We start from the raw sequence: 72089 nt of genomic DNA on the forward strand, positions 1-72089 counted from the left end.
GGCCACCTGAGTCACCAATGTGGCAAGGGCACCGTTGAGATGTTTATTAATTTGCTCGAGGTTACATCGAAATGGATTCGACAAGAGCTCTATTCACCAGCGGTCGTGATTATGACATATGATAACATTTCTGAGTTCTCCGCAGCAATTCATTGCTGGATATGTGATGGTCCCTTTACCAAGGTAAAATTCTTCCACCGGAAGTTACAGTTCCAAGGTAAAATTCTTCCACCGGAAGTTACAGTTCTCTGATCGCTGTCACATCACCGGCACGTATAAAGCAGCCGCACACAAGGCTTGTAATCTACATTTGAGAATTTACCCAAACAAAACAAAAGGCAATGCAGTGTTTCATAACTTGCGGTGGGTATAATGGCCACTTAATATTGTGACATTAGCCACGGCATCAGACTCACCGATAAGCGTGATCCCCATCAACATGGAAAAATACATAACGTTTAGGCCGGGTCAACTATGGATCATCGATTCGTTACAGTTTATGAATTCATTCTTGGAGAAGTTAGAGGACAATCTAATGGCAGATAACTGCATTCGCTCGTCGATATTGTCCATCCAACACAGACCTACTGATGCAGAAAGGTGTCTATCCATACTTGTACATGAGCAACGGGGGCAAGTTTGTTGAAACTCAGTTCCCACTGATCAAAGCGGCCTATTGATCGCAGTCACGCAAAGATATCTCAGAAAAATAAATACGAGCGCGGAGAGAAGGTTTTGTCCGCATTCGTATGCAAACATATGGATGACTCTCACGATCTGTATCTGTGCAACGATGTGCTGTTGCTTGCTGATGCGTTTGAGAAATTTCGTGACACTGCCATGATCGTGTACAAGTTAGATCCCACGCATTACTTCACATCACCTGGAATGCCTTTGGATGCTTTGTTGTCAAAAATCAAGATCGACTTTTGGTCACCGACATCGGGCCAGCATCAATTTATTAATAGATCTCTTCATGGTGGGATTTCTATGGTAAACCACAGATATGCGCCCGCAAACAACCCAAACGTAGACAGATGAGACCCCACTGCCCCCTCACCAGTCTCTTCATGTATCTAGATTTAAATAAGCTGTATATTTGGATAATGATGTAACCGTTGCGGTTGGTGCGTTTCGATGGATTGATCCTAGATACACTGATGCGTAAAAACACACAATATCAACAGTGACCACAGTCACTCCTTCAAAGTTGATTTGGAATACCAGGAACATTTACATGATGCTCACAACAATTAGCCGCCACAACCAGAAGCGCGGTCGGTGTCTAGTACCCGATTGTTCCTATATCAGTGATCGATCACTGGTGATTCCGGACGTAAACACAACCAATGCACCAAATTAGTATCAGGTCTTAGAACCAAAACAAAACTATGTACTGCACGTGCGAAACCTCCAGCTGTCTCTGTGATTGGGTATGCGTGTAACCAAGATCAATCGAGTGTTTGAATTTCGCTTGGATGGTGTCGTATATCTAGATGAATAAAGATCCAATGAGTTTGAGTAGGACTTTATCAAGCTTATGAACAATTATCTATACAGAAAAACCACGAGAATCTACGCAAACGAATTTAAGTCGATATTGTCTCTGATAGTGAACGAGACAAATTTCGAAGTCTCATCGCTGACCCACCTTTGAATCGAGAAAGATCTTTGATGGTTGACTTGTTGCCGTTCACAGTAAAAAATCGAAACTCAAGCAAACACAAAAAAACAGTTCATGCTGGCTCGTCGGTGTTAGACTTGTCAAAGCTGCTAATGTACGAGTTTTACCATGACAACATCAAACCGTTTTATCAGGTCAAGATGCTATACACCAACAATGGCTCGCTGCTGATATACATCATCACCAGCGATGTGAACGCTGACATGGCACAACCATGTGTGATAAATGAATTTGATACCAGTGAGTATCCTAAAGAACACCCGCTGTTTAATAACGCCAATAAAAAGGTTCTTGGTAAATTCAAAGACGAATGCTCGAGTAAACCTATCGAAGGGTATATAGGACTGTGACCTAAAACGTATTCAATCGCGGTTGGACCATACTCTTCTGAAAATAAAAAGAGAGCAAATGGAGTCGCACTGATTATTATGCAGAAAGATCGCCAGCACGGAAAATCATAGAGGTCGACGTGAATTAGCACACATAACAAATATGACACGGTGCCAGAAATATCGCATGGGTATTTACTAAAGTGACTTTGTCCTCGGCGTATTAATTTAGGAAGATAAAAATGGTATGGATCATCCAGTGTGCTATTTCTCCACACATAAATAAGCACCAGAGAAATTATTCCACTATCGAGGAGCGTTTGGCTTTAATTGTGTCTTTACAACATTTTGAAGTGTATATTAATTCAGCTCCTTCCCCGATTATTATATTCAGTGATCACAACCCCTTACTTTCATCCACAAAATGAAAAATAAAAATCAGAGATTGTTTAGGCAGAGTTTGATGTTGTAAGAATACAACATCGACATTCGGCACATCAAGAGAAAAGAAAATTTAGTCGCAGATTCACTTTCACGTGTATAAGAGTTCTATATCACTTTATTTTTTTAATACATTTATGCACATCATTACCCATCTGCCCGTGTAATTTCATTATTATTATTATCATTTGTGAAAAAAGAAAGCTTTGTTGCATACATTTTTCTTTTCCCACTCTGGGAGGGGTTATGCAGATGAATTGTTCGGACGTTGTTGTTGTTGTTGTTGTTGTTCTAGGGTTTAACGCCATTTTTCAGCACAAGACTATACATGGCGGCCAGTATAACAGGTGGAGGAAGAACCCTGGAAAACCCAGGGAAGAACCACAGACCCACGAGAAGCTACTGACAGGCTTTCCCACTTACCCACGCTATCCGAGCCTTTGACTCGAACCCACGCAGACAGAGGTGAGATGGCAGTGATCCGGAACGGTGAGCGCTTTAGACCACTCGGGGCACCTGTTCGGACGTTGGTGAATGCATAAAATTCATATGGCACAAAGCTGTTAGATATCTGAAGAGCTGAGATATAAGAGCTGATATATATATATATATATATATATATATATATATATATATATATATATATATATATATATATATATAAATTAATAAAATTAGGTAAGAAATCGACATATAGAGTCAGGTAAGAAATTGACATGTATAGACAGGTAAGAAATCGACATGTATAGTCAGGGTCGACGGGGGAGGGGTCGGGGCAACCGGGTTTATATCCCGGGGCCCGGATGCTTAAGGGGTCCGGGGCCGAACAACACTTTTTAATTTTATAAAACAACAATTTTGTTTGAACAAGAATTAGGAGAGGCCCGGGTGTTTCTTATCCTAGGTCCCGTGATCGTTCTCTACGGCCTTGGGTATAGTCAGGTAAGAAAACGACGTATAATTTAGATAAGAAATCAAAATGTATAGTCAGGTATGAAATCAACAAGTATACACAGGTAAGAAATTAACATGTACAGTCTGATAAGATATCAAGCCCAGTACTCCAGTAAAATACCCAATTTAATTGCATTGCCTTAACATGAAACAAAGTTGATGTGTATTTGAATACCTTAAGGCATCAGCTGTCTGATTTTAAAATTTTTTTTTACAGGTCCTGGTTTCACAAGTCTGCTCTCGCTCGTGTCCTTCCCAGATTACTCTGTGATAGGACAATCAACTTCAGTGACGATATGGATGTAAATTTATATTGTAGAGTAAATAAGCAGGAAGTATACTCCTGAACATTGACACTGGGCCGTACCTTACCCTTTGTCGCAAACAAGCCTGTAAAGGAAGATATTATTTGCATCGCAAGACGTCACAATAAAAAAATTCAACACCGTGGTGTGCATGAATTTCATAAGTGGATAGAGAAGTGAATCAAGCCACATTGCACTAACCCAGAGTGCAATTCGTACAGAGCTCCCGAGAGGACACGAGGTAAAAAATACTGATTCGTTCAAGCAAATTAATATTTCGTTCCCTCAAAATAATAATTCGTTCCCTCAAATTAATATTGTGTTCCCTTAAAATAATAATTCGTTCCCTCACATTAACATTTCGTTCCATCAAATTGCTAATTCGTTCGCACAAGTTATTTTGTTCCCTCAAGTCATTATTCGTTCCTGCAGAATAATAATTTGTTCCCTCAAATTAATATTTAGTTCCCTCAAGTAAGCATTTGGTTCCCTCAAAATATGAATCTGTTCCCTCAAATTAATATTTCGTTCCTTGAAGTTACTATTTTGTTCCCTCAAGATAATAATTAATTCCCTCAAATTAAGATATCGTTCCCTCCATTTGCTAATTCGTTCGCATAAGTTATTATTTTGTTCCCTAAAATTATTATTCGTTCCCTCAGCATAATAATTTGTTAATATAATATAATATAAGTGATAAGAATTAATAAAGAGAACCGAAGTGTCCTTGAGCCAAACATCCATCTCGTACAACAACATGGCTGAAGGAGACAGTCATTCAGACGCACGTACGAGCCGTATGGAAACCACAGAGTCAAATGAAGATTATATGGATGGCAAAGGTCAGATTTACCAAGGTGAAATCATTAAGGAGAAAATTCGTGTCGAAGAAGAAGACACTGTTACAGTCCCACTGCTGCTACCAAAACATTTTGCAAATGGACAGCGTAATTCAGAAGAATGCCTTGACGTCCAAGATTTGCACGATTCCGTTATCTCGCCTGTCAATTCGTCGGTAAAATCACAATAATTGCATCTCCCTCTCTCTCTCTCTCTGTCTGTCTGTCTGTCTGTCTGTCTCTTAATATATCGTTCTAATTCATCATTCTATTTCTGTATTCCAAGTATGGCATTAACTGTATGTTATATAGAGTTAGCAGAAGGAAACCAAAAGTTGTTTCCATTCAGATTTCTATACCGATATATTGTCCTGGCCATTTTTATCTATTAATTATGTTGATTAAAGAAATCCTTATACTCTTTTAGGTCTAATCGCAGCAATAATAATTAATTTACTATGACGTATGAAAGCGTTACTTTTAAAATAAAGAATTAGACAGTTTCGTTGATTACGAGGAAACGGTAGAAAAAAAATTGTCAACGTTTAGTATCAGTGATTGCTAATGAAAGTAAAACTTCCTGATGAAAATCAATACATGTTTTAATTTAACCCCACTCAACCAGTGTGTGTGTGTGTGTGTGTGTTTAATGTGGCCGTTTTTCACCCGTTTTTCGGTCAGGGAAATTCATTTCACATTTCAAGCACACCCCACCCCACCCTATGAAAATATCTTCGTTTTGTCACCATCGTTATTTTCAGTAACCTTTCTAGTAGCTGACTCACATCATTCCTAAACGATTGTCCTGAACAAACAGTTTTTCTCCAAAGCTTGGAGGCTTTACTGTCAAATTAAATATTTCTTGATTCTTAATTAACTTCCTGATAGAATATGTTAGGGTTAGTTGACTCTGTGGTCTAAGTGTTAATGTCGCTCAGTTCCTCCTGCGCTCTGAAATGTATGACCGGAGACGGCTGTGAAGATCAGTAAATGTTTTGACATTGGCATTTAACCATTTTAACTTGGATTTGAATAAAATGCGAGTGGGAAATCCCCCCCCCCCATGACGTCCCTGGCTTTTTGTCTACATTTTTCTTCGTTTAATATCTGTAAAGATATTAAGACATTCGTGTGGAACATTGTCTGACATATTTTGTATACGAAGTAGCTCTGTTTGCAAAGATGAGTGATGAAGATCTATACTATTTTTACTTAAGAAAGTATTCATTATTACAGGACGATGACGAAGATAGCAATACACGTAAAATCAAAAGGCGCCCGAAGCAACTGTGCATCAATCGCAGAACACGGCTATTTAAGATTACAACATGCACGTATCGTTATAAACATCAAAAATTAAAACAGCACTACATAACCGATATTGAACAGTCAACAGATATTGATGGAGAAACAGGAGTGATGTAAGTATATGTTTTAATTTTATAACACTCAGCAATAATAATAACAATAATAATAATAATAATAATAATAATAATAATAATAATAATAATGATAATAATAATAATAATAATAATAATAATAATAATAATAATAATAATAATAATAATAATAATGATAATAATAATAATAATACCAGTAGTAGTAGTAGTGGTAGTTGTAGTAGTAGTTTTACTATAACGATTATTATTATGATTATTATTATAATTATGATTATTACAACTATTATTATTATTATTATTATTATTATTATTATTATTATTATTATTTACATTTTTCTCTACTTGCAACCAATAACGTTTCTTAAGCTGTATACTTTATGAAATTTAATGATTTGGTCTTGGAGCCACAAATTAAATTGCTCGCTAGTCTTAGTTGTATAGCTTGTTTATTATCACGTAAACAGGTTTTACGTCTTGAGTAGGTTACGTTTATTTTTTTAACTTTCCCACTTAGGAAGAAAACTATTTCGCTTAAAAAGATGGATATTTATTGTATTTATTGTGACATGCAAAGTACCTGCGTCTGTTATTCCTGCAAATGCCATGCCTGATTCGCGATGGGGCGTTATTTATAAGTTCTTTACCCATACGTATGGATGCATTGGAACCGACTGTATGAGCAAGGAAGAAATTCCGAACCTACCGAAACTTGGAAAAACGTTCTTCGAGGCGCTGCTTGGGTTGTATTGTATCGACTTCTCTTGCTTACTGATCCGGCATTTGCACAAAAATGGTTTCCGAACAACAGCAAAGGACACAGTAGCACGTTTGGGATACCAAGGGACCACAAAACAACCCCGATGGTAGCACACTTGCATATGTGTCTGACAGACGTGGAACGACCACAACTTGCCCTTAGGTATGGTCTCTAAATACATGATTTTTAGGACGTCCGCATATTTTAGAATACGTGCTGATCCAAGGGGAAGACAATCCCGTTGGCGACCGATGATGCGTTTTCTTCCAAACTCGAGGCGTACGAGATTCGCGAATAGTTTGGAGGCTACCTCGCAAACGTCCACCTATGCATACATGCAAGGTGTCTAACTCGATTCGCGTTCCGAAGTATCCGGCCTGTGGGAAAGCGCAACATCGCAGACGTCGATAATCTCAAACTGGCACAACATTTACGAATCAAGTTTTTGATAAGACCAATCAAAGATCCTTATCTCTTACCACCCACATCTATTGCAAGAAGAAAGGGCGCGTTATTTCTGATTGCTACAGATTTAAAAATAAGCAACAAAAACAAGACAGATCTGTTCCACATTCTCTTATTTCTAAGAGGTCAATGTCACGGTCATATATTGAAAACTACATTTGTTGGGTCAAGCAAAGCCGTGTCTGATTTTACTAAGGAGAATTATGAACCATTCATGTCGAAATGTTCTACATCACTTATTCGTGTTTCTGCGAATCCTATCGGTACTAATAGTTTAAGGGACACAGGAGTTTCTCAGAATATTTTATTATCAGGTACTTTGTAATTTTCTTACAAGTTTAGTTCTCATGAAAGTGTTCGTATGCAGGGTGTAGAGTGCGGCCTGTTCCGCTCCATTGGATAAATTTTGTATCAGACTTAGTCTCAGTACGCTTGATAGCCCTAACAGCGAGGTCTTTACCAATCGAGGGTATTCATTTATTGTTAGGCACTGACTTAGCTAGAGAAAAAATTGTTTAATTCACTTGTAACTGACAAGCCTTGATTGAATCAGAAAGTGGATCATATTGGAAAGGAAATCAGTAATTTAGACCCACGTTGTACAGTTTTTAGAGCTAGTTCCTATTTCTTATTTTGTTAAAAAATGAGGTCCTTATGAGAAAATGCAGACCACTTGAGGTACCCGCTGGTGACGAGTAATCAGTGAGCTATAAAATTGTTGTTCCTAAGTCGTAAAGACAGGAAATTATTTTCTTAGTCTAGCCCAAGAAACTCTTTTGGCTTATCATTTAGTGGTCAGTACAACTTATCACAAGATCCTGAATAACTGTATTGACCTAAAATTAAACGTGATGCTTGTACATAATGTCACATGATAGGAAAACCAAATCAGAATATATATAAGGCTCATCTGCAACCTATTCCTGCATTTGGCGAACCATTAAACAGAGTAGACCGCTCCGGCGGCTTAGTGGTTAGAGTGTCCGCCTCGGATGCGGGAGGTTGTGAGTTCCATCCCCGGCCGAGTCATACCAAAGACTTATAAAAATGGTACTTACAGCTACCTCGCTATGCGCTCAGAATTAAGAGGTAAGTGTTAGGACTTGTCGGCCTGATGTCAGTATAATGTTACTGGTTGGAACATCATGTTACATGTCTGCGGCATGATGCCCTAGTGCTAGACATCACTATAAACCGCCACACTTCAGACATCGTAGCGACATGACTGAAAAATTGTTAAAGCAACGTTAAAAATTCAAATCCCACACACATTTAGCAGAGTAATGGTAGGCTGTATCGGCCCCTTGCCTAACACCAGGTCAGACAACGAATACGTTTTGACCATTATATGTACGTCCACAAGATTCCCAGAGGGAATTCGTTTCAGGAATATTAAAACTCAAACAATAGTAAAAGCTTTGATAAGGTTTTTTATATGCTTAATTTGGTCTTCTTAAATCTGTCCAATCTGATCAAGTATCAAATTTATGTCTGGAATTTTTCAGCAAGTTATGCATGAATTAGGTATCAAAGATTTAAATCTTCTGCATACCACCCTAAAAGCCAAGGAGCTTTAGAAACATTTCATTAAACTTTGAAAATTTGATTCGGTCATACTGTTTTAACACTGGAAAAGATTTTGGACGAAGGTGTTCTTTTACTGTTGTTTGACGTTAAGGAACCAGTCCAAGAATCTTTAGGATTTAACCACTTTTGTTAGTTTATTTTAATTGTTATGGATAATTGTATTTTCTACTTGACCTTGACCTTGTCCAAAATCAAGGTCATAATGCTTATTTAGAGACAATGACAATGTTTATATTTTGGTAAATTAATAAAAGATAGCTAATATGTTTTTTTAGAAGTTTGAGTTCTATTACTAAGTTTAAGAATTCTTTTTAAGGTTTGAATTCCTTTCGCTTCTTACCCCCTCATCGTAATGAATATTAGAAGTGTACAACCTTTAGAGAACATTTAAATAATGCAAATCCAACTTTACTTTGTTTGCCAAATAATTCGTGTGGTGCCTTTTCATGATGCCAAATAATTCTTGTAGCGACTTTTTTGTTACGCCAAATAATACGGTAAGTACTTTTATGCCATAATGCGGATATTGTCGTTTAAATTGCCATTTTTGTTGCTAGGTCTTGTACTCAATAGGTACGTATATATGCAAAAGTCGGCTAAAACATTGGGTTTCCTTGGAAAGACAGCATATTACCAATAAAAAACTAATATCCACTGGACACGACAGTGATTTGTGTAATCTCCAAGAGACACAACAGCGACTTGTATGATTTCGTTTTCATTCCTTCATTTATCAGACTCAACGACGAACTCTGTTCTGTGAATAAAGTGCAGCTTCAAGGAAGGAAACAAAAGGATATCATCAAAATTTTCAAAAGAATCAAGCCAGACATCAGCAGATTCATCAATCTTCAGCTGGTAAGTATAATACAAATATACATCAAAGCTAGCAGAATGAGCAATCCAAGGATTAACTCTCCTATAAATACCTAATCACTCCAGATTCCTGTCACGGTCCATTGATGGAATAATTGTACTTGCCATGCTATTCCTAACCGGAAGAGACCACTATACATTCCTCCCACTTGTTCACCTTATTAAAAGCAGTTAACTGCTAGCGATATAGCATGCAAACCACTTCCAATCGAAATGATGAAGCACACACATTTTACCAGAGAATATTTTTTTTTAGACAAAGATATTCTTCAGGAGAATTCTACTTGCCTTGCCCCCACCCACCAAACCATCATCATCATTTGCTGCAGGAAATACAATAAAGACGTAAACATACTGAGGTCCAATGTTCGTTTTGTTTCTGACATATGTGACAGGTATTTTCACTCTTCGGACAGCACTTGTCCTGTCTGTATTAGAACAATTTCCAGCTTTCAGTAACTAATGTTTGGAACCCTGTTTGTTGATTATCAAATGTTGGCTGAATTATTTTCCTTGCGTCATGGCAGCATTTATATAAAGCACGCGGTCATTGAAGACATTTGGTTTTCAGAGCGATACCACAAGAAAGATTTAAATATGCCCCCAAACCATATCATCTTTTTAAAACTACACTTTGTATAGAGGATACAACTCAGTCGAAAATCATTTTTGAAAATCTAGTTTCATGGTAACTCTTCATTTTGAGATTAATATATTTTGTCCTTTCGTAAAAGGTTTTTGTAAAACCTTGAAATATTTGTAAAAAAAAAAACTAATTCCTTGATAGGCTTTAGTTCTACTACTTATTCGGTAGACTGTGTTTCATTTTTAAATTTTTCGTTTTCTAAAACATTTGTTTCAGATTTTTTCCCCAATTAATTTCAGTCTTTGACAGTTTCAGAACGTTAGTACTATTTTGATCTAAGCCATAATTTGTGCATTTTATTCGCAGGTTTCAATCGGTGATTGATATTCCAATTTAATTATACTCAACGTCTCAATTGTATTGAAATACTTACTGCTGAAGGAAATAAACAAACAATATTAAAATAATGTGTCCTTTATAAATTCAATAATTGGAACACTTCCAATCTGATGGTTCTGAGTAGCATAGTTGGATATCCTAGGGACAATGGGACTTTAATGTTAAAATAGGGAGTTTGTACCCTAGGGACAATGGGAATATAACATGGTAGGACTGTCTAGGGACAATGAGAATTGAAAATGGTGGGAATGTCTAGGGACAATGAGAATTAAATATGGTGGGACTGTCTAGGGACAATGGGAATTGAACATGGGAGATTTATGTAATATAGACAAGACTTACATTATACATATACCCATTTTTTTTAATTGAAATTGTTGATGGGGTTAGGCATGAAAGTCAATTTCTTTTCGAGATATAGGAAGGGCCATGAAAAGGGCCTTTGGGTTCTTCTTCTTCTGCTTCTTCTTCTTCTACGTTTCTCATTTCTTCATCCATCCCCAGACCTTTCCCAAAATTCCTTTCTTCTTCCTCTTTTCAGTTTCTGGTAACCAGTCAGGATGGCTCATAGACCTGAACTTCTCCTGTATCTTGATCCAATTCTGATTGAGTTTGTCAAATGCCTCTTTCGTCTTTATTTGTTCCTTATCCTGTCTTACTTGACTCCATTTTTCTTTGATTTTATGCACCTCTTGGGTCATCACTTGTCTCATTATTTCTTCTCCTTTTTTCAACCTGTCCAGACCCCTCTTCACATAAGACAACTCCGTCCAATACACTATATGTTCTAGGAAGCACCGAACTTGGATGACATGATCCAGTCCTTCCTTCAATCTTCCCACTCTGACAAAAGGCTGGACAATTAATCCTCTCAACTTATTAACTTCTTCTTCTATCGTCCCTTCTATTAGATTCCTCGATTCGTTTAGACCTTTGACTTGACTGGTTACCAAGTCTTTGGTATCTCCATACTTTTTCTGTCCTTTCTATAACATATTCTACATCCATCATCCAGAAATAGATATCTCTCAATAGATCGAACAAAGCAGACACTTGCGTCATCTTGTCTCGGTTATTCCGTATAATGGCGCGAATACGAACGCTGTGAGTTCTTATATGTAAAACACGAACGTAAAGGAAAACATAATCTACTTTTCTCTTCTCATATTATCTACTATTCACACAGTAATGACTAGACAAATAACATAACCATAATATACTATCCACACACTCGAAGAAGCCAAAACATAGCCACCAATTTACTATCCAGACACGGGAAGCAGCAAAATCAAACCCAAAATTTACTGTCCACACACCCTAAACAGCATAAACATAACCATAATCTACTATAAACACACTGGAAGTAACAAATAACATAACCATAATTTACAATTCATAAACGTAAAGCAGCAAAAACAAAACCACAATCTACTATTCATACACGCGAAGCAGCAAAAAAATAAAAAATATAAAAAAAAAACAAACAAACATACCATCCACACAGAAGGGAATGTTTAATAACCACACATTCTACTATTCACACATACCTACTTGACAGCTTACAAAAACCAATAATCTACTATCCACACAAACGTACTTTAGCGCTTACAAACACAAACCCACACACATACACTCACACCAAGAAAGGAACAAGTGTTTGTTTTCACACTACTCCACATCCACACATTGGTAAATTTAATGGTTTGTCTTTTCTAGAGTTTTGGTTAGCCCTGAAAAGGGCTGTTTTTTGTAACTTCAGAGGCACCTGACTAATGCTTACATCTCCCTGGCCTGGCACCGCAGACACATCTAAGCCTACAATCGTTCTCCTAGTTTACTCTTGTGGCTGGGAGCGCAGAGGGAGGATGATTCGCTTCAGCACCAAAATCTTCTGTCTCTGGAATATTGTAGGCTCCCCTCTCTCTTCTTCTATTCCACGCTCTTAGATGTCTAATTTGTGGTGCAGCTATTGTTTGTAGCATCCTTGCCTCCTGTGCACGCAGCTGTACTGGTATTGGTTGTGGTGCTGGTAGACGCTGCGGCACTGGTAGTTTCTGTGGTGTCCTTGTCTCTGACTTAACCTCACACACAGGTTTTACCATGATATGAGGCAGGATTCCTTTTTTCTTTTCCTCCTCTTCTTCCTTCTTCTTCTTTTCTTCCTCTTCCTATATTCTTGCTGCCTCTTCTACAACCTCCATGGTCAGTTCGTCCAGCAAGCGTCTGGCATATTCCAGATGCATCTAAAGTTTTATAAGTTTTGTTAGTCTGGTGTTCATTCTTTACTGTTGACATGTCAACGATGGGTAGCCAGACTGCCGAATGTTTCCGTATTTATATGAAAAGCACGGACGTGAAGGAAAACATCCCCTAAGACCCAAAACTTACTTACTTACTTAGTTGGATTAAAGTGATTTTCACTCCAGTGGAGCATGTATCACTGTTTTATGCACGCACAGCGTGCTATTTAATTACTCCTGGGGGAAGGAAGGAGAGCCACATCCCTTTAGGCTTTAATGTGTTTATGAAACACTTATTAATTAGGCCGTCAGATGGAGGTACTATTTAGTTCCTAGCGATCTGGATGTATGGCCGAGGTGAGTGGGATTGGAACTCTTTGGTGTCAACACGACAGTCGACAAAGCCTCTGTCACGTTCCTGCTGTTGCGGCTGTTGTTGCTGCTCTCTCTGCTGTTTCTGAAGTCTGTACTTCTCTGTCCATTCTTCTTTCTACCTGTTAATTCCTTCTCTGAAGAGCTCTTCTATCAGGTCCTCAGTGACTTTTAACATTCTGACATTCTCTATTTCTTCAGGCTTCGGTATCAGACTTTGTCTGACACGAATGCAAACTGACGTAGGCTTCGTTCAACTAAGCTAATCTTGAGCACATCTTCGTACGAGGATGAGTCAACAATGGATGGTCAGATTGAAGACTGCCCCGTTTTTATGGTAAAAGCGCGAACGCGAAGGAAAACATCCCTACACGGTTTTCGAGTCAGAACACTAAATTAGTGTCATGTGAGGGATAGAGAGAAGTCAAAGAGAATGAATCATGAATTCCATAGCAAAACAAACGACAAAGGCATTTTTTCAAAACACAACATTTTTATTCCGATAACTCATCACTAACAAGTAACAAATTTTTAAACAACAACCATATAATTCAACTAAATTTTTTAACATTAACCGTTCAATTCAACTAACAATTGTTTTTCAACTAACACTCTATTTTGGAGATGGCTGACAACGTTGTGAATGAAATTGTGATTTCCATTGTTGGAAGTCAATGGGCCTTTGATGGACACTACGTTTCCTAGCTAAAGACAAAAGATAAGCATAATGGTCACAAAACCATCGATCTACTTTCTCATCGTTTCTAGAAGAATGACGATCAAAATAAGTCACTAAATGTTCTAAAGAAAAACTCAGACTGCGATGATGCAGAAAATACACACAATATTGTCCACACACCAGGGAATCTGTGCTTTGTAATTTCACATTATTGAATCGTGTGGTCTGAGCATTTCTTCTAATAAAGTCAATGATATCGTCTTCCAAAGGGGACAATCCATACGAATCGAAATATTCCACACATCCTTCTTGAGGAAAGTAGATGGTGAAGGTTTTCACTTCCACACGACATATCGGATACTTGGCGGTCGTTCTGCTCAACTATATAACAAAGATTGTTACCAACGTGCACGTTTCTTTATTTCGTTAATCATTCAGAACCATAATTATCAATAACATCGTTGTAATCATTGTAATCACCACAATCGTTATCATCAGTTGAGAGGAGTAGAGTTGTATGTCTTCAAAAATCAGCAATCGTTTTACCCGGATGTTTATGCGCTTATATGAGTGTATGGGTCCTTAAGCTTATGATAGGACTGAAACAGTTAAGATTCGGTACATTTTAATGTATCTCTTATTAAAAACATCATTTAAGTCTCTATGGTGATGGGAATGCGATGAAATGATAAAATAATACGTCATTCCTGGCAGTTAGTGCTTACCTATGCAAGTACAATTTTAGCATTATGTCCCAGGTTTCACACACACACACACACACACACACATATATATATATATATATATATATATATATATATATATATATATATATATATATATCAACAGTTGTATACTTTCGATTTTCCTTCGCATACTAGGTTTATTACTGTACAGAACGTATTATTTCAGGAACTTCGCCGTTGGAAAGACCATGATACTGGCCCTGTGCAGTCCACAATTATGAGAGTCAGTCTAACATTACAGTTGAAACCTGACAAAGGTATTGCCACAGATACTCATCTTTTCTTGCACTTTTTTTTAATAAGGATTCCTTTCTTTTATCTCGAGTATAGCTCCTAGCCCTTAGTGTATTTCTTCTCGTCTCTCGAGTATCTATCCTCGCTGCTTGCACATAAGAATGCTCTTCGTATCTCCAGCATATCCAGAAAGCTGATGAATTTTAAATCTATATATTGTTTTAGTGAAGTAGACAAGATTTGATACACTGAAGAAAGAATGTCGTATTGAAAGATTATCAGGTCACATTTTACGCTTAAGCAAAGACTTTATGTAACATTAGAAAAATCACTCCTCCATGTGGTGTCTTAATTGTATTATTTGATTACTGGAAATTTAATGTTGCTTACGCAATGACCATTCAATGTATCTAAAATTACACGCGTGAAAATTCTCCTCATTTTGGTCCAATTATTTCATTTTTGTATCTGATGACATGTATCTAAATATTTAGGTAAATGAATCATATCTGAAACGACAACGACACTAAATAACATACTTAAGTTGATGTGTCATACAACACCAACCAAATCGTAATCAGTACCAAATATCATACATAAGTTGAACTGCCTTTATACAGCCAAGCAAATTGTCAACAGTACCAAATAACATACTTATGTTGATGTGCCGTTACCAAGGCAACCAAAGCGTCAAATGAGCAGACGAAACTAATTTGCAATAGGAGATACATGTACACTTATTTTCGAGACCAGAGTACCTTATACAAGTTTTACAAAGAATCTCTTTGAAAGAATGCGTTTATTTCAAGACATGTTTTGCAGATAGGAACGAAAATTTGGCTGCCTTGGTAACGACACCTCAACGGTCAGTAAAGTCATTTTGCGCTGGTATAGAAATGAATTTAACCTTTCAAAACAGAAACCACAGTACAATAAAATCCTCCTGAAAGTGAAAGTTGTTTCTGGTCCGGTCCCAATTTCTCACCTTTCCCAGTAAACCGAAACACATATACTCTGAAATAGCGAAACAAGTCTTTAAACTTTTTCATCTCATTCTCGTAACCAGGATGTTAACATTCCATATTTTCTTTGGCAGCAGAAGAGCGGTCGACCGACCCCCAAATAAAGGCGACAACTCTGGGTGGGGGTCCCCATCAAGGCTCCATTTTGCAAAACGGTGGCTACAAAAATGTTATTTTAGCCAATCATTGTTGACTCATTTATCTATCGAAAGGTCGAATCCGAGGCTTGCATGTAAGCGGTGGTTACTGTCCATGAAGGGGGCCAAACCCCAAAAACACGCGTCCAACTTTTTCGGGGATGGATAAAAATCAATGCTCGTTTTTAGAATCTGAGGCTTTAAAATATATATTTATTTTAGCCAAGCAACTTCAACTCATTTAAATACCCATAGTCCATCCGAGGCTGGTTACTGTCCATGAAGAACTTTGATGTGGGACTCCCCTATTCAAGGCCCCATTGTGAGAATGTTAATTTTACCTGCGATGATGCTGATTTATTAATCAGAGCTACCAAAAAGGAATGACTGCGACCAGGTTGATTGACGTTTAATATATTGAAATATTTATATGTCAACTCACGGGTGATCTGTAAATAAATATTTTTTAAAAATAAGAATAATGGGGTGATTCTGCGCTTAAATTGGAATCTCAAACAGCTAAATTAGCTCAAGAGCGATTAGATACAATCAAGAAATATATTGCAGTCCGTGATACTGTCAAAATTCAGCTACAACGGCATCATGAAACGCATGTGGAATTTACGGAGGGTGTGGAGCAGTTATTTAAACTAGTCACAAAAGCCACTAAAGGTCTTCTTCCGTCGTTGGAACAAAACTCTAAAGCAACTGTAAAAAATAGATGACAGAACTAAGAAAAACTAGAAATGTTCTCCACTGTCTTCAAGCTGAAATAGCTGCTGTTCAGCTACAATTACAGCTAGAAATACATTGATTATTACCGGGTATCGATCGAGCTCGTGCTGAGATCGGTGATGTAAGGGATCTTGTTGCACCATAATCTGTATATAAAAAACACCTGCCGAATTTACCGAAGAAGGTCGCAGAAATACGTCGGGAAAATCCGATAGCAGTTGCTGCAGCAGGATATCCATATCGTAATATTTTGTCAGACACAAATACTGGTAATGTTTCAAAAATAAAGTGGGCTCCTTTTGTATTTCGAAAATGCCATGGTATAACAAAAATCAGCGGTGCATATAAGGTTATATTTAAAGAATTTGAGAAACAAGTCAAAGAAGCTAAAAAAAGCCCCGTTACCTGGAGTTATGTTATCGTCCGAAAAATTATCATTCAGACCATCTCGTATTGATAAAGAAGAAACTTGCCACTCGCGTTCGAAGTCTTAAAAAAAACAGACCTCGCCAGTGATTCAAGATCAACTTTGTCCAAATAACATACTCGCTGATGTCGATCGACTTGAAATTCTGATTGGTGGAATACATGTAGGCATTAATTCCTACGAAATCATCAGTGAAGCTGTTGATATATGACGGTTTTTAGGGGTAGCGTCATGTACAGAAATGTTTATCGGGCACTGATCGATACAATTACCGACGATCACTACTGTGATTGATCAGTTAGATCGGCGATAAAAAAATGACCTGATTATACGCAATACCCAACGTGGACCTGAAAACGTCAGGGTGACAAATTCACGATTTCTGGTTTATACAGTGATCTATGGAGATGGACTCGGCACTGTTATTCGGGGCTTATTCAGAAGGATGGCCCCAAAAACTACACTTGATGGTAGAAGTTCATGGTAAACTTGTGAAAAATGATGATACCGAGTACGCTGCAAATGAACGACGTGGATTCGTTAACAATGGTAATTTTGCGTTGTTTAATAGTGCCAGATATGTACTTGAAGCGTGCCTCGATAACGTTGATGTTTCTACGACAATTATCGGTCTTGCGAGATACTCCGATGACTATTCACGGTCCGCCTGTCCGTCTATGATGTTTGCGAGGGACATTACGTATAAACCTGACGATAGGCAGTATCTAATATTACAAATAACACAGGCTAGAACTGCTGATCCACAACCAGCTGGAATGATACCCCGTCCAGTTATGGGTGGTGCTTCGACACTACATAGCGACAATCCAGAATTCATCTTAGGGTTGTCAGCACGACGATATCAGATTAGCGCCAATTGTGGATTTCCATGTGTAATACTTCTGTCACATATCGTCGAATTCTGTAGACATGCTAGAAAAGTTATCTTCGGAGCAAAACACACGGTTACATTTTTGCGAAGGGCCACATACAACGATGCTATCTGGCGTGCTGCGATCGGTGGTGGAGGTGCTGGTACAGTAACACTTACAAAACTAGCGTTATGTATTCCAACGATGACTCCTTCAGTGACATAAGAAGCGCGGTTGTTATCGTTCATGGATAGTGGTGGTAAATCAACGCTGTCGTGGCTGACTATGACTTGAGACACAGCTCCAGGCACAGCAGGAAATTTTCATGGCCGGTGGTGTCGCAGCAGAGAATTCAGCACCACAACGTTTATTCGTGGCATTTCAGAGCGCCACCAAATATAATGATCAGACAGCAAACCCAATGGTGTTTGATAGATTAGCAATGCCTACGATTTCTCTGAGGATAAATGGACATCAAAGAACCATCTGAAGACATAATGCTGAATTTTAAAGAAGAAAAAAAAAACGTTACACGGGGATTTCAGGAGTGATCGGAATGTAGCCTCCGGACTGCTTATACCACAGCGGAATTTCTTAACGTTGTGTCCAATTTATTACGTTTCTTTGGAACATTACGTTTCTTTGGAACAACTCGATTTGTTCAGACAATATCTTCGTTCACGTACACGTGCGAGCTATTCTTGGTTCTGCGAGGCTGGTGGTTACAGACCGATTGTTGTTATTCTGTCAGCAAAACAATGTTGCTTGAAGGTGTTGGTGTACGAATGAGAGTCGTCGATACGCCCGTTGAAAACATGTAAGTGTTATCCAAACATATAAATATTTTCCAAACATATAAGTATTTTCCAAATATGTAATTAGATCATTCATAATGTTATGATATCATATCGTTGAGTCGGTGTTACTCTGACTCTCGGTCAGATTAAAAAGCTGCAATTGGCATCAAAGAAGAATTACGGGTCAAAAATATCTCTGAAATCAGCAGCAATGCAGGGCCTAACTAAGTTAAAGTTGACTGAATGTCCGCTCAAACACTACAGTGATGCCAAGAAATCATACACTGGCATGTGACTTGATCCTTCTGAGAATGTGAGCAGCGACACAGCAAAGACCGGCGGTATATTTCCACCACCAGAGCTAGCTGAGGATGCAGTTCCGGCTGTTGTAAAAGCAAATGCACCAGGTGCTGTTAAAACAGCTGCCAGCATGGCGCTGAAAAGCCAACAGGATCCTGATTAAAGACCTTAAAAAGGGATACGGTTTACGTTTACCCGGAAAGCGATACTGTCAAGTTCCACTCTGGTATTCAGCATTACCAACGCAGACATAAATGGATCCACCAATAAGCGGTCTAGAAGTACTTGGCGTACTTAACCCCGAGTCATGGTCATCAGCGCCGCCTCATAAAGTCAAACACGAATATATCAGCGAACGCCGTAGCCATCCAACGTCGTTTTAAAAATTTTAACGGTTTAAAATGGTAAATATTTATGGAAGATCTGTTAAAGGCAAGGTCTCGGGTGAAATTGATCTGTCAGCGTATACAACACGAGATGAACTTGCTGATCTTTTTCATCTCGCCTGGGTTATTGTTTTTCAGGATCAACAAAGGCCGCTAAAGAATAGCAATATCAAGTGAGTCGATATTATCTTGCAAGTTTCAGGTGCGACCAACAAAAACATCGTCGTATTTACCGGCGACGGAACAAATCAAAGACTCAGACGTATTGCTCAGGATTATCCACAGTGATGTCAGTAGGTGTTTTGCTGGCGTTAAAATGACTGGTGAACTCAACATGAGTGGAAGTAGAAGTGCTAATTGAGAGAACCAGAATCGGACGATGACTCTGCAACGAAGAAATATGTGGACAACAACGACATCGCATTAAACACCTCTTTAGCAATAATCAATGAAAGATTGGCTTTATTCAGAGCCGAATATAAGAATCACGTGATCGTGTTTACGAATTTTCGCAGAAACATAAGTAGAGTCGCCACTTATTTAGTTGGAAATCAAATGGTCGCCGGCGCTAGTATGGCCAAAATTTGCGTGCTACGACAGCGATAAAAATCAAAAAGATTACCGCTGGTGTTGTTCATACGACTCCATTCATCAACATGGCATTCACAGTAGCATCTGGATCAGCAACATGATAACAACAAAACAACTCCATCAAACATACCGCTAAGTTTATCGGGATGGATAGGCTCTCCGTGCTTAGTGCTTCGCGATGTAGGACATGTACGACATATCCATGACACCATCCCATCTACAGATTTTCCAGAAACGTCTGTTAGATCCAAATACTGAAGAAACTGGATCCAGAACAAAACATTAAGCGCAACGACGTATTGGTGGTGTCTGGAATTCGCCGCGAAAACACCTCAGTTGGTAACTTGTATAACACATAATGCATCCCACCGAGTACTGTCGGTACAACCAATCATGTGAGTGGAAGGCATCGCTGAAAGAAATCATCGACGAGCACGTCATAAAACAAAAACAAATCATCGTCATCGACAGTGTTGTATAAGCGGTTTCCTAGCTGATAGCGGTAACAACGACGATAATCGGTACGTTATCAGCTACGCACGTGATACCCACCCACCCCGTTTGAATCGGTGTCAGTGTTTTGTCAGCGTTGCTGATATGCTCAATATTATCTCGAAGAAACTATAAACATGAGCCATTAAAAACTTACACGAGCACGCAGAAATGACGAAAGCGACGACGTATGCGTGTATAAATATATCATCAATACTGTCAGCGAGGTAAAAAGACGGTGCAATATCAGACAATAAACTTGCTGAGATGAGGGATATGTATTATTGGTATCACAAGAACGCAAACTTACTGTTACCAACGTTGGCAGTGCCACATTTACAATCCGCCGTATAGATAACAATGACTGCAGAACTAACCACAAGACTGAAACAGATTATTGCTAACACAACACCGCCGACGACCACAAAGCTATCAGATACGTCAACATGGCCGGAATTTGATATTGATTTTCCTACTCCGAATAAAGACACCAGTGGTCGGAAACTTGAGATCGCACTGACACAAATGTGACTTTATTATGGTTGACAAAACATCAAAGAAAAATCATTTGGTGGAATAGACGCTAACAAATTCGCTGATATTTGTGTATAACAAACAGGATGGATCGGAGGAACCCGACTGGAACGTCGTTGGAATTCCAACAGGAACATATCAAATCGATCAAACCATTTACGAACTTTAGCTTAGAATCAAATCTACAACTGGAAGATGATCAAAGATATATATCAAAGTACACGAGTCAACACTGAAATCCGCCAATGAAATATCAAGGCTTTATTACGCATTTGACGTATATAAGTAATCGACCAGAGCTATGTTGGGATGGCTGCTGACAGCGCCACCACCACAACCAGTGATCTGATCATTAATCAAACGGAAAAAACTTATGGGAAGTCCACGGTATCTACTAAACTGGGTAAATCTTACTAATAGTGAAGGTTGTCAGTGGGATTACCGGTTTATGAGGCATATCGAATATGTACGGAGATATATTGTGGTAGTAAAGAATGGTTTTAAAAAGATGTAATGTTCAGTTAAAAAGGTTAAGGGATCAGCGCTAATCGGGTATTTTTAATGAAGCACTTACTGATGAAATAGAGGAGGAATATACAAATGCACAGCTCAGTCAGAGAAAGTTTTTTGAGCAGTATGTTCTTGAATATCCGAATGACAGTCTTTAAGAAAAAAATCATTGACACAGTAAAACATCTGAACCTTGTGAAACCTAACGCGGAATGCTTTCAAAAATCTGTGTTGGAAACAGTAGCTCACTCTGAAGGTGATATCACAAGATTCTATCAAAATTACAAAGAGAAGATTCTTGACTTTTTAAGATCACCAAAAACCATCACTACCTACATTCAAACTGTCGCAGTTAAACACCGATTAAATGCAGTGGGATCTCGATGACATGATCGACGAACTTTTTCCGAAGATCTGTGCAGCATGGGAGAAAATAAGAAGCTCCGAAAATATTATCCGACATAATATCGATCCAACAGGTCGTATCAACTGGCGTTGTCAACATCACGTCGACGATTTATGTAAATCTGGTCTGTGACCTGTCGACGGTAGCTATACCTCGTCTGGATCACAGACGGGGTAGGCCAAGCAGGGATATGTTCCTTATAGCTTGTCTCTATAGGTCCCACCGGATAATTTGATTGTGTTAGTGCCCGTTAATCCTGTTTATTTACGATGTCATAATCCCTCGCTGTCAGGAATACGTTTATGTCTAACCGACCAAGATACGTGAGGGGAAGAATTAACTGTCAGCTTGTACGTGAGTGACAGACCCTGAACGGTCTCCCACTATGGCCCCCCAAACTCCCTCGAACATTTTTTGTCGTTTAATATTTTTTACTATCTCAATTTCGTTGGTACTACTGACGTTGCTATTCCACCTTGGCGGATTCAGGAATATTAAATAATTCGGGAATCTTAGTGGATTCCAACATAAGTTGTTTTAGCTGTCTCGCACTCGCACTTACAGCTGCAAGAGTTTCGTATTGTAGAGACAACTTTGATCGTATTTTCTCAATGCAACCAGGGGAACGAATTTATCTATCTCATGTTGTTTGTGTAAATCCGCCAAGGATGATTCCATTTCGCGCTGAAGTGATTCGATAAATCTATATTGAAACGCTAGTGAGTATCTGCCCTCGTCACATCGCTGGTCTATCATCTCTTAATCGTCGTTGGTTGATTTTATCAACATCGAGTTGAACCGCGAGACCGTCATGTTATGACTGTTCAATCTCAGAGATAATCTCGTTAATATTTTTTGGTTCATTATACAGCAAATGCATTTCTTTAGTCAGGGATTTTATCGAGACCAATTCGATAACGTGCTGCTGCATCTTTTAAACTACTGTCATGAATCCGGGTGTTTCTGAGCATGTGCAATGCAGTTTTTGAACTTGTTTATATCCATGTCGCAGGGACACCAAGTCTATGAATATTTCTCAGCGTGTGTGTGTCAACGCCGATAAAAATAGCCAAAACATTAGTTATCTCTGATCACTTTGGGGATCTGAGTGTACCGTCGTGTCACGTAAATGACATCTGTGTTTTTTATGCCTGGCTGGATGTATTTTTCAACCATTACATCATTGTAAACCACCAGATTGTTGAATCCCCGTCAAGTTCCTTGACGAACGGCGCATCATCAATGTCAGGTGGAGGATTATTTTTGGGGGTCGGCCCCCTTGATGGACAGTAACCAACGCTTACATACAAGCCTCGGATTAGCCTTTGGATAGTTAAATGAGTCAACACACCTTGGGTAAAATAACATCCCCCCCCCCGTTTTGCAAAATGTAGCTTTGATGGGGAGGGGTCCTTCCAAAGTCGTCGCCACTTTAATTTGGTCGGTCGGATTGTTATTTGGATTGGCTAATGCGTCAACACTCCTTGACTAAAGCAGCATTTTAATAGCCCCCGTTTTGCAAAATGGCGCCTTGATGGGGGCACCCAAAGTTGTCGCCACTTTTTTGGTCGGTCGCCCCTCTTAATGAATAGAAGCCTCAGGTTGGCCCTTGGATAGGCTAACGAGTCGACACTCCTTGACTAAAGCAGCATTATTTTAGCCCACGTTTTGCAAAATGGGGCCTTAATGGAGGGGAGCACCAGAGTCGTCGCCCCTTTTTTTTGGGGGGGGTCGGTCGCCCACTTCTGCTGAGTCTTTCACTTATTAAGAAATTCCTTACACATTTAATTCAGCAAGATTCATTCTCCTATGGTACCTTCTTGTAAAAGATGAATACCGTTCACATTTGAAAGTAAATTGATAACAACATTTTCTTACTCTAATGAAAGGATCTTTTTCCCATTAATTGAGCTTTGAATATAGTTATTACATGTATTCACTTTAAAATTAATGTAACATCGACCAATGTTGTTACGCTGATGTCTGATGCTAGGCTTTTCTCTTTCTATCTAAAGCTCGTTATAAGGCGTATGAGTAAACTTTATGATATCACAGTATTAAACGGTGTGTGTGTGTGTGTGTGTGTGTGTGTGTGTGATTTGGATTTTTAACGTAGCTTTACAAAAATTCATACATATGGTTACGATGTATGCAGTGTGGCAGTTTATAGTTATGTATAGCATTGGGGCATCATTCCGCAGACATGTTATATGATGTCCCACCCAGTCACATTATCCTGACACCAGGCAGACTAGTCCTAACACTAACCTCTTAATGTTGAGCGCCAAGCAAGGCAGCTGTATGTCCCATTTTTAGAAGTCTTTGGTATGACCAGGGATCGAACCCACGACCTCCTTCATCCAAGGCGGACGCTGTAACCACTAGACCACCGGAGCGGTCAGTCTTAAACAGTTTTGAAAGTTTTCAGTAAGAACAATTGTTAGGTAGATACATAATGGACGTACTTGGTGTACCCATATGTCGACCATCTACGCTGTTTCTTTTTAGATCGGGTACCACTTTACAGTTATTATGTACTGCTGAGATACGGAACGGTATATAGTGAAGTTGTTTGCATCGGCAATATGCACAGTGGTGGGAATGTTGGCATGCATCTGTTACTGTTACTGAAATTTCTCTGCATGTCGTAATTATGGAAACTATGCACTATCTATGGCAGACAACTGATAAAATGGTTGCTCCCATGTGCAGATATATATCAGCCTGAACTAGTCCAAATGACGCTAACTTTAGCAAAATAGGAAAATTTAACCTGGCATATTAGGCAATACCAACTTCTAAAAGTGAAAACAATTAATTTTTAAAATGTATAAAACGTTTTTAAAATGTTATCAGCTTATATTTTTCCAGTTGAAAATTATCAAGCGGAGTTAGCAGTCTTTTGAAAGATGCACATTTGAAGCAAAGCCAAATATATCCATCAATCAGACCAAAAAAGGGAATTAAAGGTTTTTTTCTACGAACACTTAGATAGACAATGTATGTTTAAAATAATTAAGATAACCAGTGAGGAAAACCTGGGAAATTAATTTTCTTTAACAATCGAATTTATGCAAGGTGCAAAAGCCGTAGTATCGACCAAATAGTTGCTAATGAAAACAAGCAAACCTAAATTCAATGGATTCACAACTTTTCGGTCATTCCTTTGTTGGCAATGAACGAAGTGGTCCGAACAGCAGTTTTTTGTATACATTTGAGGTAAGGTCTCTTTGATTGGTCTCAATGTTAGGAATGATTAAATCCGAACATTTGGATATTCAGTAGTGCAGAAAACAGCACAAGGTCACTATAGGGTTTGGTAGGGATCGTTGGGATGCTCCCAATATATTATTTAAATTACTATGGAAGTCCCACCCAGGCTGATGTTGTAGGAAACGAAATTAGTGATAGAGAGGTAAAGCTCCAAGCCCCAGCCACTAATGCCGACAGGTAAATTATTGAGAACATAGAGGTGAAATTCAAAAGAATAACAATTTAATACAATTCAATATTCAAAATGATAATTTCCCAATCACTCTTCTCCCTCTCGACCAAGTGATAGCCTATTGCATCCTGTGATTTATAGTGTGAGATCGCTTTTCCACCTGTCCTTGTTTTCTACTTATCTGTATCTCTTCTATCCCGCCAATTCATTCTCTCCTTCCGACTTCCTTCCTAACTCATTGTCTTTCCTTCCGACTTCCTTCCTAACTCCTTCTCCTTGACTGCTCTTCTCCAATTTCTCCTCGTCGACTCGTTTTCCTCCTCCTTGATTCTGCTCTCCGACTAGCCTTTGATTCACAATCGACTTCTCCACTAATCTCTATTCCGTCTCTCTCATAGAGACTCGGGACTAAAGCACACCGGAAGTCTGTCCCCATAAAGCTTCCTGTAAAAACACAAGGACGTTAGGATATTTCCTTAGCCATCTCGTCTCACACTAAACCAACAATCAATCATCAGATAAAGGCTATTACATTTTTAGGTCACGCATTCGTGCACATCGAAATACCCATACGCTCCTGTATGGTAAACAACGTCGTAATAGAAGCACAGTATCAACTACTTATTCATACAGGCATCAATAATCGCGTCAAATCCGTATATATATATATATATATATATATATATATATATATATATATATATATATATATATATATATATATATATATATATATTCGTAATCTCAGTATACTGAACAATAACACAGCAATCAGACGCATCTCTGTACATTAAACTCCCACAAGTGTACACAAATATTCAAATATTCATATTAACTAATTTTACACACTGCAACCATTTTCCAAAGTTACAATTCAGTTCAACAGTTAAAAAATCTAGAATATCACACGGAATAAAGGCACTAGTTTACTATGACATAACCAGATAGCGAATTACAATATTAATTCTAACTACGAGCTAGCAATCTACATAATTCTTTACGTAATCATAGCTCATTTTTCAAATACGTATGTAAATTAAACACTACAAAAGTAATTCTACGTACTAACGATTCTAGTAATGAAGTATACATACTGCACATAATTACAATTACAATGCCGTAATATTCTGCAACAATCGAGCAAATAACTCACTGACCTTTACGAAGCTTTGTCTTTCCTTACAATTTCCTAAGTTTACCCGCCAATTCACGAGTAGCTTCCCGGAGTTATTGCTACAACTTCTCAACACCATGTTTCAGAATGACTGGGCGTTTCTAGTCTATCGTACTCAGTTAAATTCGGGTTGAAATGGTGACCACACCCTCTCTCAATTCCGATTGGATATCGATTCTACTCTGTTCTATTCAGCTTAGCAGACAATGCTCCGGCCGTCTGTCAACGTGGTGAGATTCACGATGCCAGTAAGGGTACTTTGTTCTTGAACAAAGCTTTCAACGTCCACATGTGATTTTTGACACCCAACAAGCTGGGCGCTCGTAAAAATTCCGAACAGGACCACAATAGCCGCGGGGTCTAACATATACACATGGCTTCCTACCAATTCCTTTGTTCTTGACTTACGTAATCGCGGCAAGGCAACGTGACAGTCACCTAAAATGAGTTAAAACAAACACACGCTGGAAAGTCATCTTTGCTAGTCAAGGACATGTTGTCATATTTTTGACAATGACAATGATAAATGTTAGGACAATTTTCATCGGGTGCAGTGGCTTCATCGAATGATATTCACAAAGCTGAAGCACCAAAATATCGGATCGATCCGCCAAGATACAGATATGTTAACACATCAGAACAATTATTAGCTATCAGTATATTTAGAATTTGCTGACTTGTCAGTTCTCAAATCTCACTATTTATAGATTAATGCTAGTGGTTATGTATATACAAGGAAAATTCTATAATTTGTATTACTATAATCCGACCATGCAAACTGATTTTTGCGGGAATAGAGTCTAAATCGCATGAATCGGGAAAAGCTAATTAAATTCTTGTTAGTAATACAGCATGAACACATACTGGAAAAACGGTATAACCTGATGCTTGCAAAGAAGCAGACTGTACAAGTAATTTTGTTTGGATTATTCAAACATATAGTTCGAGCACTTTATTAATCATGTAATTATTTTCCACAATCCTAGGCGACAAACGAAGTGCAGTCAAGAAAATGAGTCAGAAGAACGAATCCGAAGAAATATTACCTTCGGGAAACGTCATCAATATAACGTTTGGGCGAGACAGAAAGGCATGCGTCAAAGTTCTGGCAAATGAAGCTGCGTATCTTTTAGTTAGCGATGCTGGTAATATTTCAGTGGGACTCTTGGATGAAGGTGATCATGTCAACACAAGTAAGTAAGGGATGGTACTATAGCTTAGCAGAATACGATCCAAAATTTAAACTTCAAACACAAGAAAAGCAATTAAAGTTATAACAAAGACTCTTGTTTAAATTGTCAAATAATAGTCACTATCTGCCAAGCAGTCTAAACGTACATTTAAAGTAGTTGCTGTAATTTCTGCCATGAAAGTACCTCGCTGTGGAAAGTAAAAGTTAGAACCATAATATAATGCATATGAAGCAAATACAACCTTTATTTAAACTATAATCCTCCGTTTTTCAATCAACAGGAATCTCTAAATTTAACGTCAGGCCATTCCAAGGATATGATGACAGCGTGATGCCTGACATGCGATGGGTATTTGGTGTCATAATCCATTTTGACGTTGATGGCCACACATTATATATGACGAGCTGTATGGGTGACAAGAGTAACGGTCTGGTGTTCAAAGTAAGATTTTCTACTGTTCTGATTAGTGGTTTAGCTTTGAAATGCGTACATCCAATAGACACGAGACACATGAGTAAAATGTATACTGACATCTCTTACAAATACCGTTTAAAATAAAATCATTGGAAAACGGAAAATACTAATGTAATAATGGCAATGGCTTATCAGAAAATATATTCAATTTTAAAGCTAAAGAAAATTGACACTTTTAAAGTTTTCTGATAAATGAACAGATTCAGCCTTTAAATAAAAAAAAAAAATTACCCACAAATTTAAAAATAAATTTTATGAGAACGAGGCACACATTGCTCATTGTCTGGTTTTGGATGTTATACATTAAGGATGTTATATTTGTTTTATAATACCAGGAATACATTTTATTTCTCTTTGAATCAATTGAAGAAAATTCATAATGCATTGATGCTTTTAGCTTTCTGATATGGACAACTAAAATGCCACTAACAGACAGTTTTTATTTAAAAATTGTTATCGAAATTACATTTTAAAATGTCACTCTCTAACGCCTAGTAAATAAATATATTTTGAGCGAAATCAGAACAATAAATTGTGTAGATGGCATTATTTCATTTTGTATATCTTAATACGTGGTCGATACGCTTTTGCGTTGTTCCTAATTAAAAAATAAATCCACGTGGTCATGTAGGCGTATTTACTCAAACTTAAATTAAATCTTAATTGTTGTTTCAGAACTTCATATTAAAATAGTTTCACAAAGGTCTATTCAATTCTGATTGCTGAATGCTTTGCACATAAAATGTCATAAAAATATCTAGCTGAAAAGGATTGAGCACTATGGACTTTAACAATGGTAGCCAGGCACCGATCTAGGTCAAGAGAAGCGGACGTCCGATTTAACATAACAAATAACAGGGTACTATGGATTTGTTTTCAACACGCGCTGCTTTAATTGTGACATCACAGAGCGCGATATTCAATCAGGTTTGTATGGGATCAAACCTTTAGATTTACCTCGTCCAAAAATGTCCATGTAATTTAGCATTTATTTGCCGGCATGTACTTCTCGAGACGTGTAAGTAATGCCATTCAAATGGAATAAGGAAGTATGAGGATTTAAATAAGGTGAATAACATCCTGTTAAAGGTATGCGTAATCAAATTATAAAACTTGACACCCATTACGATGGGTGAAGTGTGGCAGTTTATAGTGATGTCGAGTACTGGGTTATCATGCCGCAGACATAAATCATGATGTCCCACCCAGTCACATTATCCTGACACCAGGCCGACCAGTCCTAACACTAACTTCTAAATGTTGAGCGCCAAGCGAGGAAGCTGTTCGTACCATTTTTATAAGTCTTTGGTATGACTCAGCCAGGGTCCGAACCCACGGCCTTACGCATCAGAGTCGGACGCTCTAAGCACTAGGCCACCGGAGAGGTCCATGCTGACATTTTTCAGCAACGAATAGAAAAATGTTATGGATAAATTCAAATCACACACACACACACACACACACACACACACACACACACACACACACACTTTATGACCATCAAAGTGTTTTTCGTCGACTATTGCGCTCAAGTGACTGCTACTGAGGCATCTATGGAAATAAGCTGGATTTAGCTAAAAGAAGAGACCATATTCAGATGGTAAAACTGTTAAACTATGTTTACCTTAAAGTGCAGATTCTTTATTTGCTGAGTTTAAGAACAAAGATGAGATCAAGAAACAGATATGAAATCTTCGGCTGTCTCACCAGACGTTAGCAAGACGTGTTGAAATTATATCTTGCGACATATTTGAGCAGTTGCTTTTTGATTTGAGGAATGCGACCGGTTTGAGTCTAGCATTGGATGTGTCATGTGATGTCACCGATACAGAGCAACTTATAAATTGGGTTAGATTTTACATGGAACAAACATTTAAAAAAGAATTGCTGGCACTGGTTCCGTTGCAAAATACAGCAAGAGGTGGGGATATATACAAGGCATTGAAGGAGTGTTTTTTAAGCAATGGCATTGATATGAAAAAGCTCGTATCGGTTACCACGGATGGTGCAGCAGCCATGGTGGGACGGAGATTAGGCCTGATAGGATTGCTGATGGCAGATGATGATTTATCAGGTTTCCAAGCTTCATTCACCAGCAATCCCTTTGTTCAAAACTGAAAGATGATGGGTTCGAAAATGTAATGGATATTGTTGTTACATTTGTAAACTTTATACAAGCAAATCCTTCAGATCACCGGCAGTTTAAAACATTGTTAGAAGAGTACGAAAGCAATTATGGTGATTTTGTTCTTCATACTGATGTTCGTTGGCTGAGCAAAGGGAAGGTACTGGCAAGAGTCTGGGATCTAAATGAAGACATCAAAATCTTCCTCACAGTGAAATACAAGGAAGAATTGTTAAATTATCTGGAAATGTCAGTGTTCATTGTTATGCTAGCATTTCGTACTGACATCACAGACCGCCTGAATAAATTAAATTTGAAATTGCAAGGGTAGCATCAAATATTGGCAACTCTGATGAAGGAACTTAGTGTTTTTGAAACAAATCTGGGCTTATTCATCAGTCAATTGACTCAATCAAATTTTACACACTTTCCTGCACTTTCCAAGACAGCACACGAATTTCCAGATCTAGTCAAAAGTGAGCAGTTCAACATATCATTTTAAAAGTTACAATTCAATTTCTCTGCTCGTTTCAAAGACATTCGCATTCTGACTCCATTGATACTGTTTTTTTTTGAAAATCCAATCGCATGTGATATTTCTATCGTAGCCACAAAGATGCAGTTATTGGGAGGAGATGAACGTGCAGTGCAGCTTGAAATAATTAAAAAATGCAACATAATATGGCTCTTCATGACAAATACAAGGATATGACACCAACTGAGTCCTGGATGTCATATGTTTCTTCTGATGAACTTCCACACATATCGTAATGATGTAAAGACATTATTGACAATAAGAAGTACATACGTCTGTGAAGCTGGATTTTCTGCAATGGCCAATATCAAGGCAATAAAACGAAACTCTTTGATTGACGAACATTTAGAAAATCTAATGAGGGCAGCAGTTACTGAATATCAGCCGCAAATAAATAAAATTGCAAGTACAATTCAAAGCCAGACATCTCACTAAAAACGTGCTTGAACTTTTATTGCTATACGTTTGTGCGGTGAACTATTACAAAGCATACATACATTATTACTTAATAAATTTTAATAAAGATAAACAATTGTGAATAATTTTTATAGTCGTTGCTTTTAAGTTTTCTGCTGCGGTCTTCGGCTTCAAGAATTTTTTTCAGTGGCCCATGGTGTCACAAAGGTTGGACAGCAATGTTCTACTAATTACTTTTAAAGTAAAAGCCATATAGGTCATGTTGGCGTTCACAACATTTTTGGAATAGGTCAAACTATAGATTTGGTCATATGCAAACCGGATTGAATGTCTCTCTCTGCACTGTCACAATGAAAGCAGCGCGTGTTGAGACTCGTACTACTGTGCTATTTGTAACGAAAGGCCCGGCTAACATAATAAAAGTTCATAGCTAACAATAATTGTCGTCTGAAAATGTTTTCGATGTCATTTAATGTGCAGAGCATTCAACAATCAGGAGTGAATAGACTTTGGCTAAACTATTTTAATTTTAGCATTACCTTTTGGAATAAGAATTAATCTTGATTTTAACTTAAAACATGACCACATTGATATACACTTTATCAAACTTCAAAGACCCAGATCAACGGTCGCATTATGAGACGGCAAAGTTGTCTATAGAGTTAGCAGTTGGATCTTACCCACACGCAGATCTCTCGCTCTCACTCTCTCTCTCTCTCAATATATATATATATATATATATATATATATATATATATATATATATATATATATATATATATATGTTAGACAAATCTTGATAGTTTGCACACAGATATATATGTTAGATCAATCTTAAAGATAGTGTGCATGCGACTGTAAATTGAACGACGGTTTAGTTGTGGTTTACGTACTCTTTATACGTGTCAAGTTTATGTATCGTGTATGCAAGCCAAATAAACGTTTTATGTGAGCAATGTAGTCAAAGGTGACCCATCTCTCATGCATCTCTCTCTCTCTCTGACCCATCTATCATGCATCTCTCTCTCTCTCTCTCTCTCTCTCTCTCTATATATATATATATATATATATATATATATTAACTTTTTTGCCGATACGTACTTTATTTTCCTATCATTTATTTTTTATACGACAACATAGACACCACAGACTTTATTTGCTAAAGACACATTATGCAATAAACATGATTAAAAGCATGACATAGTCAAATTTTGTATGCATACTAAACTATTCAAGATGCAAGATTCAAATGCATTATACAGTAATAAACTGAATATTCAGCAACCACCTAGATTTGCGAAAACGCGTCACAATGATGAAGATGCAAACTTTGGCATTAAGTCTGACATTCGGGTAAGTAGTGAATGGGGACACTTTACGTACAATGGGAATTAGCATTAAAAACACCCTTGGGACACTTTACGTACAATGGAAATTTAACATGGAGAAAAATCGTGGGACACTTTACGTACAAGGGGAATTAACATGGGAATAAATCGTGGGATACTATACGTACAAGGGGAATTTAACATGGGATTTTTTTTTTTTTAAAAAAGTTTTTTTAAATTTAAATTTAAATTTAAATTTTAAAAAGGGGTAGGCAATTCAAAGACTATCTCTTTTCGAGAAATATGGCTGGCCCTGAAAAGGGCCTTTGGGTTTTCTTCTTCTTCTTCTAATTTCTTCTTTTTCTCCACCAAGTTCTTATTTTATCTCCTACACTCTTCTTCCCTTTCTTTTTTCTTCTCCTCCTCTTCTTTCTTCCTCTTCTCATTTTCTTCTTCTTTTTCAATTTTTTCGTTCCATTTTGTGACGATCGTCGATAAATACCTATGTATCTATAATCAGCTGAAATTCCTATGAAATCCCACTATCTATTTATAGCTCCAACTTGTGGGTTTTTCCTTTGGAAAATCCCACTGTCTTTTTATAGCCTCAGCTTGAGTGACGTTCCTGTTTATGAATTCTAGTATATATGTATAGCTACAAAATGTGGAAATTCCCAAGTCGATATTTATAGTCTCGAAATTTCCAGCGTCAGTGACGTCACTGTACTGAACACTAGGGATAAATATCAACAGTGTTGCAAGTGGCTGACCTGAATACGCGCTACTGTAGGTAGGTAGGAAGAGTGTATCTGATAGGGATAAAGTGAGTTTTATACGGACAAACAGAGACCAATAGACACACACAACGTACGGGCGCAGACACACACACACACACAAACACACAAACACACACACACAACGTACGCGCGCCGACATACTCACACACACACACACACACACACACACACACACATACTCACACACACACACACACAGAAACACACAACGTACGCGCGCAGACATACTCACACACACACATAAACACACACACTATAAAATAGATAAAATTAGTAACTACTTACAATATCAACTTCTGTGACGATCGTGGATAAATACCTATGTATCTATAATCAGCTGAAATTCCTATGAAATCCCACTATCTATTTATAGCTCCAACTTGTGGGTTTTTCCTTTGGAAAATCCCACTGTCTTTTTATAGCCTCAGCTTGAGTGTTTCCTGTTTATGAATTCTAGTATATATGTATAGCTACAAAATGTGGAAATCCCCAAGTCGATATTTATAGTCTCGAAATTTCCAGCGTCAGTGACGTCACTGTATTGAACACTAGGGATAAATATCAACAGTGTTGCAAGTGGCTGACCTGAATGCACGCTACTGCAGGTAGGTAGGTAGAGTGTATCTGATAGGGATAAAGTGAGTTTTATACGGACAAACAGAGACCAATACACACACCCACACAACGTACGCGCGCAGACATACGCACACACACACACACACGCACACACACACACACATACACACATACACATACAGAGGGAAGAGGAAAAAACAAACCCCAAATATACTATCAACACAGAAGGGAGATGATACAAACCCCAAATAAACTATCCACACAAACGTACGCGAACGCATACAAACCCCAAATATACTATCAACACAGAAGGGAGATGATACAAACCCCAAATAAACTATCCACACAAACGTACGCGAACGCATACAAACTCCAAATATACTATCAACACAGAGTGAAGAAGTAAAAGCTTTTTGAAAGCACCTAAGCCCTCACCTGCAATGACCAACTCTGCCAAACACCTACACCCCACTCACCCCCACTCCCAACACTACAAAACCCATTTAACCCGTTATTTTATGGCATCAGTGTGTGATTTAGGAAACATCAAGACACAAAATAATGGAGGAATAGACTGACTATTGTTTACCGACTTGCATGCCTAAAGAGCGTGCGTGAAGGAAAACATCCTTCCATTTCAATTCTAACTAAAACATGATCCAGAGGGATAGAGATAGGTGAAAGGGCACAATTTCATAAAGTGTGAGTAGAAAACAAAACACGCCATCCTTATTATACAATGTCAAGACCAAGAGACACTTACGTGTTCTTTCTGGTCTATTCTCTTTTAGAAGGTAGTATGAAATTTCACATCAGGGCCAACGCATCGGCTCACATTGTCAATTTTTCCATTTCCATGTCTTTACTGGCACAAGTTCTTCATCATCTTCAATTTCTTCTTCTTCTGAATCCCTCTTCTCTGTTTCGTCTTGTTTTTGTTTATTCTCTTTTCTCGTAGGGCACTCTGAATTCCAGTGTCCTTTCTCCTGACAACGATATTAGGTATCTTGACTTTTGTCTCTCTTTCTTAGACGAAGCAGGTATTCTGGAGACAAATACCCATTTACCTTTGCAGATATAACAAACTTCATTAGCACTTACACACTTTCGTATGACTCTTATCAAATCAACGACCAAAAGAGTAAGTTTTGTTGCCACTTTCGCATGTGAATTATGTTTTCGTATGACTTTTAGCAAATATTTGACCAGCAGGTCGATCTGTGCTGACTCTTCCATCTTTGATCGTTTGAGACTCTGACGCTAAGACACTCTCCTTATATACAGAGACCTGCTGCGTATGAAACCTAGTCAAATGTAATTTTGCAATAAGATGAAACGATTTCATTGAGGAAGTAAAAGGCAATGATGTACCGTATCGCCTCACACAAAACCTGAAGTGTTAGTTCAAATCCGTGTCAGCGATTTCGAAGACGACATAACTGGGCTTTAATCAATGCTCTCCATTTCTGCCACAAAACCACGAGTCCTGATTCACGCCAAAAGAAATTTCGTTCGGTCCATAAAAAATAGTATCACATCCGAGAAACGCAAAAACGAACTTCCAGAAAACTGAGAACGACGGCTTACACCTACAACGTGAAATGTATGAGTTCAAGTAGTGCGTAAAACTTAGTCAAATTAAATTTTTATAGTCAAGACGAAACGATCTCTTTTCGAAGAAGAAAGCAGACACCAAGCGACAATGGCGATCCGTGTCACACAACACTTTTCAAAATGTATATGATCAGAGGTTTGTTCTAGCGATCTGCACGGTTAAATTAAATGTTGATGTATTTTGCAATAAGACGGACAATGGTCGCCCATGGAACCATTGTTCGTGCATTAGTTTAAATTTTTAAAATATTTTTTTATATAAATCGCCTATAGGATAGACCCAGTAAAGCATGGCCATTCTCGTCACTGTGTGAATAGCTGCTCAAGTCAATTCGAAGTGAACGCGGTAAGAAAATAAGTATAGCCAATGAAATGGCTTACAACGGGTGATGCATTGTTTTGTTCTAGGACTGTGTGGCATAATAATCCCTATGTTCTTGCGTTGTTACCATTACAGTGCAGACAGACTGAAATGTGAACTTACAAGCCCTCTTTGTGTGTGTTGTACCATTTCTTCTTACCACATCAAAATACTGAGCGTCACAGTATTGGTTCGCGTTTTCAAGCTGACCATTTTTTTTTATATCTCACTTAAACATTTTAACATAAACACTCACACTCACATCGGTAAAGTCAGAACAGATGTGTTACAGTATTGAGGGGCATGTTATCTTTTTTTTTTCAAACTAATAAATTTGGGGTTTGTATGAAGTAAAGAACCGAAAGTACAGTGAAACTCAAGGATGATGACCCAATCTGTCTGTCTATTGATGCGTGTATTTACTTAAGAAGAAATATGACCTCTAAAACACAAAGAGATACGGCGAGCATGATTAGAATGAACATAACGATGTTTTCCTTCACGCCCGTGTAATTTAGAGCTTCAATCCTCTTTGAAGACAAACTTGGTCTCCTTTTGTAGGGCTTGAAATAATAAAAAACCTGAAAAAATCTTAAGCACTTTGCTATAGATAATTTCATCAACAGACTAAACAACATAAATACCGTTACAACACTAGAAAGCCTTAAATCTTCTATCAAAAAGAAATGCATAAAAAAATTAAAGATTAACGATAACTAACCAATGAAACCGAATTTAACAAAGGCAGTGACATGTGAAGAAATGGCTCTCACTTTGGAAAGGTAGGCGAACGTACTCTGTCATGCACCATCAACTTGAAAAAAAATTATAAACAGAGAGAAACCTGAATTCAAAATTCAGTTTTTTTTCTTCTTCAAAATTGTTTCGTTTCTTTTTTCTTTTTTTTTTTTTGGAACAAATCTAAGCACTAATATAGAGTGGAAAAGGGAAAATGCACATACAAGCTTTGATATTTCTGAAAAAAATGAGGGGATATTCCTAACGTTCATAATCACCTATATATGCTTGGACTTGTCTGTGACTTATCCACAAAACAAGATGTACATATTTCTGGTCAAGTTGCAAGTGTGTGCGTGTTTTTGAAAATGGTAAAAATTGGATATACAATTTTCTCGTGACACTTATAAAGTGAAGAGTCTGTGCAAGTGTCAAAAGCCAAAGTCATATAAGTTTTGTATTTTGTACGGCTTGTAAAGATTTCCACTTTAGAAAATGTGAAGTATCACAAGTTATTATCACAAACAGAAGTGGAACATAGGGGCTTGCAAGAAAGAAAATAACCCAGACAGTTGGTGTCATCAAGAGTGCTAGAGACGGTACCCGAACTTGCTTGCTTGCTTACTTGAATTAAAGTGATTTTCGCTCTAATGGAGCATATATCACTGGTTTAATAACGCACCGCGTGATTTTTAATTACTCCTGGGGAAGGAAAGAGAGCCTCATCCCCAGGCTTTTATGTACTCACAGACTACTTTTAAATTTAGCCACTCAGGTGTAGGACTAACTAGTCCTTAACAACCTGACTGAAAGGCTTTAAACATGAGTGGGAATAGTCTCACCACACACTCATTTTTCTGTCCGAGCGTGGTAAAGGAGGAAAAAAGGTGCTCAAAAAGACAGCCATGGGTGTTAAGTACTCAACAGAACGCTAGCCCGTACTTATTTCAAATCAAGTCCCGTTTTTGCTAATAGACAGTAAAAAGTACCAATAATGTGTTAACCACTTGTGCAATTAGTTCAAATCTAACGAGTCTGTTAAATTTCCTACTTCCTAACATATCTATCTAATATTAGTACTTAGTGTAGTGTACATAAAAATAGCCATACTGATCTTATTTAAATTATTATGTCTAAGAGACATATGCCAGTTTGGTCACTGTTAGGTTTAAAAAGTTAAGTTTGTTGCGGTGTTCCAATGGGTCAAGTTTGTTTCGAGAATAGTTTAGTCAAGGAGGGATACCAAGCCAAATATGGTTCCCTAGTTAATAAAAAGCAATCTTTTGGAGCCCTAAAAAAGGCTGTTTTTTTCTGTTAGAAGGTAACACGTCTCTCTTTTGCTTTCACGTTCTTTCTCGCACTCCTAGTCTCATGATTCTTGATATCAGGAAATGCGTAGCCATGATGGGCGGCAATGTAAGCAGCGGCTTCTACCAGTTGACTGAGGGGGTATCCAGCGTAGGTTTGTTTGTAGAATTGGGGAAGAACTCTGACCCTAATCCCCATTGAGAAGGTCTTGGTTTAAAGGTGTCTAGAGATTTGTAGGCAACGTATTGTATGACTCTAATAAACTACCCTGCTTTGTTGACGTCATACAATGCTTGATCTAGTCCCATTTCGGTGTACATCTCAACGAGTGTCAGCGTCCCCCTCCTCCTCCTCAACCGCCTCTGACGACAGGCTTTCTCACAGGATAAGGTCGCCATCTTATAACCTAAGCGACCGCCATAGTTTCAAGTTCAAAAAAAAAAAAATTCAGGGCTACCCCATGCTCTCGAAAAGAAATAACATTCCATTGCCTATGATATGTTAGTCAGTTAGAAGAAAAAATACAGAAGTGAGTCTATCAGCACATGATTTCATTATCTTGGTTAGAAAGTGCGACTCTAAGTCCTTCGTTTCCGTCGCTTATCAAAATTTAAAAAAATAGTAATGTTCTGTAAAAAAGTGAGTGAGTGTTTCTTTTAGGTTTGTGCGTTTTTTTTTGTTGGTGATAATATGGATAATGTAAGTTCGGTTACAACGAAATTAAAAGAATTAGGCCCAGAACTCGGTGTGGAGGGAAGAAATATACACAACAGTAGCGGGAGCAAGAAATGCAGACCTAGCCAGTTAGCACTCCACCCACCTCGAGAACACAAATAACATCTAGTCAACATCCGACTATACCTAACAAACAACCTGCCCCGGAAAGAGTGGTGGCAAAACAAAGGGCCAATTATGTTAGACAAACGGTATGGCAAACTCAAATGTAATCATCAGAGGCACTACGTTCTTTTCTGGGGCCCCGAGTGGCCGAGTGGTCTAAAGCGCTCTCCGTTACGGATCACTGTCATCTCACCTTTGTGTGCGTGGGTTCGAGTCTTGGATTCGGCTAATGTGGGTATGTGAGAAAGCTTGCCAGTAGCTTCTCGTGGGTCGGTGGTTCTTTCCTTGTTTTTCCCGGGTTCTTCCTCCACCATTAATACTGGCCGCCATGTATAGCCTATCGCGTGCTGAAAAATGGCGTTAAACACTACAACAACAACAACGTTCTTTTCTCACTCTGACACTGCAGGCAATCTCAGCTGAAAGAACAACCACAACAACAATAACAGCGACAGACACCATAGCAGCGGACTTGAAACTATCTACCTCAACTAAAGAATTAGTATCAGAACCAGAAGAGGAAATTGAGGCGGTTGAGGAGGAGGAGGGGGACGCTGACACTCGTTGAGATGTACACCGAAATGGGACTAGATCAAGCATTGTATGACGTCAACAAAGCAGGGTAGTTTATTAGAGTCATACAATACGTTGCCTACAAATCTCTAGACACCTTTAAACCAAGACCTTCTCAATGGGGATTAGGGTCAGAGTTCTTCCCCAATTCTACAAACAAACCTACGCTGGATACCCCCTCAGTCAACTGGTAGAAGCCGCTGCTTACATTGCCGCCCATCATGGCTACGCATTTCCTGATATCAAGAATCATGAGACTAGGAGTGCGAGAAAGAACGTGAAAGCAAAAGAGAGACGTGTTACCTTCTAACAGAAAAAAACAGCCTTTTTTAGGGCTCCAAAAGATTGCTTTTTATTAACTAGGGAACCATATTTGGCTTGGTATCCCTCCTTGACTAAACTATTCTCGAAACAAACTTGACCCATTGGAACACCGCAACAAACTTAACTTTTTAAACCTAACAGTGACCAAACTGGCATATGTCTCTTAGACATAATAATTTAAATAAGATCAGTATGGCTATTTTTATGTACACTACACTAAGTACTAATATTAGATAGATATGTTAGGAAGTAGGAAATTTAACAGACTCGTTAGATTTGAACTAATTGCACAAGTGGTTAACACATTATTGGTACTTTTTACTGTCTATTAGCAAAAACGGGACTTGATTTGAAATAAGTACGGGCTAGCGTTCTGTTGAGTACTTAACACCCATGGCTGTCTTTTTGAGCACCTTTTTTCCTCCTTTACCACGCTCGGACAGAAAAATGAGTGTGTGGTGAGACTATTCCCACTCATGTTTAAAGCCTTTCAGTCAGGTTGTTAAGGACTAGTTAGTCCTACACCTGAGTGGCTAAATTTAAAAGTAGTCTGTGAGTACATAAAAGCCTGGGGATGAGGCTCTCTTTCCTTCCCCAGGAGTAATTAAAAATCACGCGGTGCGTTATTAAACCAGTGATATATGCTCCATTAGAGCGAAAATCACTTTAATTCAAGTAAGCAAGCAAGCAAGTTCGGGTACCGTCTCTAGCACTCTTGATGACACCAACTGTCTGGGTTATTTTCTTTCTTGCAAGCCCCTATGTTCCACTTCTGTTTGTGATAATAACTTGTGATACTTCACATTTTCTAAAGTGGAAATCTTTACAAGCCGTACAAAATACAAAACTTATATGACTTTGGCTTTTGACACTTGCACAGACTCTTCACTTTATAAGTGTCACGAGAAAATTGTATATCCAATTTTTACCATTTTCAAAAACACGCACACACTTGCAACTTGACCAGAAATATGTACATCTTGTTTTGTGGATAAGTCACAGACAAGTCCAAGCATATATAGGTGATTATGAACGTTAGGAATATCCCCTCATTTTTTTCAGAAATATCAAAGCTTGTATGTGCATTTTCCCTTTTCCACTCTATATTAGTGCTTAGATTTGTTCCAAAAAAAAAAAAAGAAAAAAGAAACGAAACAATTTTGAAGAAGAAAAAAAACTGAATTTTGAATTCAGGTTTCTCTCTGTTTATAATTTTTTTTCAAGTTGATGGTGCATGACAGAGTACGTTCGCCTACCTTTCCAAAGTGAGAGCCATTTCTTCACATGTCACTGCCTTTGTTAAATTCGGTTTCATTGGTTAGTTATCGTTAATCTTTAATTTTTTTATGCATTTCTTTTTGATAGAAGATTTAAGGCTTTCTAGTGTTGTAACGGTATTTATGTTGTTTAGTCTGTTGATGAAATTATCTATAGCAAAGTGCTTAAGATTTTTTCAGGTTTTTTATTATTTCAAGCCCTACAAAAGGAGACCAAGTTTGTCTTCAAAGAGGATTGAAGCTCTAAATTACACGGGCGTGAAGGAAAACATCGTTATGTTCATTCTAATCATGCTCGCCGTATCTCTTTGTGTTTTAGAGGTCATATTTCTTCTTAAGTAAATACACGCATCAATAGACAGACAGATTGGGTCATCATCCTTGAGTTTCACTGTACTTTCGGTTCTTTACTTCATACAAACCCCAAATTTATTAGTTTGAAAAAAAAAAGATAACATGCCCCTCAATACTGTAACACATCTGTTCTGACTTTACCGATGTGAGTGTGAGTGTTTATGTTAAAATGTTTAAGTGAGATATAAAAAAATGGTCAGCTTGAAAACGCGAACCAATACTGTGACGCTCAGTATTTTGATGTGGTAAGAAGAAATGGTACAACACACACAAAGAGGGCTTGTAAGTTCACATTTCAGTCTGTCTGCACTGTAATGGTAACAACGCAAGAACATAGGGATTATTATGCCACACAGTCCTAGAACAAAACAATGCATCACCCGTTGTAAGCCATTTCATTGGCTATACTTATTTTCTTACCGCGTTCACTTCGAATTGACTTGAGCAGCTATTCACACAGTGACGAGAATGGCCATGCTTTACTGGGTCTATCCTATAGGCGATTTATATAAAAAAATATTTTAAAAATTTAAACTAATGCACGAACAATGGTTCCATGGGCGACCATTGTCCGTCTTATTGCAAAATACATCAACATTTAATTTAACCGTGCAGATCGCTAGAACAAACCTCTGATCATATACATTTTGAAAAGTGTTGTGTGACACGGATCGCCATTGTCGCTTGGTGTCTGCTTTCTTCTTCGAAAAGAGATCGTTTCGTCTTGACTATAAAAATTTAATTTGACTAAGTTTTACGCACTACTTGAACTCATACATTTCACGTTGTAGGTGTAAGCCGTCGTTCTCAGTTTTCTGGAAGTTCGTTTTTGCGTTTCTCGGATGTGATACTATTTTTTATGGACCGAACGAAATTTCTTTTGGCGTGAATCAGGACTCGTGGTTTTGTGGCAGAAATGGAGAGCATTGATTAAAGCCCAGTTATGTCGTCTTCGAAATCGCTGACACGGATTTGAACTAACACTTCAGGTTTTGTGTGAGGCGATACGGTACATCATTGCCTTTTACTTCCTCAATGAAATCGTTTCATCTTATTGCAAAATTACATTTGACTAGGTTTCATACGCAGCAGGTCTCTGTATATAAGGAGAGTGTCTTAGCGTCAGAGTCTCAAACGATCAAAGATGGAAGAGTCAGCACAGATCGACCTGCTGGTCAAATATTTGCTAAAAGTCATACGAAAACATAATTCACATGCGAAAGTGGCAACAAAACTTACTCTTTTGGTCGTTGATTTGATAAGAGTCATACGAAAGTGTGTAAGTGCTAATGAAGTTTGTTATATCTGCAAAGGTAAATGGGTATTTGTCTCCAGAATACCTGCTTCGTCTAAGAAAGAGAGACAAAAGTCAAGATACCTAATATCGTTGTCAGGAGAAAGGACACTGGAATTCAGAGTGCCCTACGAGAAAAGAGAATAAACAAAAACAAGACGAAACAGAGAAGAGGGATTCAGAAGAAGAAGAAATTGAAGATGATGAAGAACTTGTGCCAGTAAAGACATGGAAATGGAAAAATTGACAATGTGAGCCGATGCGTTGGCCCTGATGTGAAATTTCATACTACCTTCTAAAAGAGAATAGACCAGAAAGAACACGTAAGTGTCTCTTGGTCTTGACATTGTATAATAAGGATGGCGTGTTTTGTTTTCTACTCACACTTTATGAAATTGTGCCCTTTCACCTATCTCTATCCCTCTGGATCATGTTTTAGTTAGAATTGAAATGGAAGGATGTTTTCCTTCACGCACGCTCTTTAGGCATGCAAGTCGGTAAACAATAGTCAGTCTATTCCTCCATTATTTTGTGTCTTGATGTTTCCTAAATCACACACTGATGCCATAAAATAACGGGTTAAATGGGTTTTGTAGTGTTGGGAGTGGGGGTGAGTGGGGTGTAGGTGTTTGGCAGAGTTGGTCATTGCAGGTGAGGGCTTAGGTGCTTTCAAAAAGCTTTTACTTCTTCACTCTGTGTTGATAGTATATTTGGAGTTTGTATGCGTTCGCGTACGTTTGTGTGGATAGTTTATTTGGGGTTTGTATCATCTCCCTTCTGTGTTGATAGTATATTTGGGGTTTGTATGCGTTCGCGTACGTTTGTGTGGATAGTTTATTTGGGGTTTGTATCATCTCCCTTCTGTGTTGATAGTATATTTGGGGTTTGTTTTTTCCTCTTCCCTCTGTATGTGTATGTGTGTATGTGTGTGTGTGTGTGCGTGTGTGTGTGTGTGTGCGTATGTCTGCGCGCGTACGTTGTGTGGGTGTGTGTATTGGTCTCTGTTTGTCCGTATAAAACTCACTTTATCCCTATCAGATACACTCTACCTACCTACCTGCAGTAGCGTGCATTCAGGTCAGCCACTTGCAACACTGTTGATATTTATCCCTAGTGTTCAATACAGTGACGTCACTGACGCTGGAAATTTCGAGACTATAAATATCGACTTGGGGATTTCCACATTTTGTAGCTATACATATATACTAGAATTCATAAACAGGAAACACTCAAGCTGAGGCTATAAAAAGACAGTGGGATTTTCCAAAGGAAAAACCCACAAGTTGGAGCTATAAATAGATAGTGGGATTTCATAGGAATTTCAGCTGATTATAGATACATAGGTATTTATCCACGATCGTCACAGAAGTTGATATTGTAAGTAGTTACTAATTTTATCTATTTTATAGTGTGTGTGTTTATGTGTGTGTGTGAGTATGTCTGCGCGCGTACGTTGTGTGTTTCTGTGTGTGTGTGTGTGTGAGTATGTGTGTGTGTGTGTGTGTGTGTGTGTGTGTGTGTGAGTATGTCGGCGCGCGTACGTTGTGTGTGTGTGTTTGTGTGTTTGTGTGTGTGTGTGTGTGTGTGTGTCTGCGCCCGTACGTTGTGTGTGTCTATTGGTCTCTGTTTGTCCGTATAAAACTCACTTTATCCCTATCAGATACACTCTTCCTACCTACCTACAGTAGCGCGTATTCAGGTCAGCCACTTGCAACACTGTTGATATTTATCCCTAGTGTTCAGTACAGTGACGTCACTGACGCTGGAAATTTCGAGACTATAAATATCGACTTGGGAATTTCCACATTTTGTAGCTATACATATATACTAGAATTCATAAACAGGAACGTCACTCAAGCTGAGGCTATAAAAAGACAGTGGGATTTTCCAAAGGAAAAACCCACAAGTTGGAGCTATAAATAGATAGTGGGATTTCATAGGAATTTCAGCTGATTATAGATACATAGGTATTTATCGACGATCGTCACAAAATGGAACGAAAAAATTGAAAAAGAAGAAGAAAATGAGAAGAGGAAGAAAGAAGAGGAGGAGAAGAAAAAAGAAAGGGAAGAAGAGTGTAGGAGATAAAATAAGAACTTGGTGGAGAAAAAGAAGAAATTAGAAGAAGAAGAAGAAAACCCAAAGGCCCTTTTCAGGGCCAGCCATATTTCTCGAAAAGAGATAGTCTTTGAATTGCCTACCCCTTTTTAAAATTTAAATTTAAATTTAAATTTAAAAAAACTTTTTTAAAAAAAAAAAAATCCCATGTTAAATTCCCCTTGTACGTATAGTATCCCACGATTTATTCCCATGTTAATTCCCCTTGTACGTAAAGTGTCCCACGATTTTTCTCCATGTTAAATTTCCATTGTACGTAAAGTGTCCCAAGGGTGTTTTTAATGCTAATTCCCATTGTACGTAAAGTGTCCCCATTCACTACTCGGGTATCCTTCTCACACGGTTGACCTTTATCCTTGCTTGCAGTCACTGGTATACAGGGTAAAATATCCCCAACTTTCAGCATCTGTGTGACTTGACTCCTGCTCAGCTTGTTATTGCTTACTGGCTGGGGGGTGGGGTGGAGGAGAGGTTACTATTGAGAATATTGTCTTTATCCATATAATATACGATCTTGGGCAGAAAATGGCTTTTATAATTTAGGATTGTTTTTGATAATGTTGATTTGAATTAAGAGGACTGCAGTAGATCAAGTGAAATAACTTGCTCTTTGACTGTCTCGACAAAAAAGAGCTGTTTCCCTTAGACGGGGTCTGACCTGACGACCACCTGAAGTTGGATGTGGTGGTGGGGGGATATGTTTGCCCGACAAGCGCATGTCAGTTCATCAGATCGTGAGTTGCAGTCTAGGAAAGTGTGATATTTGAAGATAAATACATACATTCAATGATCACACATCCGTTTATAGAATTGATGTATGCGTAAATTATATCCCGAATATTTCATTGATATAGTTGTAATTATAGGCTATTGGGTGACTAAATAAAATATCCGGGATATAATTTGTGCGAACATAAATTTACATAAAATAATTGATGACGCTATGGCTCATCTATTTCTAGGTCACTATAAAATATCTTTCAGCATCCGCAACAGAGTTGCCAGATACGCGGTTTTTTCGCCCAGTTGGGCTCCTTTCGAAATTTGGTTGCGTGAAATATTTTGAGATTGCGGGTTGCGGTTTTTTGGGCTGGTTTTTGATTTGTGCCGCCGTAATTTGGGCTGCGTCAAATTGCTATTAAATTCTCCGCATTCAATTTCAAATTGGCGCTAGTCACGATAATATCTAAAAATCTTAATGAATCCATTATTCTGGATGTATCTCCATAGATGTTATTCCACATACATAAATGTTTTGTTTTTTTTTAACTTCCGGAACCGGAAGAACGAAGCGCGCTTCTATTTCCAACCACATTTCCGTCGTGGGGATCAATAATAGCGTTTGATCTAGAGAACAGGTCTAACCATTTACCTTTAGCAGCGATCAACTTTGGCATTGAATTCAACTTGCTGCTGCACGACTCCAAAACTGAGTGCTCTTTGGCAGACCAAATAAAAGAGCGCTGTCGTCATTATCTGTTGCAACTACTAAGGGAACTGCGTCAGAGATTGCCGGCAAATGTTGAGCAGCTTGAAAAATATGTGGCTGATCTTTCACCTTCTGTCGTCCTTGGAGCACAGAAGCCGCAGTTGTCAAGGTTGTCCTTTTTACCTCTGTACAAGGGAAATTTGGGAGACCTGGAGCAGCAGTGGTTGTGAATAAGTTTAATCTCTTGGCCACACTATAGTGATAACGAAGTTGAGCAGTTTCGGATAACTGTAGGAAATCGTCCGGACGCTTGCGGAGTTTTTGATTTTCTACAACTGGGACATTTCGTCTTATGTGTGTTGGCGTTGCCTTGCAGTAATGCAGCAGTCGAAAGAACTTTCTCTCAAATGAATCTGATTAAAACTAAAGTAAGAAACAGGATGGGGCAAGGCATGATGGAAGCTTTGTTACGCATTCGAAGCTATATGAAGCGCAACGGGATCTGTTGCAACGGATTTGTCTCATCTACAGCAATGCTGAGTAATTTCAATTCAAAATTTATGCGACAACTGAATCTGCTGATCACGACGAGGACGTTCTACCTGAGGAATACTTTGAAGTTACAGATGAATAAATGTCTGTAGTGATACTTAATTTATGGTATTTGGTTCTTATGTACTCTTCAGAGTTTAATATATTAATTGGGCGGTTTTTGGGCTGCTTTTTAAAGGTACACGTGCGGAAAGTGAAAAAAGTATCTAGCAACTCCGATCCGCAACGAGTCATAGTCACCTAAAGTTTTACAAAGACAACGGTTTGTCTGTCTTATTTGTATGTCTTGTATATGTTTTGTATTTGCTTTTGAAAAAGACTCATTAAGAGTCGAAAGCACTTATGCTAGCTAGATAGTTCGGAGTCTGTTTATTACATTTATTTTAATCAATCCCTGATAAACGTGATCCCTTGCTGGATCCATTGCACTTGAAAGGACTGTTATTTGCCATATGATTTGTATATATATATATATATATATATATATATATATATATATATATATATATATATATATATATATATATATAGTTCCAGCTGCAAAGAACTACTGACAAGCTAATGTCAAGGAACAAATGTACACCAATTCCAACTACCTCCTCTCCAGTCGACCTTCCGAACATGATTGCAAATTTCTTCCGTGAGAAAGTACAAACCATTAGAGATAAGCTTGACACCACAGTTTCAATTGACTCGTCGTCACCATACAGTTGAGATATAGAATTTAAGCGGCAACCATTAGCAGCATTAGAACCTGTCTCCATGGGTTGCGTACGTACAATCCTGATGAAGTGCACCAAAATCATGTGAACTTGATCCAATTCCAACATCACTGCTGCTTGAGTGCTTAGATCCAGTATTGCCTTCACTAACTGATGTTATTAATACCTCTTTCATCTGGCGAATTCCCATCATTTTTCAAAACTGCCATTGTAAAGCCTCTGCTGAAGACCTACACTAGACCATAACGATTTAAAGAACTACCGCTCAGTTTCTAATCTCCCATTCATATCAAAAATCTTAGAAAAGGTTGTTCTATCCCAGCTTGTATCTCATCTGAATTCAAACAGTCTTTTTAGCAATGTACAATCTGCATATCACCCTTGCCACTGTACTGAAACTACTCTTTTAAAAGTAGTTAATGACATTCTCTCTGCTTTGGATAGCGGAAAGATTACAATCCTCACCCTCCGTGATTTGTATTTTGCACAATAAGCCATGATATATTACTTCACCGTCTCCAGCATGTATTTGGCATTCATGATACAGCCATACTGTGGTTCAAGTCCTACTTGGTCAACAGGACACAGATTGTGTCTGCAAATGGAATACAATCCAACCCAGTTAATCTATGCTATGGCGTTCCACAGGAGTCTATTCTTGGACTTGTTCTCTTCATTCTATACACTCAGCCGCTCTCAAGTGTCATAAATCATCATTCAGTGTCTCACCAATTGTACGCTGATGACACCCAAATATACAAATCTAGCCACCAGGCTGAAGTTGATGCTACTATCCAAGGTGTAGAGAGGTGCATTTCTGATGTGAAATCATGGATGAGATGTAACAAGTTGAGATGAATGTATGTACAACTGAGGCCATTCTGATCACAACACAAAGACTTTCTCATTCACGTCCTTTACCTTAAACAATAAATATCAGCAACACCAACATTAAATTCACACAATAAGTACGAAACCTATGTGTTACTCTGGACGGTACTCTCACACTGCACCAACATGTCTTGAACATATGCAAGGCTGCATATCATGAGCTGAGACGCACTTGTGTGTTCATTAGTACGTTCAAGACTGGACTACTGTAACTCAATTCTGTCTGGTTCATCACAATATCTACTTCAGAAACTTCAAAACGTTCAAAACACAGCTGCTCGGATCATCCTTAGAGTACCACGATCAGAGCACACCTCCCTGCTGCTCTGTACCCTACACTGGATATCCATTCGATCCAGAATCAAACACAAAATTTGTTCTCTGTGCTACGTTTCAATGACGTACTCCAGTCGAACATACCTATCTGACCTCACTCATGTGTACACACCAGCAATATACTTACGCTCCTCTTCTGACAATCGTATACTCATTATTCCCACTATGAAAACAAAGTAATATGGACAGCGTTCTTTTGCATACCAGGTCCCAGCAACGTGGAATGAATTGCCCACTGAAATTAGACACAAAGACACAGTGATCTCATTAACTGTGCTCTTAAAACTCACTTATTTCGACTGCAAGAACAAACTTAAAGACCTGATAATGTTTCCTACTTAAATATTATGCACATGTTTGTCATGTTTTCTAATTTCATGGTGTTTTTTTGTAATCATATCATTGTATATGTTTTTATGTTATAGGTGTTGTCTAATGTTGTAAAGCGCTTAGAGCTTCTAAAGATTAGGCGCTATACAAAGTCATTATATATATATATATATATATATATATATATATATATATATATATATATATATATATATATATATATATATGCGTTAGACAAATCTTAAAGATATTGATAGTGTGCACACTGATATATCTGTTGAACAAACTCATGCTATTACTTAAATGTCTTGTTTAGGCTCGAAAAAACAGTAACACAAGAAAGAGTGAAAACAACAAGCTTTGACAAATATAATATTTTTTTACCTGGAAAAATACTGTAACAATAAAAAATATGAACTTACCGTTTTAGGAATCAAATCCAAAAATAATCTAAGAAGAATCCACGAATACAATTTTAGAAGTCCTAATAATAAAATGTTCTAATGATTTCAAGTTCAAGCCCAGACGAAGCATCCAAGATGGAAGACGATGGCGTATGCTGTAACCTTTAGTGTGCTGAAGTCTACAGTTCCATGCAGAAACAAAAAATATCACTCCGGTTTTGGAAATCCGAATAAATTTTATAAAAGATGTCTTTGTTCAAGAATTTCGTATGAGCACACGTATATCTCCAGGAAAAAAAGAATTAATCCTTTTGAATCCAAATAATTTGAAATAACTCCAAACGACACAACAGACATTTTGCAGTGTAAGAGCCCAGCTCAGAATATTCCTCTATATCGTATTCTAAAACGCAGTTTCGAAAATCCTCAAGTTGCTAAATCGGGGGGGGGGGGGGCACGATGACCCTGACGAAAACCAATGATTTCACTCTAAGAAATAAAAAAAAATATTGTTTACATCTTAAATGATTTACTCCATCATAAAATAAAAATAGAACTTATTTACGTGGCTGCTACTAATTTTGAATTAAAGTCGGAGACCAGGTCAGTCTTATGTGTTTACTGAAACGAACAGTCAAGGTCAAACTATTTTCTGGCAAAAGTGTGAGTTCCAAAACCAGATATAATTCAATCAAATACGCATAACAGTCGTACATGAATATAAACTACTTTAAACAATTGAGAAAACAATATTAAACTTAGGTATATCAACAATGAAATATATTTATAGGCAAGTAATAACTAAACAGGTATAGAGACAATACACAAGTATAGAGACAATGCACAAGAACAGAGACAATGCACAAGTTCAGGGAGGCAGAACATCTTTTTTATTTATCTTCGTATGAAGCATATTCACACATGAACTCAATTTATACTTTAAAGGGCACCGAGTGGTCTGTGGTGTTGGCTTTAGAGATCATAGTCATTTCACCTCTGCACGCGTGGTCTTGAGACCCAGGTTCGACATACGTGGGTATGAGAGAACATTTGCCAGTAGCTTACCGGGATCGTTGCTTCTTCCTGGGGTATTCGAACGTGCTTCTTCTGCCAGATATACTGGACTCCATGTACAGCCTATCATGTGCTGAAAAATGGAGTTAAATTCCGAAACATCATGACCATACTTTACTTATAAATTTATTCACCAAAACTATAGAGAAACCAAATTTAAGCATTGTTTGTTTTCGTTTACAGATGCTTTCTGATGTAGATGACAACCTGAAAAATTCTCCAGATGAAAGATTTTTCCTGATGCATGAAATTGGAAACAAAACAGTTTTGGAGTCGATGCTGTATAGAGGTAAATTGATTTGAATTTTGTAAGATGTGCAAATTATTTCCTTGAAAAATAAAGTTTAAGTTTCATAAATAATGAATGAAATATATTCGTCACACACACACACACACACACACACACACACACTTCGCCTAAGCTTATTTCTTTTTCAACAAAAATAGTAGTATGATAAAGGGGGCCATGTGATCACCCGTGTTATAATTACACGTGATACTTTCATGATGGCACAGCCATGAGCTCACATGAGGGAAACGATGTTTAGTCCGCACAATTTTGTTTGTTTTTTTTATATAAAAAATGCTTATTAATATAATAAAGCACGGAGTGAGCCCACTAACGCCCGATTACCCTACTGTTACTTCTGCTTGTGGCCGCATGATTTTTGGGGATCGTGCTGTTATATAATGAGATACACAAAAATGATGCAGATGATGGCAGATGCTGCTGGCTTATACAATGATTTAGAGAAAAATAATGGCAGCCACACACGAGTTTCCTTGCGTGTATGTTACTTTAAGTTAGTATGAGTTCCATCCCATGTTTGCCTTCTGTTTTAAGGCAACATGACTTACTTTCCCCTTCCTGCATTCTCTTTGTACGAAGATAAAATACACAAATTTACCTAACCGCAATCTTGGAAATTTAGTATAGTACTTATTAATACAGAAAATAGTATTGTAGTAGCAGTTGTTGAAACAGCTATTATCTCACTGGGTAGGCCACTCTTGACATTTGAGGTAGAGTCCACCGGGATTCTGAAAAAGCTTGGAGTTACGGCCCATCATTGATATACGAACCTAGCGGTAGCAGGAAGCTAGAATTATACTGGCAAGCAATAGACTTCGGTAAGTCCGAAATTCCCTTTCAAACGCCGTTCAGGCTATCAAACTTGTGCAGGTGCATTAGCGATTCCGATATTTTCCGTATCTGCAGAGGAGTGCTAGCATCCGGTCTGGGACTGGATTTTGCACAGAAAACAAGCAATTTTGCGCACATATGACCGCACACAAGTGTTATGTATATTTAATTTTAAAGTGTGATATTGATCGTTGTCCGTCACAGAGAGTAGAGTTTCGGTATATCTGACTCTTGTCATTTATTAAAAAGATGTTTACTTGGATTTAACTTCACGACCTGGGCTTTTCACTCTGAAATTCTATTTTCTGCTTGATTTTTTTTTCATGCTGCTTACTAAACTTTAAGTAAACAGAACTAGCCATGTTTACGAAATAGATGGAAATTTCAATTGCAGATAACCCACATCCACGGAATTCTGTTGCGTTATAGGTCAGGTGACAGTTTGTTTATAAAGGAGAATCTGTAAGCCATTATTCAGTCCTACGTTAAGTTCAGTCTTTGGAATTATTTACTGTTACATTCGGATTTGATTTAAGAGAAATCATTTTTATATAATTATTCATTAGAATTACAAAGTGCTCACTGACTTTTGGACTAAAACACTATTTAGGGAGTATTGTCAACTCATTCAAAGATATTCTGAATTATGTCATTGTGATAAATCAAGACTGTTGGTACATCAGCACATTCAAGATTGGAATTCATGCGGTACACTGTATTTTTCGCTTGGCAGATGACGTTTAGTGTTAGTTTTGATCTAGTTCACAATACTGTAACTTTTGTTAAAATTTATTGCTGAATATTACAAAACATAATTGTTTCGCTTTGTTTCTCTTATATTGTTTACTGCCATAGACTGCTATAAAAAAAGTCCAGTAAATGAATTTCTTTAAAATATTGCAGAGAAAATAAAATCGCCATTTCAATTTAAATTGGTTTTGCTTAGGATTATATATTGTCCATGTTAAAGATTTTAATTTCACGCATTTAAGAAATCTTTATCGAAACCAACAGGAATCCACCGTGTCTTCTAATGTAGCGAACTTTGTTAATAATACACTGAGTTGGGTAGAATCGATGAAACATGACGAGGTGCTTGAGCTTGCCAGACATTTTGATATTTCGGAAGAAAAAACGTCTGTAACAAAGCAAGTAAGAACAGTATTTTATCTCTGCATTTGGTGGGAACCGAATTTTGGAGAAAATTGCTATCGATTTGAATAGTAAGTCTGTCGCTGGTTTTTCATAGTAAATTAACGGAATAAAGGTTAAAAACCAGAGGGAATTTGAATTTTAGAAAAAGTTCAGCTTCAGAAAGATATAATTGGATTGGCAAATTCAGAAAGATGAACTGGTGAAGCAATTACAAATGCAGAGAGAAAGAGAGAGATAAATACAAATTCAGAAAGAGCGAAAGGATAGGCGTATCATATGAGAGAGAGAGAGAGAGAAATACAAAGTCAGAGAAAAAAGAAAGAGAAATTCAACTTCAGATAGGGGAAAGAGAGAGACAGGGAGAAAAAGAATAAAGAGAGAAATGCAAATGCGGAGATAAGTAAAGGAAATGAAATGTAGATTCATAGAATTACAATTGCAAGATGGAAAACGCCCATCTCCTTCGAGAAAACACACATTCAGGGTTTGATGTTACTAGAAATGTTAGATTAGTAACCCCTTCCCACGACAAAGACGTCGATAAATATTTTCCCCACTTTGTGAAAATTGCTGAAATTTTTAAATGGCCAGCAGAACGTTAAACTTTCTTACAACAAAATGCCGATTAAAATGTATTATGGAATGTATCTTAAAGGGCTAAGTTGTTGGTACCTGAGGCATATCGACATAGGTTAGGAATTGTAGAAAAGAAACTAGAGAAAACATCTTGAATTTGCAGGGAAAAGAACAAGTATTTGATATGTGGTGCTCAGCAAAGAAGGTTCCTAAATATTACGATAGGCTCAGAAAACTCATATCAATTGAAGAGTTCAAGATTTGCATCCATAGTGATGTCAATACCTGTCTTATGAGCAAAATGAAGAGTCTTTCTAAATTGCTTGACATAAAGTTGAATATTCTTATGTTGACTTAAACAGTTTTAGTTGTCGGTAAGTCTTCCACTCCACAGTTTGTTTGGTAAATAACGACATATGTATATAAATAGTTGAAAACTTATTCAAAAGCCAGTGATATGTTTTGGTATGCGGATCAGACTTACGATTAGAAATATAACAGCTAAATAAATGTCAGTCTTTTTATTTAAAGAACCATGAAGGATGATTCCAATTATTTCTGTGGAGTCATTTCGTGTGCAAATGTATTTGCACGATTTCCTGTTGTGATTGATTTCTCCAGCATTCTCCTTTCAGGTCAATGTGTCCATTACGATGCAAAAATTGATACTCTTAACATGCAAGCACTGAATATACAGAATACAGACACGACAAAAGATAAATTTCTGATGGAGCTTTTTCGTCTAGATGGCTCACGACACTTCAGCAGACAACTGACCAGAATCCAGAATACTCCCAAGTATTCGTTGTTTTCTTGCATGAGTGGTGCACCTGAATCTTAGCAAAGTGATGTGGAGACAGCTAACGCTAACACGAACAGGACTACCTTTGAAATTTTCGAATGTGTGAAGGATAGACAGTTACATGACCAGTCCACTAACTACTTCTTTGTGAAAAAGACCTTAAGTTGTATGTAGTTACTTGTCTGTTGTTCTAACCTGATGATTTGCTGTCTGTTTGATGGTTTTATATATATATATATATATATATATATATATATATATATATATATATATATATATATATATATATATATATGCATCATCAATTGTTCTGTAAATGGCATAGGTTCAAATTCAAAAACATTCATAGGACTGAGTTTTTACCGGAATCTTTACGACCAATCTTAACTACTACTGATTACTCCTAACAGACTGCACAGACCCAGATAAGCCAGCGCATTTGACGACAGCATATCTGGGTCCATGCAATTTGCAGGCGGATTTGATTTACTAAACGAGTATATAGATATGACATGAATTTTCGGGCTTACAGCATGCTTTGTCTATTTATTTATTTGAATGTATGAATGTTTTTAATGTCAATGTACAAGTTCTTATCTATGTATAGTATATAAATGTATGAAATGTAATTTGTGTTAGTAGACAAGTTCTTATCTATATATAGTATATAAATGTATGATTGTAATTGTTGTCATTAGACAAGTTCCTATCTATATTTAATATAGAAACGTATGAATGTAATTTGTATTAGTAGACAAATTCATGGTTTGTTTTCACTTACTATTTTTAGTACAGCACCAAATTGTTTATGGAATCATAATCGTTTCATCATTACACTGGACAGCATGCATTCTACATTTAATTTTATTTTATTGTCAGTTTTATTTCATTTGAAGATGACCATGTGCAACTTCATTGCAAGAAAATGCCTTTCCAGAACTTTCCCGTAATATCCATAGGAAACTTTAATATTAAAATTGAAAGGGGTGTTCCAAATAACAGATCGCGTAAATAATAACCATAAGTACTTATAACCTTTTTCAGCTACTTTTCTTTTCAAAGTAACAATCTGAGGTAATTAGCTAGGAGTATGAGCTTGCTTGGAAATGCGATTTTTTAACCAGCTATCCCCAGGTTTGTAGCTAACCTCCGTTAGGGTCAAAAGACAAATAATGACTTACTGGTGTTACACGGCTCGGTTAGAACTCCCCTCAGTTCAGTAGTGTAGAAATGGGGACTTAGTCATTTAGATAATAGACATAAATGTAAGGGTGATTGAAACAGAATTGTAAGGCTTTGACGAGAATGTAAAATAAATTGTTTAGTATTTAAGCACGCCAGAAGAACTAAAAGTATAAAACAAGAGAAGAACGTTGCAAATGGGTGAGAGTGGAACAGTTGAGATGAGAGACATCAATACCCATTTATTTCAAATTCATCTATTAATAAAAGTTGTTTATTCAGTAATACATATATGCAAATAGCAAAACCATTTGTTATATTTTACAGCTGATGAAACATTATTAGTAGCATCCTGTTTCGAAAATCAATGGCCGAATTATACATTTTGAACATTTTGACGTTTTTCACAGAATTATTTGTATTATTACTTTGTTTCGCCTATTTATTTTTCAGTGCAATCTAACGCCTTTGAATAAAATTTCGTTACAGATAACGTTCTACTTTTCAATAAATTGGTCTGAAAGGCATCGATGCGAGTCATGCTCTCTTGACTTTTTGATTAGCCAATCAAATTACTGCTGTCGTACTGAAAGTGACAAACTTGAATCAGGGGGCCAGAGTGGCCGAATGGTCTAAAGCGCTCTCCGTTACGGATCACTGCCATCTCACCTCTGTCTGCGTGGGTTCGAGTCTCGGATTCAGCCAATGTGGGTATGTGAGGAAGCTTGCCAGTAGCTTTTCATGGGTCGGTGGTTCTTTCTGAGGTTTTCCCGGGTTCTTCCTCCACCATTAATACTGGCCGACACCTATAGCCTATCGTGTGCTGAAAATGGCGTTAAACCCTACAACAACAACAACAACAACAAATTTGAATCAGAACACATGACTGGTAACGATAACTCTAACACAAAAAGCAACGGTCCATCCGACAGGGTTATAAAAATAATTGACAGGGAATGCAGAAGATAAACATTTCTAAATGTCTGTAAGAATAGGTTTGTATGAAGTCACGATGATAATGAGAGTGCTCTGTGTCACGACGATAATCAGAGTGTTCTGTGTCACGACGATAATCAGAATGCTATGTGTCACACATGCATTTCAGCAAGAAATACGAATAAGACAAATGACTAAAATCACTCAGCATCTCACATTAATTACGACGATGAATACAAATGAGAGCAATCATATTTACACGAATGACTAAATTCGCTCGGCATTACGGCGATGAATACAACTGAGAACATTGTAAAGGACGGAATCTAATTTTTTAATGTTATAATCTCCATCATTCTTTATATCGAAATACAATTAATGTGACAACGACGAAAATTGTGACCCCGTATATTGCAGGGATAACGAATTATAGATTTTTGTGTGCAAACTATGCCACATCGCTGCACAATTGTAATTTACTACCTTTTCACTTCTTTTTGGTATGTATTATGTCGTTTATTGTTTTCAAGAATAGGAAGGCATAAATGTAAAAAACAAATAGTTTGAATAAATTAAACAGCTTGCCCTATTAAAATAAAATCAGCACAAACGAGGATTTGAATTAACCACCATATCATCCTTAGTGAAGTCTTTTGCACGGAAGCAATTGGCATCTTCCAAGCTGCATATAAAACGAATCTTGCATTAGTTTAGAATAGAAGAAAAAAACAAAAGCGTATAAATTAATTGTAACTTAGGGCTCTGTTTTAAAAGTGCATTTTTAAATCCAAACGCCACGATATGTAATGAAAGTAAATACTGATTGAAATATATTTTTCGATAATATTTGACAAAGATCACTTAATTATAATATCTGATAAATTTATCTCAGGTATTTTACCTCCATCTAAAATGTCTTGTAACACACTTATCGTCATGTTTTCACCCAATTCCTTATATTTAATACTAACAGTTTCCTTTTCTTTTCTTTTTCTTGACTTCGTTTGTCATCTTCTTATTGCTACTTTCTTTTCCTCTTTCTGACGTTGCAAAACGCTTCCCACGTTTTCCTTCTGTTTCTTTCTGTAATCATTGCACACACAGGAAAGAGTAAAGACAACCAGCTTGTAAAATTGATCAAATAATTTATTTCCCTAGAACACAAAGTAAAAAGTGACAAAAAAGAACTTACGGTATTGCGAATGAATCCCAAATTGTAATCCAAGAATTAAAAACACAAGTCTTATCAATGAAAAGTTCTAAGTGAATCTCGGTTCAAATCGCAATGAAATTTGTCTTTGTCCAAGAATTATATCCGAGCACTTTTTTATTTGTATGGACAATAATCACTTGAACTCAATAATCTGAAGAAAATACAAACTAGTCACAGCATGACACAACTTAAAGTGCCATGTGTTAAAGAACGACTGACAGTCCTTTATCACAACAACAGCTATAAGACTAAGAGGCAAACAGATTCCCGGATGAGGGTCAAAAGTTCATTCTTCTTGAAAAAAATGGAAGTTTGTTACCAATTGACATATGCTTAAAATCACGTCGTCTAGGTATCACCTTGACTCAACTTAATTATTCTTATTCTAAGAAAATAAAAAACAAAAATTTGTTTACCCAAACTATCACTGATTTTGAACGAGGACGGCAACTAGGTACAATGTTTCATTTACTCAATGTCAAGGTCAAGTCCGGGGCCCAGAGTTATAAGACTAACTACTAAGTGAATCAAATCCAAATCTAGTGGTCTATAGCTCTCACCGTTACGGATCACTGCCATATCACCTCTGTCTGCGTGGATTCGAGTTCTAGGCTCAGCCATAATGGTTATTTGAGAAAGCTTACCAGTGGGTTGGTGGTTCTTTCAACCATTAGTAGTGACGGCCATGTATAGCCTATCATGTGCTGAAAAATGGCGTTAAACCCTATGACAACAAGGTCTAGTCCAGCAAACAATGTTACATTACAATAGTATGTAATGGAATAAAATAAAAGTTTAAAACTAACAAACAATTTAAATATACATAACATGATAATGATAGAGAAGGAGTTGTATGTGTTAATACCGCTGACGGCAAGCATTCTTGCGGAAACGATACAAGTGAACCAAACTAAAATATTGTATCCCTTTCTTGGAAGAAGAAGACCAGATTCAGCAGCTTCCGCCTATTATCAGTTGTAATTGTGCTATCTCTCGTCCGGATGAATTTTGACAGGTACGTCTGACTGGAAGAATACTTTATCACGTTTTATCCTCATTGTGCAAGGTTAATAAAGTTACTTTCCTACTCAGTGCGTTTTGCATTATTCGCATGGGCAAAAATATTGATTCATCTAAACAAATGAGATTTAATTATATTTGGAGTAATAACATATTAAGTTAGCGTATTTCCCACAATGACTGATAATTTAAACATTTATTATTGTAGAGATGTATCCAGCTCCATCTTTTCTGTCTGATCTTAAGAACGGTTGGAAAGAGTGTTGGGTATTTTAATGGCCAGAATTGAGATTCAGTGTTTAATTTCCCACTGGTTAGTCCAGCAATGACTGAACAATCATCCTCTTGGAAGCATCATTCTCCAATTGGACATTCTTTTGCAATGGCTGAATACATATTTTCATCAACGTCAATGTTGCCCTCAGCTAGCTTCAAACTTTTAAATACCATCATTGGTAATACACTCTTTAAAAACTAATTCTGACACATCACTGAATGGCGAGTGTACAAGCCTAAATAATCTGGTATCCACTATTCATCAGCCCTTCCATTAACTGAGACTTTCGATCTTCGCATAATCAACTTCAGTTCCATCACTTGCTTCCCGCACTTCAGCTGTACTTGACACTGAACTTCTGAAAATGTCCTCGTAAATTGAAATTTAACGTGTTATTGGTGATGATATTTCAGGAATTATACGCGTATTTATAGGGAAAGCAGAAAAAGTCTCATGGACTTTTTCTAGTCTGATAAACATCGACTCTTTTAAGAAAAAGGTCAGATCTTGCGACAGTATTTTGAGTTCTGATGCTTGCTAAAATTTCTGTTAAAGCAAACGAGATGGCAAACTTGTACCAGTCATTTACTAAGAAAGACTTTAAATAACATTGCCTCTGATACTTGAGATCCTAACAATATTTTGCTAGAGGAAAGTACATGCTAGTTAAAAACTGTAACACGTGGAAATACCTTGAGAATCAAGTTGTTGGGATCCCCAGATATGAGACAATTGTCATCAATTTTCGCATTGAAAAACTTAGAATACTTTGCGAAAAGGTCAAAACGCCATTACTGTATGTTATGCACCAATGCCGTATAATTTATTTTTTAAAAACATGATAAATATCAACCAATTAAAATGAAATATTTTTTTCGCAATCGAGAAACAAATTATGCTCCGTTTTTTAAAGTGAGGACAGTCGTGGTTTTATACCATGAATCTAAATAAAGTCGACTTGAATTTGGTTCGTCACCTGAATCCCAAACACTTTAATCTTCCGTTGACATTGTTAAAGTTACGGTCATAATCTATTAAGATCCTCTACAATTGCCATAATTTCGATGAACAAGGCAACACATTATGGTGTTACTCCTTTTGCTCTCGAGTTCAAATCTCCCCGATTGGTTATCGCTTCCTGGCAACTGCATTTTGTGAAACGTTTTAGGATCTTTTGAATTGACAAACGCGTTATTCCGGTTCACCCAGAAATCTTTCTACCCCAATTATATCTGCTTCTGACATTCGTGCCCAGTTTAAATCGTATTTCGCTAAATGAGTTAGCTTTGCCATAGCTTTGAAAATTTGCATACGTATGTAAATTAGTATGTATGACACTAAATACGACTTAAAATGTATCAATATAGCATTATAAACGAAGAAACAATTTGACGAACATAAGGAAACAAGGTAAATATATGATGCAATAAATAATATGACGATATTAAGGAACCGGCAAATATATCTTGACATAAATAATAAGACAGCCCTAAGTACCCGGATAAATATAATATAAATGGCTTTTGTGGTTTATGCAATGCCAATATCAATATTGCATCATTCTCGAAAATGGGTTTGGCCATTTGTTCGCAACGGAGAGAGATAGAGATAGACAGAGACAAATAGAAAATGTATAAAAGATACAGCATTCTTAAAACTAGAAACAAAGGCGATTATTCATTAATAAACTACCACTATTTATAAGTTCTTAGAGAGACAGTGGCTGTTAGAACATCTGCAGGATTATTTACGCATGAGTTGTTCGATACCTTGAAAGCGAAAATGATTTAGTCAAAATATTTGAATATAATTAGTGCAGATAAAAAATATGTTCAGTTCCAACTTTTGATTCAGAAAGGTTTATTTAGGGATTTAAGAAATGATACGAAAGTCTTAAGGAGATGGACAAGTCAATGTTCTACTTTTTTACCAACATTGAGATGCATCTATTCAACAGTGTTAATTAGGTCCTTTATGTGCAATGGATAGATACAGACAGACAGACATAAAGACCAAGTGTCGTTAGAATATTCATATTCTAAACAGTAAAAGAGAAGACAATTACTGAGTAATAAAGGACATGAGGTTTTATTTTCTAAACGAATGACTGAGGAAGGACAAGAAAGCTTACGACTTTAAGAATGATAACTATTTTTTCCTTTGTTTTCGTAAAGACCGTTTGACAAAACGGCTTCAAAATATTTGTATTGTTTCAACAGATGGTACCACTACCATTACCCAGTTACCATAGTTATTTCTCAAGACTTTTATCATTAATCACATTGTAATCCTCGTTATCCCGTCATTTGGGAGATATAGAGTTTACAATACACCCTATGGTATGGGAGACATATAAAGTACAGTATGCCCTTTTGTATGGGATGTATACAGCACACAACATACCTTGTCGTATAGGAGATGTACAGTGTACAATATTCCCTTTCGCATGGGAATACACACTGTCGTATGCGAGACATACAAAGTACAGTATGCCCTTTGTATATGATGCATACAGCACACAATATACTATGTCGTATAGGAGATGTATAGTATACAACACACCATGTATGGGAGATATACAGGTTTTCTTCCTACATCTCTACTCTACTATCAGTGTGCTAAGCAGAAGCAAATACACAGTCCTATAACTGTCATACAAACAAGTAGAAACCAAAGCGAAACACATGATATTTGTTTTATCCCTGACAAGACCATATTGCAAGGTATTTAGTTTCATTTAGCCACTGTATTTATGGTAACTAATATACGATAGACTTCCTCAGCACTGCTCAATTGAAAGCAAACGTTAATTATACATGTTCAGCTAAATTTTTTATAAATGTGTTCTTTTGTTTATTTCATGATAGTCAATCTTAATCTTAATTACAATGTATCAATATTATCGTACTCGGTCTTCCCGTCGTCATCACAATCATCATTATCATCTACTGGGGCTATAGGTGAATAAAACAGTAACCAATCTTTGTGCCCAAGAAGGGGATGGAGAAGGGAATCGCACATTTATTAAGGGACCGAACTTCATAATATATACACTTTTAGAGGTCTCAAATCATAACAAATACGCTTGAGTCGTTACATTTTTGGGCATGTGCTATAATATTATAAAAGGACTTAAAATTGTCATTCTTGGCTATATGCATGTCGTAGTTAGCAATATGTTCAAGACTTCGTGTTACAAGGATATTGTAATGTGCGATTTGGATTTTTAACGTAGCTTTTAACAATTTTTCAGTCATATCGCTACGATGTCTGCAATGTGGCAGTTTATAGTGATGTCTAGCACTGAGGCATCATGCCGCAGACATGTAGCATGATGTCCCACCCAGTCACATTACCCTGACACCAAGCCGACCAGTCCAACACTAACCTCGTAATGCTGAGCGCCAAGCGTGGCAGCTGTTAGTACCATTTTTGTAAGTCTTTGGTATGACTCGGCCGGGGATCGAACCCACGACCTCCCGCATCCGAGGCGGACGCTTTAACCACTAGGCCACCGGAGCGGTAAATAGCGTAATATTATAATAATGTAAACAGTTTTAGATGCATGTTTTGTTTTTAAGGAGGTTGTAAGGGGTAGTGTTATGACTTCTATATCCGGTCTTCCTTTCCACGTTAACAAAACATTAGAACCGATGCTATGTGGCATTTCCATGTGTTCAATGCTATGAATATTTAATTAGCCAGAGAGTGTCAAAACAATACATTATATGCTTCGAGAAATACGAAAGTACTTCATATATTAATGTGGTATCATAAAAACCACTAAGTTACATCTGTTATGTATATTTAATTTGTATTTTTTGCTGGATTTTCTTGATGATTGGATTTTACACTTGACCTTATACAAAATCAAGTTCATGGTCTACCTGACCAGTGACGTTTATTTTCTAAACAACATAATAAAATATTCTCGATCATTGTGGATCAAATGCTTGGATCATTGTTAACAGTAAACATGGTTACTTTAATCGGAGTAAAAGAGACAGTCTTGATTCTGACACTAGAAATTTCCGTAATGGAAATTTTCTATTAAGTTGACAGTAATTTCAGAAAATGGTCATTGCGACCTAGGTCAAGTAGACGCAAACTAAATCTCGTTTACCTCAGGATTACTCATTCTTGCCTTAACATCTGAATAAGAATCGGTCTTATTGTTGTGTTTAGTTTTAAAATTTCGATGGATTTGTTTATTTTATTATTATTCACTGGAATTATCAGTATATTAATATATATATATATATATATATATATATATATATATATATATATATATATATATATATATATATATATATATATATATATATTGTGAATTATGCAAGGTTAGTCATTGTTGGGCTTATGCACACATAATTAGGTATTTGTATGTGCCTTTTATAATTCGTGTACAAGGAAATGCATATGATTGTTATTGATGATGATAGTTATTATATCGAGAAGTTAACCATTAGAGATGTATATGCATGTATTCGAACCCAGTAATAATGATAGTATTATTATATAACAATTATAATAGAATACAGCGTGTATGGAATATTTAGATGTGAGTGCGTGAATTTACCTGTTAATTTATTCGTCATTATTTTGATGAAAGGTCCGTGAGAGTGTATGGAATTTTCCTGAGGTTAGAGTAAGGAGGCAAAAATATATATCCCTTATAAATCTATAGGAAGCTTTTTATGTGGATGTAAGAGTTCGACACTAAAGGGTCGGAGAAAAGGGAAGAAACGTGGACAGCACGTGATAGGCGTTTATAGTGGCGTCAGCAGGTTGTATGCATGTGCACTGCCGGAAGGAGCACGTGATAGAGAGTACCAGAAGTGTCAGAGGAACTGATCCGGATATGCTAGGAGAGCACGTTGTCAAGCGTATGGGATGTACCATAGGGAAACAAACGGCGGACAGAGATTGACAGATCAATAACAGACATCACTGAAATACTCTCATACTCTCACTTCAGACCTTTAATTTCATGCGATGGAATAATAATTAGCAACTGCGAATATGTCATTGATTGCATTTGTTCGTAAGAGATTGCGATTGAGAAATGTGTCGATGAAATTATTGAATACATTTTATATTTTATTAAACTGTTATAGTTTTCACCTTACGTTAGTTATACATCTAGACCGTCGGCAGTGCTGACTGGGGACTCAGAGAGACATTTATAGTGTATTTGTCCACCTTTCTCCAGTATAAGAAATAATAACGTAGGAGGCGTCTGACAGATATTTAAGTGTAATTTGTACATCGTTTAATGTTCACGTCAATTTTGTGAGTAGATAATATGACTTGAAGTTAATGATAATATGCTAAGTCAAGGTCATGCATTTTACAGACAGATCACTAAAGCCACATCCATCATGAATCAGTTGGAGGAATGGGCTTTCTGCCTGTTGGTGTCCTAGCAACAATTGGAATTATGTCCAATGTATCCAGTAAAATATAAGATATCATTCCTATTCATGGTTGATTTATCTATGTATTGTCTTAACTGAATATCCACCAATTATCCTGTACTTGATGGGGTACAATCCATCCCACAAGGATTACTGACAGGTATTATTCCACGCATCAAATATATTTGGGTGATTATTGTCAAAACCGCCCTTGCTCACATGGAACATGCCTGACGTAAGAAAAAAATGATGATATCGTGCTATTATCGACAATATAAAAAAGTAACTAGGTTAAACACATAATGAATCACAACAAAGGTTTTTTCGAGTTTCGTGCTTTTATTCACCAGATACATGTGTATAGTAAATGATCTTCTTCAGATTTCAACGAAAACAAAAACAGACCCAACGTCAATTTTGTAAGCATCAAATGTATTATGAAGTTTGGTCCTTTCTTGGCTACGCTCTTGTGCCTATATCCCTTGTTATCCATCTTTGACATACAAAATTTCGCTCCATGGACACAGTTGAGGCACACAACAAAGGCTAAATTAATCAAAGAAAAATACTGTTACAATTGACTTACAACTGAATAAAGTGCATCTCAAGCTTACACGACATAGCTAAGGAATCATAACACAATTTCATTTGCTGACGGCTGTAACTTACAGATTTTGATTATCTAGGACACCTGTTCAAACGATGTTGTTTCTGGATTGTAATGGTTCAAAAGTTGTAGATGTTCTGTTGCAGCATATTTTGTTGTCGTCGGAGTGACACATGCCCGTTAAGATTGACGTATGGGCTAGGTTCGCAATAAATTGTTAGTTCGCAATGATGAACCTCTCTTGTTTGGGTGTTGTTGATTGGGCATGAGTGAATCTTAAATAGAGTTCGTTCGAAAAACTGTGAGACAGACAGAAGAGAGCAATGTTAACGTAACGTGAAATAGCGGAAAATGACAAAGTTGAGACAAGCAGAGACCCCTTTTGGGAAACCTTGGGTCATTTGAAATATGTGTTATATGATGATATTTTTCAGAATAGTTATTAATAAAAGCGAACTAGAAACAATTATTTTGACTTCGATGGGAATGTTAAAAACTTAGCTGTTAGATAAAGTTAATCCTGATTGGCTAAGATAACTAGGAGGCATGTGTGCCAAGGCGATATTCATAGTTTTATGCAGTCTCCTTAGCGAAATTCGTCAGTTTAAGTTTCTTTGGGACGCCAGAATTTAGTCCCGAGAAATAACACACATTTGCCGTTAAAGTGTCCAAGGGGATGGGGTTGATGACCCTATGAGGATGGAGAGAGACAGACAGACACACAGATGGAAAGAAATACAGCAATGCTGACCGGTCACCATGAGTGATTTGGAAAAGACCGGAAGCAACCAGTTTATGCCGATAGTATGCGTGCATTTTAATTTCGATCATTCGCCCGTTTCTGAGATGAAATTTGCTTTGTCGGTATAACAGAACGGGTAATTGCATTTCTCATAAGCTTTGTATCTCTCTACGAGAAAGTGAATCGTTCAAATATGTTGCTCAGTTTCGTTTCGTTTATGTAATTGTTATTTTGTACATACGTGGGCTCATGTTTATCTTTTCTATATCTTTACTCAGATCTCTGTTAATCCATCCATTAATTTCATATTTTGTGGTATTGTTTTCTCGATCCGGACAATAACACCGTAGTCAATAATCCCTAGATAACGAAAACCAAAGCACCATAACAGATTTGGACCATATCGCTCACACCCCAACGGGTTAACGCTATTTTTAGCGTTTGATAGGCTATACATTGTGGTCAGTATAACGGGCGGAGGAATAACCCAGGGTAAACCTGGCAAGAACCACCGACCCACGGGAAGCTACTGGATACTTTTTTGTACATGCCAACATTGGCTAACCCCAGGACTCAAACTCGTGTGGACAGAAGTGAGATGGCAACGATTGGTAACAGCGAGCGGTTTAGTACCACTCTGCCACACGGGCCCCTTGTTCGAAGAGCTATGATTTTATGTGGGATATAATGTTCAAAATAAATTCAAGAGGAAAATGGTTACTTAAGCATTAGAAACTCAAATTTAGATACCCAGTTAGAAGGTACATGAAATAGTAGGCTCTTAATCACATGCAAAGGGTTGAGCAATTAATAATTTATGCAATAAATGTATTTTCCAACATTACAGTATATCATTTAATCAGCCATGATATACTAGGACTAAAGCAACGTGCCTCTTTTCAAATAACATATAAAATAAACACTTATAGGTATTTGCAACCCCTTTAACCCGTCTATTTGACTGGGTAGATGAAATTTGCGCCACCTTTCCATTGCTGGAATGTGAAGTTGCTTATGTAAATCATAGATCATCATTATAACATAAATATACCTTTACTATAAACAATATGATAGGAAACAAAAATATAACTGATTCCAAGACATAGCTAACGTCCATACCTTTCTGGCTTTCCATATTACTTCGGGGAATCGATCAAACATTCATTAGGACACATGTCCCATGTTCTTTTGAACAGGACTATGTCATCAGGGAAGAATTTCTTTCTTTTAATGAACGGTTAATTAATAAATGACACAAATACAGTGTGAGACTGAAAAGGTGGATAACTTGAAATGATGGTGGAAATTATATATATATATATATATATATATATATATATATATATATATATATATATATATATATATATATATATATATATATATATATAGTCGAGATGCAATGACGCGTTAGTAAAAAGAGAGAGCAAAGCAAATGCCCATTAAGGATCCACGCTGATGTATCATGAGTGCACATTCTATGTGGGTACCATCTCTTTCACGTAAAGAATCTCAACAATCTACAGGACTTCTATAGTATTTGATCTTATCTGGCAGGTGATTACATGATCTTAACATATGACAATGGTTAACTTCCTTATATAAATTATTCACAGAGAAATATGTAAAAGATCTTTTTGGGGAGACAGTGTTTATAAAACTATTTTTTCAAAATGCTAAATACCCTTGAATGTTAATGTGTATTTAAGCGGAGAAAATGACGCATATACCGATCATACAAAACTTTGCATAATAGTTTTTTCATGTAGATCAATTCCTTGGACCTACTGTACATTATTAGTTCGAGCAATTGCCTTTTTCCTGCTTTTGCATTAGGAATGGCCGAATCAAAAGCTAAATGAAACCGATATGAACAGGAAACAACGTCTGGATCACGCGGAAGTAGTGAAGTGGGATACTTTGGCGTCAAAGGGACTTTAATGTTAAACTGGGGCGGGTGTACTTTGGCGTCAAGGGGAATTTAACATGGGAAATTTTAACATGGCTGGGACTATAGAGCGTCAGTGGGAATTTCACATGGATGGGACTGTAGAGCGTCAAGAGAAAATTAACATGGGAATATATCGTGGGACGTATAACGTCAAGGGAAAATTAATATGGGAATATCGTTGGGTGGGACAGAGACAGAGATAACACAGACAACATACAACATACACACACTTATACAGCATTTGAAAAAAAGGCAAGAAAGCAATTCTTTTCGAGGTATATGAGTGGCCCTGAAAAGGGCCTTTGGGTTTATGTTAACATTATTTCGTTAACATAGAGGGCAACGCATAGGTCTTCTTCTTTTCCTTAAACTTTGTCTGACTTCTGGTCCGTAAATCAGAACCCTCTTCAAACAGTATTGTCTCTCCACATATAAACTCTTCTTTACCAAACGCTTGTATCCGTGATCCTGACAATTGTCCATGATGATCTGACATACATGGGTAAGTCCGTACGGAATAGCATTGACGAAACGAGGGTAGATGATTTTACGTTGGTCCACATCTTGTGACGAGAACAGGTGAAGGGAATTAACTGAACAGGTTATTTATAGGGAAAGGTAGGATTGAGTTTATTCACCAATCCAAACTCGCGTTACAAAATTCAGTCACTACACGGAGTCAGTCTTCCAATCCGAAGAGAGCAGTCTGTGACGTCACATTTCCTATATAGATGCGCTAACGTCTGTGCGCAGTCAATCCATGCGACGCAGGTTTCAGTCATGAGGGAACCTAAGAAGACGATGTATTGGGGTGCACCGACTGTGGAAAAGACAATTGATGGTATAGCAGCGACTACCCAAGTCAACACAGACATACTTCCAGATGCTGATTTGAATTGGGATTCTGTCGATTTTCTTTCTTCTTCGCAAGAATTTGATCCCGTACCAGTACCTTCGCCACCTTCTCCTTCTTTACCACACGTGGAGAATTTTAAACAGAGACAGAAAGAAGAATTGGAGAAATTTTTACAGCAGCAAAAGGAAGCAGAACAAGCTTTTCTCCTTGAACAACAGCGAGAAGAAGAAGAGGCAAGAAGGAAACGACAGGAAGAAGAAACAGAGAAGAAACAAGGTCTAAGAGAGTAGGAGAATAATGAAAGTCAAACGGTCACGGTATTCTTAGACATTTTAGCAGAGTTAAGGAGTCTGAAACAAATATATCAGACTTCTTTATTACGACCGAAGAGAGAAAGACCTTCCCGAGCTAAACAACCCAACCCTGGTACTACGCCTGTGATGCCGCCCTTAGTGATTTCTACCAAATCATCATCGACAAGAGGCAGTCCAGAAGTAGGCCTTGGCGGTGGCAAAGGCTTAAGGCAGGTAAAACTGATTGCTTCCCGTTCCTAAATTTGTCTTTTAACAAACAAATACCCAAAGACCCTGTTCAGGGCCACCCACGTCTCTCGAAATGAGATACTATTTCAATTGCCAACATCAATTAAAACTCAAAAAGCCCTATTTTACCAATGATGTACGTGTGTGAGTGCGTGAGTGTAGGTTCTTATTCTAAATATCAAAACCAAGAGACACTTACGTTTTATGCATGGTCTATTCTGGTACAAATTTTACTATCCAATTCACAGCGCAACATAACACTTTAAAAAGTTCATAGGCTTCTTCTCTCTCTGTTTTCAGTCTCTCTGTCTTTAAAATTTCTTCTCTTTCACAGATTTTTCCTCGACTTCTTCCTCACTTTCTCCTCGTCTTCTTTTCTTTTCATGCTTCTTGTTTCTGAAACGTGTCTAGGTTCTTCCTTTGGGGTGGGTACCTCTTCTTCTTCCTGTTCTGAACCCTTCTCTTCTTCTTGCTCTTGTTGTTTCTTTGGGCAATCTGAAGACCAATGTCATTTTTCTTGACAATGATAACAGGTATTTTGACTTTTGTCTTTTCTAGCACCTGTTTTGCTTTTTTGACGGTCTGGACACTCTGAAGACCACTGTCCTTTCTTCTTACAGATATAGAAAGTATCTTGACTTTTATCTCAAAAGGAGAGTGAGTAGTCCGTCGGCTTGTCTGAAGAAAATTTTCTGATGACACGTGGCAAAGCTCTGATCAAAAGTTCAATTCGTGTAGATAGGAATATAACATATAACTCTTCCATCGTTCTGCTCGATTTGAGAATGAAATGAATATTGGAAGGGAAGTCACAGACCCTTTATATATACACTGATCTGCCAAGGATATAAAGTGACCCATGGTGTTTAAAACATAGTCATTTGACTTTTTGCAGTCAAGATGAAACGATCGCATCAATTAGTGAAGAAAGGAGAAGAAAGCAAGAGGCAGAAACGTGATTTATCGCCTCGTACAATAGCTGAAGTCTTGGCACAAATTCATGCCAGTGATTTTGAAGACGACATGAGTGAGCCAGAATCCAGACCCAGAGAGTCTACACCCAGCCAAAGTTCACCACCATTAGTACGCCTTGAAAAGTACTACCACATTCGAGAGACGGAAAATCGTTCCTCTAGAAAATTTAGAATGACGGCTTACACCTACTCGGTGAACTTTAAAGATTTCAAGTCTAACGTACCACTGGAGAAAGCAGAGGGCTTCATCACCGAGGTGTGGGATTCTTTGTTAACCACTCTAAAACGCCAGTGTCAAGCCAAAGAAGACGATAGCTTGAGACTTTCTATTCATCACGACAGCTTAAAGTCCCCTGTTTGGATCGAGTTTAGTTTCCCAGCAGAATTGACACCTTCCAAAGTCATCGACAAGATTCAACACGTACAAAAATCCAATGACAATTTTCACATCACCGATGGAAAAGCGACACTGTTTATGACCCACGTGTCACTTCCTCAAGGGACAGGACGCAGAAAGGTGTTATTGGTAGACGACCTTCGCAGCGTCAAAAAGAGCCTCGTCCAAATTAACAACCCTCAAGACCAGATGTGTTTAGCCCGTGCCATCGTGGTGGGACGAACGTATGCCGAAAAGAACGACACGGCAGAATGGAAAAGAGTCTGGAAAAGTTTTCAACAATCTAACCAATCCAAATGACGAAGTGAAGTAAAACTCCTGTTACAACAAGCTGGTCTGTCCAAAGACACACCCTGTGGCATTCCTGAAATGCAGAAATTGCAAGATGTCCTAGCTCCACGGTACACCTTGAAAGTTCACCCTCAAGAATTGCGTGGACCTTTGTTGTTTCGAGGCAAATATTTCCAATACGGAAAATACATTCACGTCTATCATCACGATGAAAATTTCGATACCATTACCAGTATCACCTGATTCCTGGGATACGGTTATTACTGAGAGAAATGTGACTACGGCTATAACAATCGAGAGCAACACAAACATTGTGGATCGAAATGCTCAGGATGTTTGGCCTCTCAAACCTGTCTGGACGAAGGACAAGAACGAGTGCATTGCCCTGCTTGTCAGCGAACTTTTGTCAGCCCTGCCTGTTACCAGCAAAATTTGAAGACACAAGGTTCACAGCATAAAAGTGCTTGTCAACTCCTGAGATTGTGTCCTACTTGTGGACAAGGAATATGTACCAATAATGCCAAGTCACACGTATGTTCAGGAAAGAAACGATGTTACATTTGTCACCAAATCGTGGACTTGGAACTTCAATGCTACATTCAAAAATACCAGCCCCAACAAAAGGAAGATGACCAGAAGAAAGGCAATTTCATTTTTTTTCAATTTTGAATGCATGCAAGAGACTGGCATTCGCATTCCTAATTTCTGTGTGGCTCACGTCGAGCATGCGAGAAGTGCATCCAATAGTATATTTTCAGTAAGATTCCTGGAGGACGTGAAAAAAATCTTTCGAGGACTGAACACGCTAGCCGATTTCGCCCAATGGATCTTATACCCCATGGACGAGACGTGGAGCCAAGAGGACACCGAACGTTATGGAGATTGTCTTCGCTATGCCACAGTAATGGCTCACAATTTCTCGGGATACTATAGGGAACAAGGCACCGCACGTCCTAAAGTGACTTTGAATGGAGCCAAAATCATTTCCATGCCAGTGGGACAAGTACAGTTTAAAGATTCAATGAATTACTTGGCCATGCCTTTGAGCCGAATGCCTAAAACGTTTGAAATGACCGAAATGGCCCAAGGCTACTTTGCGCACTTTTTCAATACCGAAGCCAATCAACATGCCGTTTTATCCCATTTGTCTGAGGCTCACTATTACGACCCCGACAACATGCGCACCGAACAATGGGAAGCTTTCTATGCTTGGTACCAGGCTCACGCTTCGGACCCCTTCGACTTTCAGGAAGAAGTATTGTCGTTCCGACGTGGACATTTTACGACGTTGCTGTGGAA

General features: G+C 37.6%; 1 protein-coding gene across 2 annotated transcripts; it reads left to right on the top strand.

Moving 5' to 3' along the window:
- Positions 1 to 3642: 3642 nt before the first annotated feature.
- On the top strand, positions 3643 to 54582 carry LOC149798803 (uncharacterized). Of its 2 annotated transcripts, none has more exons than XM_089957697.1 (9): positions 3643 to 3954; positions 4408 to 4728; positions 5789 to 5973; positions 9499 to 9619; positions 14826 to 14916; positions 27708 to 27914; positions 28195 to 28355; positions 50889 to 50994; positions 54216 to 54582. In XM_089957697.1, the coding sequence occupies exons 2-9, from the start codon at positions 4471 to 4473 to the stop codon at positions 54419 to 54421; spliced, it is 1335 nt and encodes a 444-aa protein (XP_089813823.1). In that variant the 5' UTR covers positions 3643 to 3954; positions 4408 to 4470; the 3' UTR covers positions 54422 to 54582. The 2 variants fall into 2 exon arrangements, with proteins under 2 accessions (XP_089813823.1, XP_089813824.1); XM_089957698.1 differs by having other exon boundaries at positions 4426 to 4728.
- Positions 54583 to 72089: the final 17507 nt, after the last annotated feature.

This window comes from Sinohyriopsis cumingii, chromosome 5, assembly GCF_028554795.1.
Source record: "Sinohyriopsis cumingii isolate HCF-2022 chromosome 5, ASM2855479v2, whole genome shotgun sequence".
Classification (NCBI taxonomy): Eukaryota; Metazoa; Mollusca; class Bivalvia; order Unionida; family Unionidae; genus Sinohyriopsis; species Sinohyriopsis cumingii.

Coding starts and splice junctions, on each gene's coding strand:
- LOC149798803 (XM_089957697.1), top strand. CDS start 4,471: ATGGCTGAAGGAGACAGTCATTCAGACGCACGTACGAGCCGTATGGAA. Junction 4,729..5,788: donor TCTCGCCTGTCAATTCGTCG/GTAAAATCACAA, acceptor TCATTATTACAG/GACGATGACGAAGATAGCAA. Junction 28,356..50,888: donor GTAACGGTCTGGTGTTCAAA/GTAAGATTTTCT, acceptor TTTCGTTTACAG/ATGCTTTCTGATGTAGATGA.